The 66,996-nt window shown below is 40.6% G+C and overlaps 1 long non-coding RNA gene and 1 pseudogene across 1 annotated transcript; one reads left to right on the forward strand and one right to left on the reverse strand.

Annotated features, from left to right (window-relative positions):
• Positions 1-35,636: 35,636 nt before the first annotated feature.
• Positions 35,637-37,239, forward strand: LOC145013253 (uncharacterized). The gene is made up of 3 exons (XR_013664892.1): positions 35,637-35,669; positions 35,800-35,853; positions 36,958-37,239. It is a non-coding gene; the product is annotated as an uncharacterized LOC145013253 (long non-coding RNA).
• Positions 37,240-37,479: 240 nt separating this feature from the next.
• LOC145010107 (UPF0481 protein At3g47200-like) lies at positions 37,480-60,184 on the reverse strand (annotated as a pseudogene).
• Between the last annotated feature and the right edge of the window lie 6,812 nt (positions 60,185-66,996).

Raw genomic sequence — 66,996 nt, forward strand, 5'->3', positions numbered from 1 at the left:
TCATACTCAGCATAAAACAAAAGTCATAACATAGAAAATCACATTACACAGATAAGCACATAAGACAGCTCGGTTACACAGAGGTACCACTTATGGTAAGTATAGTGCGAAGACTCTCCTCACAAGAAATCGAACAATCTCATACTCAAATCACTGGTCTAACCTCTGCCTAACACATACAACAATTATCCCTAATTAGACATGGCTCTCAAGAAGTTAAACTAACCCTTCTACAAACTCACATAAGGATAAAAGACCATTTTACCCCTCAATGGCCTTAATAGTCCACAATTGACCAAACCGTAAAAGTCAAGCAAAAGTCAATGGCAAAGCGTATGCTACATGTACCATCTCTCTATGATGGGCGTACTCAGCTCATGAAGGCATTGGGGATGCTTGACCCCTACGTTGCGTCTACTGGGATTACGCCCAACGTACGTTGTAGTTTCACTCTTCTCACTCATTTGGTCTTAATCAGATAAGGCCTTGGCTCATTTCACAGATCTGGACTCACTAATAGCTCTTACTTCATAAAGTCAGTGACTTTAGGCCTTTACATGGCTGATATGGTCACAAACACACAAAACACTCAGTCTTTTATCTCAAAAAGCTCATAACTCATGCATGTCTTGATTCCAACATCCATGATTGGATTTTTATGACATTGCCCCACTAAATACAGTCAAATAGGGTTGATCATAATCTTTGGAGGTCAATATCTCAGAAAGTCTCCAACTTTTGGGACAAAAACCGTAAAATACTCTATTATGATGCACAAATCAAAAGGGTGACAAAGCTTGAAGCTTTATGCCTCTATGTGAAGCTCCCAACATAGATATGCTCATATCCAAGGATCTAGACTCTCAGTCCTTCTCCAAAGCTTCTTATTCACTTCAAGAACACACAAAGACTCTCAAAGGCTCTGAAATGCACTCACAAGCTCTAAGAACGAACTTTAGTGCACAAGAGGGTTTGTTGTCTGAGAATGGTGGCTAGGAACGAGCCCATCATAACCTTTATAGAGGGGACTCACCCTAAATTAGGGTTTTCACTCTGGGCCTAGTACGCCCAGCGTACCCTCTGGTATGCCCATAATACTAGGTGGCTTTCGTGTCAAATGCACGCATATGAGTACACTGAGCGTACACTCGTATACGACCTGCGTACTCATTCATTGCCTTTTGTCAATAAAGGGCTAAAATAGACATGTTCTCATAAGATCAAGGGCTTAGAAGGAAAACTTGGACTTGGGATGTTACAACATTGCACCTTGTACCATCGAGTTTTGAAGAATCCTCATTTTTCGGTTACACCCATTTACAACCAATAACTTTCTTCCTTACGGCTAATGGGACCACCTAACATGTTTGGTTTATCCAAAGAGACTCCATGTCTTCTTCCATAGCAACCAACAAACTCTTATTATTGTCATTCTTAATAGCTTCCTTGAAAGAGACCAACTCATCTTCCTCCATTTAGAGTGCATATTCAACCAAATTTGCTTGATCGTAGTGCTTCAAGAGTTTATCAGACTCCAACTTTTGAACTTTTGAGTTTATCAGACTCCAACTTTTAATCGCAATAACTACACAGGTCACCACCAATACCATTTGTTCCAACTGTTGCACCATCTGTCACTGTTGTGCCTGAAAGAAGATAAATGTTTCCTTGACGAATACCTTCCATTATAACCAAAGAACCACGAGTATCCTTCTTTACTCCCTCCCATGTAATTATCTTACAGCAACCGGAGTCCAATACACCTACAGAGATTAGATTCTTTTGTAACTCAGGAACATGTCTCACGTCCAATAAAGTTCTAACCATTCTATCCTGCCTTTTAATCTAATAGAACGAAGCCCAACCATTTTGCAAGAATGGTTATTTTCCATTACCGCAGTTCCACCATCTATGCTTATATAGTTAGTAAGCCACATCCTATTTGAGCACATATGGTAAGAGCAACCCTGATCAAGAATCCATTTACCAGAGATTTCTTCATCGACAGTGACAATGTCACGATCATCGTTCCTTCCATCTCCTGGGGCATAACTAGCTTCTTGCTTCTCTTGTGCATTTCCTTTATTTTTGTTGTTCTTGTCTTTGTTCCATCCTACTCTCTTGCTAGGACAATTTCCACTGTAATACCTAAGTTCATTACACTTGAAACACCACCTTTCTACAAGAGGTCTAGATTTAGACCTAGACTTTCCTCCCTTGCCTTTTCTTCTCTCTTTACTTCTACCTCTAGAAAACAGTCCTTGTGCCTCGCCTTTGTTACAATTAGTAGCAACCATGTCACTAGTTTCAATCTTTCAAATATCATCTGCTAGAATTGACGTTCTAGTCTCATCTATCATAAGACTGTTACCCACAAGCATCAACGTTTGTATAAGATTCTTATAAGACTTTGGCAATGAAATAAGTAGTAAAAGTGGTTGATCCTCGTCTTTTGCCTTCACATAAATGACTTTTAAATTTGATATACACCTATGAAATTTACTGATGTGTTCCCGGATTGAGCAACCTTCATCCAGTTTGCAAGAAACCAACTTGGACTACAAATAGTTCATGTTTCTTAGATTTTTCGTCATGAAATTTTCCTCCAACTTTTTCCACATCACAGATGTCGATTCCTCTTTACCTACCAAGAAAGAAACATCTCTTTCAAAGCATAAAATGATCGATGCTCGTGCTTCAAGATCAAACTCCTCCTAATCCCCATCGGTCATATCTTTGTGCTTCATTGTCTTACTCGCCAAAGCCTTATGTAACTTCTACGAGATTAGTAAAATTTTCATTTGCATCCTCCAATCAGAAAAATCAGTCTTCCCATTTAACCTCTCTAATTCATACTTCCTAACATTAACTGTTCCACTCGTAGATTTCATTTACCCGCTTGTTTCAAAATCTTCCTCTCTCAGGACTTTTACCAAACACCTTGTGTGCAGAACACAAAATACCACCTAAAATACCTCAAATCTGAGCTCTACCACCGGAATTTGATATTAAGTTATAATACCAATCGTTGTTTCAGCAAACACAATTCAAAAATCAAAAGAAAAACAACTAACCTTGTGTAACTTAGATTCTTATTTTTTTCTCTTTGGACCCAAAATGAAACAATGACAACAACCAAGCAATGAAAGAAAATAGAGAAATAAATAAGATATTTATGTGGTTCAACAAATTTGTCTATATCCACACCATAAGAGAGAGTCTTCTGTATTACGTTCAACAATTTATTGGGTTGGATAGACTCAAGCTCACTATCGTTGTCTCAAGATTACTAGAGTTGTCTCAAGCTAAAGAGAATAAGGAATTGATATATTTGTTTTTCATTAAACGATTTGGTGAGATTGCAACAAATATAAAGAAAATAATAATTACACTTTGATGCCCTAAATAATAATAGCAAAACAAACTAATTCTAAAATATCAACGCAGGTTAATATTCACCCGCAAGTTCAGGGCGGTTAGCAATCTGCAACTTGGAACGTAAAAACTCAAACTTATGAGATAACAAGGGCTTTCTAAAAATATCAGCAATTTGGTCCTCTGTAGAGATGAAATTCACATTTAGTTTTCCTTGATTTACTTGTTCACAAACAAAATGATAGTCAACTTCAACATGTTTAGTATGAGCGTGAAAGACTAGATTAGCCATGAGATATGTCACACCAAGATTGTCACACCAAAGTGCGGGTTTCGTGCTAACTAAACCAAGTTCTCGAAGTAAGGACTTCAACCAAATCAGTTCACCAACAGTATCTACAATATCCTTGTACTCAGACTCTGTTAAAGGTTGAGATACATTTTTCTACTTGCAAGCAGACCAAGAGATGAGATTTGAACCTAAATGGATAGCAAAGCCCTCGTGGATCGATAATCGATTGGGCAACCTGCCTGGTCAGAGTCTGGGAAGGCCTGAAGATTGGAGTGCCAATTGGAATCCAAAAAGGCTTGAAGTTGATAACCTGTATTATGTCGAATCCATACTCCCAAGTCGATGGTGCCCTTAAGATAACGAAGGTTGTGTTTGACATCGGCCTAATGATTCTCAGTTGGAGCGTGCATGAACTAATAGACTTTATTAACTGCAAAGGCAATATCAGGGCGAGAAAGAGTAGCATACTGAAGAGCTCCTATTGTTTACCTGTAGCAGGAGGGATCATCAAGTAAGGGGTTATCATCGGGTAACAGCACGTGATAGGTACTCATAGGGGTTGATATTGGCTTGCACTCGGCAAGACCAGCACGGTGTAAGATCTCAGAAACATATTTTCGTTGGGAAAGAACCAAGCCATAACCCCTATGAACAACTTGAACCCCCATAAAATAGTGTAGTTGACCCATACCCTTAAGTGTAACGAGAGAATTGATTTTTTGAATGATTGAGGCAACAACAATATAGTTGTTACCGGGGATGATGATATCATCCACGTAAACCAGAAGATAGACAAGAGTTTAAGATGAGTTTAGTGTAAAAAAGGAGGGATCGGTTTTAGACCCATAAAATCCCAACTAGTGAAGCGTGGTAGACAACCATTTAAACCAAACCCAAGGAGCCTACTTGAGGCCATACAAGGATTTATGCAACACGCATATGTGATCCAGTTTAGTTTGATCAATAAAGCCCAGAGGTTGGTGCATGTACACCGTTTCCTCAAGATCTCCATGAAGAATGGAAGTTTGAATGTCAAACTGTCTAGGAGGTCATTTGTTGCTGACAGCTAGAGAGAGGACTATACGAATGGTGGCGGGCTTGATGACCAGACTGAAAGTCTCATGATAGTCCACACCATGTTGTTAATTGAAGCCTATTGCCACGAGACGGGCTTTATACCTGGTAATCTTTCCATGTTCATCAATTTGTGCCCTGTAAACTCATTTAAAATCAACATTATTAGAATTAGAGATATGGGCACAAGGATGCACGTGTCACTCCTATGGAGCGTAGATAGCACTTCGGCCATTGCTTGACACCATTCTAAATACTTTTTAGAAATGGTAAAGCTGGTAGGTTCAGGGGGAGGAGATGTGGAGGTGGAAGCGGTGTAGTAAGCAGGGTTCTATCGACCTGGTTGTTTAGGATTAGGGTGAAGGTAGGATGGCCGAGTCCAAGGAGCTCGTGGTAGAGGTGGCAGATTGGTATTAGTTGGTGGAAGATATTGGGATGATGATGGTGGAGATTTTAGTGGAGGAGATTGAGGTGATGATGGTGGAGATTGTGGTGGAGGAGATTAAGGAAGTCGTGGTTGTTCAAATGGAAAACCGGGTGGTGGGTTGGGAAAATAAGGATATAAGGAGGAGTAGGAGGTGGTGGAGGTGTAGATGAAGACTGATAAGGAAAGACGTGTTCATTGAAGCGAACATGTCGAGCAATGTAAATCTGATCAGTAGATGGATCAAGATAGTGATAACCATGGTGGGCAGGATTGTAGCCAAGAAAAACACAAGGAATAGGCCGGAATTCAATTTTGTGACGATTGTACGGATGAAGAAAAGGAAAAGATTAACAGCCAAAAACTCGTAAGAAAGAGTAATCAGGTTGGTTTACGTTTGAAGACATGTTCAAAAGGGGATTTTTTTGGATGAAACACGAGAAGCGAGATTAGGTATACAGCTATTTCGAAGGCAAAGTTCCAAAAACGTTGAGGAAGACTCAATTGAGACAAGAGAGAGAGAGAGAGAGAGAGAGAGAGAGAGAGAGAGAGTCCAGTTTCAACAACATGATGATGACAACATTCAACAAAGGCATTTTGCTCGCTGGTTTGAGGACAAGACCACCGATGGATGATGCCAAGGGTGCGACAAAGATTGGTGAGAGTTCGAAATTCAACCCCCCCCCCCCCATTCAGATTGAATACATTTTAGTTTAGTGTTGAATTGATGTTCAGTTATGGTGATAAAGTTTATGTGAATGGAGTGGACATTTGATATTTAAGTTAAGGGATAAATTCACATATAACGAGTAGAATGATTAACACACAAAAGAAAATAATGATGACCATCAAAGGATGGTTTAGGAGAGGAACCCCAAACATCACAATAAACAAGATCTAAAATATTAGTTCTATGAAAAGTAAAATATGTTCCACTAGTATTCATTGCTTTTGGGCAGTTCCTTTTATAATATCCAATTTCACCACAATGATAGCAAGCTTGGTTTACTCCTTCAGCGGGTATTTGGGTAACAGGTTTTGCTGGTGCTTTACAGAAGCGGGCAGTATGCTCCTTCTTCTTGCAATTTCGGTAGTACATCTCTTTACAATCTCCTGTATGATGGAAATTGCACTTATTACATCATGGTAGGTTTCCAGCATAGCGACTTGGGAACACTGGGGTGGTAGAGACAGTGGTAGGAATGGTTGCGAGAATAACAGTTGGAATGGTGGCTGCATTAATTTTCATCGTTTGTTGTTTCTTCGAAGGTGCCTGAGATGATTTCCCTTTTCTTTTATTCCAAAAACTCTTCTTGTTGTCTCCATCTTTAGATGGTTCAGGGTTTGTTACTTGACATTTTCCATGATCAATGAGAGTTTGTGCCAGATGTTTGGCACTGTCGAAAGTGAGAGGATTTGCAGCTAAACCATTTCCCTGAGTTGGGGGAGTTAATCCCCAAATGTATCTCTCAACTTTCTTGCTTTTCGGAGTAACCATCCCCGGACACAAAAGGACTAAATCACTAAATATAGAAGTGTAACCGATGATGTCAAAGTCCTTCAAATTTAGATTCCATAATTCTTGTTCCAATTTCTATAATTTGCCTCTCGGACAATACTCGGCTAACATTTTCACTTTTAATTCTTCCCAACTCATAGCGTTTGCCACTGGAAGAGATAAAGATTTGACGTAGCCATTCCACCATGAAAGGTCTCTATCTACAAAGGTACATGCAGCGTACTTCACTTTATTGGCTTAAGGACAGGCACATATTTCAAATACTGATTTTGTCTTCTCGAACCAGCACGACAAAACAATGAAACCTCCCGTGCCATCAAACGACTTTGGTTTTGCATTAGTAAAATCTTTATAAGTAGATTCTCTTGGTTTCCTATTGTTATTTCTTGGATTAGGAGGATTGTTACACCATTTGTATTTAATTGTGCTACAACTGCTGCTACTGCTGCTTGAAATGTTGCAGCATCGAATTCAGCTGGTGGTGGTGGTGGATTATGTCGAGGCATCTTTTGACTATAATAAAATAAAGGATAATAAGTTATTCAATTTCAATTTAATTCATAAAATACTGATGTAAATAAATTGTGAGAACAAAATGGTAATATGAAATATTTGTCACTTTATTTATTTATATTAGGGCTGAACATGGTACGATACCAGTTGACTTTTACTCAAACCGTATACCATACCAACTACAGTTGGTATAAATTTTTTGCTACCAATACCGTACCAACTATACTTGGTACCAACTTGTTTGGCTAACAACAAGTTCGGTTGGTACAATTTGGTAATGACATATTACCAACTTTGTTCAAAATTTCAATTGTAATAGTTAAAGACTAGTAACGATACTGGACACTTTTCACGTCGAGTAATATAAATTAGTAAATTAACTATTCTAGTTACTAAAAAATTTAATAAGGGACTTTTTAGTTTTTTAATCTAATATGGTAATAACTATTGACTAAGTCTAATGTCTAATATCATAATTTTTAAAATCGTAAACAATAAACACTTGACATTTAAAAATACTATTTCGTATATATATATATATATATATATATATATATATATATATATATATATATATATATATATATATGAATTGGTTGGTACGGTAATACCATGGTATTTAAAATTTAATACCGTTACCGTACCAACTTTACTGAATTGGTACGGTACTACCAACCAAACATGTTGGCTATCAAATATATTGGTAATCAACTTTATTGGTTCGGTTGGTAACGTATTGGTTGGTTCTCCGTGCTACATATTTGACAACCCTAATTTATATCATACATAAAAACTGTGACATGTTACAAAATATTTTACATAAAAGAAATTTTTACATACATATTTAAAAACTTAATTAAAGTAAAACTTAGTAGTGAAAACACTATTTGCGGCGTGGGTTACGTCGGTTACTAGGCCCTGCTTCGTCTTGTGACTTCCAACGCTTTTCTTGCGCTGCTTGATATTCTCTCAATTGTCTTATTTCTTCTTAAGCAGCATCAACTTGTCTTTGAAGGGCTATAGTGTGTTCATCAGTGTCTTCTTGCATCTCATCAAGTCGTAATATATCCGCAGTATTGACTTGTGCGGTGGCATTTACTTCAAGAATCCGATTTATCGAGATTCTAGCTTGATCAGTTTGGTGATTTATTCACATTATGATAATTGGAAGGGCTTTATCAGCTGTACCTCCATCAGTGAGGTTGTAATATTCTTTGTCCATTCCATAAGGAGGGTGTATACCTTCCTGTCTACACCAATGGTTTATATGTTGACCCTAGTCTGGTATTGGTCGAGCATTATCCTGTCTTAAATGGCGTTGTCCTGAATTAATAACTTGGGAATTTGTATCAGTACCACTTGATTCATTATCAGTGGCTTCCATAGGTTCTTCCTATGAATCACTTCCATGGTCAGGGATGTAGGGGTAACCTAGGTAGTTTCCAGCCATGTTATCTGAACGAGATGTAGAGGTGAGAAAATATATTAAATATTTAGATGTATTGTTTTATAGTATTCCAAAATACACCTATAGTATTTCAATCTTGATGTTTAGATCTAAAATCTTTTGAACATGTATAGTTGGTAAGTTTTAGACATGCCACAATACTATAATCACTCCTAAACATATGTTGGTCATATCTTGAATTAATATAGTTGATCAGGCTATATTAATCCTAGATATGATTACATAATTTGCTTAGGTTGACTATAATATTTAACATTCAAATACTTTTAAGTTCTATGATACTATATTTATAGATATTAGTATTAGTATACTTCTTATAAAAATATTCAAATTTTTGAAAAGCATACTTGTAGTTAGAGCTTTCAGCCCCTAATGTATATATAGTTGTATATCTTTTATGGATTGATATACTTAATTCACTATAAACGATGCTCTGATATCAATTTGTCACACCCCCAAAACTAACTGGCGGAAATAATCAGGGGTGGGGGACTTCATTTGTAGTATCACAACAATGCATAATAGAAACCAAAGTACAACATTTATTACATAAGATTTTAAGTTTACAACTGTGTTTCAAAAAGTATAATTTACAAACATAAATATAAAGAAACTTGGTCTTCCTTTAAACGTGTTGGTACCTGTTTACTGCTTTCCTGAAAATACAAGTAGTTTTGAAAGGAGTGTCAACAATTAATGTGACAACCTGATATTTCAACTCTATGTAAACGCCCTAAAAAGTTAAGTGTCGTAACCATGTTTGTTATAATGAAATTTACTTCGAAAATAAAATATCCAAAAATCACTAATTAAATTACCTATTATGTTAGATATTATTAAACTGTGATCATACGTAAAAAAAACGCCCAAATCTGACTTCGTAAAAGGAAGTTATGAATTTTCCAAGTTCGGCTTAGCAACGGACAGCTAAAAACTCAAAACAGGGATCGAGTGACTTTTGACCGGGATGACCTAAATGAGAATCGAATGTCTCGACAATGGTTTTTCAATGGTAAAAAGTCTAGCAAAAACAGACGTCAGATAATGAAGTTATGAACTTCTAATGAAATTTTCTTACCGCGGCCTTTTAAAAATAAATAATAAAAATAATTTCAAAATTTGCCGACGTAATCTAAACGAAAGTTGTAGAGTATAGTCTCACCTACGCGTGGATATCAAGAACGTCGAAAATGGAGTTCGTATGAAGAATATATGAATTTTTGAAGTTTATTAAATATTAAACATATAAATTTTAATGGAAATTTCGGTATTATCAGAAGGGTGAGCCACGCACGCGTATGCCCAACGTACTCAAGGCCTAGGCCTCGGATGGTCCACATCGCGCCCTATGCGAGCCAATGTCTAGTCCCATCCGGAGTCCGAAGCAGTCGAGGATGCGCTCATGCATGACGCACGGAAACGCCCAGCGTACGCACGTACTTTCCGCGTACGGAAGCGGTTCCCACCCACTATAAAAGGGATGCGAGTGTAGTCGCGAGTCTCCGAGTTTGTCCCCTTTTAGCTTTGTCGAGTTGTGTGGTGAGTTCAGGAGGGACTCCGTGAGTTGGAAGCCAAAACTCACCCATAGTGGAACTCGGCGAGTCCATGCCCAGACTCGGCGAGTTCAAGGCAATCTCCTTAGATCAAGATCAGACTCGGCGAGTTGTTCATACAACTCGGCGAGTCACAGTATAACTTGTTCATCGGATGAAGACGAACTCGGCGAGTTGTTCATACAACTCGACGAGTAGGATGAAGGACTTGAACATCAGTTTGGAAGGTGAACTCGTCGAGTCGACGCCTAACTCGACGAGTAGAATCAGAATTCACGTCAGTCGTTTGGTCATGGACTCGGCGAGTTGGCGAGTCAACTCGGCGAGTCGGGTCAACTGGAAGTTGACTCTGACTTTGACTTAGGGCATGATCAGGGGTAAAATGGTCATTTTACCCAAAGGTCAGTTAGCAGTTTTTGACTAAGTGTTTGGTGGGAATTACATCCGGAGGATTTCCAGAGCAGCAGCAGCAGCAATTAGACTATTCCCACACAGATCAGTAGCTACTACGAGGTGAGTTACCTTCCAGTAGCAGTGGGTCTAAGGCCACAATGCCGGCCCACCAGTAGGAGATATATGATTAGATGATTGTCTCTGTAATATTCATCTAGGGTTGCTACTACCGTATTATGTTTATGTGTTTGTATGTTATGATGTTATGTGCTAGTGATATTAAGGGGAGATAGTCCCCAAGTTACCGGTCGATAGGGTCGAAGGGGCAGTCATGCCCAGCCATGCTAGATAGACTATGTGGTATATGTGTTATGTGGTAGTAGTACGGGGGGGGGGGGGGGGCAGCACCCAGATATGCTAGATAGACTATGTGGTATATGTGTTATGTGGTAGTAGTACGGGGGGGGGGGGGGTGAAATAGTCCTCGGTACCCGGTCGAGAGGACCGAAGGGGGGGGGGGCAGCACCCAGATATGCTAGGCAGTATCCAATCGAGAGGACCGAAGAGGTAGGTCGGGCACCCAGATATGCCTGACTAATCGTATGCTATGTGATTGTTTGGTTTGTGGTACAATGGGGGAACTCACTAAGCTTCGTGCTTACAGTTTACAGTTTTGGTTTCAGGTACCTCTTCATCGAAGGGGAAGGAGCTGGCTCGGTAGCGGCACATCATACACACACACTGGTTTCCGCATTTACTAGATTTCTCTGGGATTTATACTCTGATGTTTCGATGGGTTGTATGACTTGACTCTTGAACATGGTTTATGTTGTGATGTAGTTTGATCAAACAATGTTTTTATTTATTAACGTTTTCTAAAGTAATGTTTTAAAAACGAAATTTTTGGTCGTGAAAATTGGGTCGTTACAAGTTGGTATCAGAGCCCTGGTTTGAGGGATTCGGACACACCTTTGGGGGAATTTGAACTCAAATCGAGGGATTAAAAGATTTTGGAAAGAGAAAATATTTTCTAAAAGGTTAAGTAAAAGGTTTTAAGAAAGAACAATGTGTGTGATGTGTGCAACTGGCCAAGCTCAAGTAAGTATTCCCCAATGTACCCATACAAGTTATTTATGTTTATCAGTTTCTGTAGAACAGCATGCTAGAATAGGACTAAGGATCTAGGATGATGCCTTATGTGTTTGCTTTATGTGCTTCACTATATGAAAGAGTTGCATGCTAGAGCTGAGTAGACAGCAGTAGGGTAGCCTGTTTAGGTTATTCCTGATAGTACGAGTTTAGCATTGTATTCTAGTTCAGTTCTCTCTTCGAGGATAGAGTTGCTTGAGATTGTTTTTCTTACGTCCTAATGTTGTTTGGTTTGTGCTATGTGGACTTTGAAGTGATGGGAGTTAACTGTTAGGTGAATACGCTGAAGTCACATGTGATCAGGGTTGTATAATCTCAGAGTAATGGATTTGACTCAATTGCGTAGCTCTTGTTTGGGTCTTAACCGTTGTAGGGATGAGTCCCTTACTCGAAGGATTATCCGAGCCTCATCACATGTGATTGTATTCAGGTGATAGTTAATTGGCATCACCGAGAGGCCTTCAACAGCTGAGGACTAGGTTGGGTGAAGTCAGGGGTTTCCTAGGGTAAGCCTAGGATAATGAGTAGCAGTGATCAACAGTAGGGGAAGGGACCTGGTCGAGTCGAGGCAGTCCTTGGGGAAGGTACGGATAGATGTGGAAGGTAGTATCGGCCCGTACTACTGAAAGCAGAGGATCCGTACCCGAACCGAGGAAGGCTAAGATAAGACTAGGGAACTAGTAGTGGCTAGGATCCCTCCAGGGGTATTAGTATCGCTAATAGTTGTTATTTCTTTGTATTTCAGAATGGTGGTACTACGCCCGAGACCAGCAGTCGGCAGTTCAGGAGAGGGATCGGGTTCGGGATCAGGTTCCGAGCCAGTAGATGAGAGGCTACGCGAATTCATCACTTCAGAGATCACCAGAAGTATCCTTGAGTCAACCCCCATCATCGTCGGGTCGATCAAGGAAGGGATCATCGAGTTGATGGAGGATCGCCTCTGGGCGTTCAGGAGCGACATGGCATCTGGCCAGTCGGGATCTCGCACGCTGTCCTTTAAGGACTTCAGGGGCAGCGGTGCGCCGGATTTCCACGGGGTGAAGGACCCCATTGTTGCCAGGCGATGGATTACAGACATCAAGTCTGCACAGTTGACTAGCTTCTGCCCTGAGGGGTCGAAGGTGAGGTATGCAGCAGGGTGTTTACGAGACCGAGCTCGAGATTGGTGGGAGTCAGTGGGTGACTCTTTGGGAGCCTTAGCTATCGAGGCTATGACCTAGTCGGACTTTGTGACCAGGTTCAGGGCAGAGTTTGCGCCGGCTGTCAAGCTTCAGTAGCTGGCCAGGGATTTTTGGATATGAGGTGGACGACTAAGACTGTGGCGGAAATCACCGCCAAGTTCCGGGAGAGGGCTTTGTTGGTGCCCCAATATGCAGGTGACGAGTATATGAGGAGGACCCGTTATCATGATATGCTTCGGGCTGACATCCGAGAGCATGTTAGTTTTTCAGCTTGCCCCACCTTGGATTCCATGATTTCCATGGCAAGGGAGAGGGAGATAGATTTGGAGCACATCCGGAAACAGAAAGTAGAGGAGGGACAACCATGAGGGGCTTCGGGGAAGAAGCCCAAGGGATCAAATGTGGGGCTGAAAGGCCAACAGGGATGGGGCCGCTGCAGGAAATGCGGCAAGACGCACGAGGGGGCGTGTAGGTTGGGATCATCAGGCTGCTACAAGTGCGGCAAGTTTGGGCACTTTAGCAGGGATTGCACTGCTCCGGCAGTAGTTATTCCGACATCTGAGATGTTGTGTTTCCACTGCAACCAGAGGGGCCACAAGAAGGCCAATTGCCCCCAATTGACACGTTCAGCGTTGGTAAAGGCGCCAGCTCCAGCAACCCTGCGGATCACAGATAGACGGCAGGGCAAGGCAGAGGCTCCAGTGGTGAGGAGCCGAGCATTTCAGCTGACCACTGAGGAGGCACGCGCAGCACCCAATGTGGTGATGGGTATGATTCTTTTCCCTCTCGTTTATTTATATGATGTTATGATATTGATATGTGCCTGGTATTTGTATATGTGTTAGGATCGTTCCATGTGAACGGTATCCCAGTTCAGGTGTTGTTCGACTCGGGTGCATCCCGATCGTTTGTGTCCCTTGCGCTTAGCAAGAAGTTTCCTGAGTCTTCGGGCATGCTGGGTTGCCCTTTGGAAGTAGAGACTGCTGATGATCGATCGGTGCGAGCATCGATGATATTTCGGGACTGCGTATTGCGTTTGTTCGAGGAGCGCTACTTGGTGGATTTGGTTCCTATTCCGTTGCGTGGGAACAAGGTGATCATAGGCATGGACTGGTTGAGCCCTAATGGGGCGGTGATAGATTGCGCGCAGCAGCTAGTGCGAGTCAGGACCCCAGGTGGGGGAGAGTTAGTGATTCATGGCGAGAGGCCACAGTGTGGACCCTCAGTCTGTTCAGCAGCGAGGGCTAGACGATACCTTCAGCAGGGATGTGCAGGTTATGTTGCGTACGTAATGGATACCCGGGAGGCGGGTAAGACGTCAGTGAGCGAGGTTCCAGTGGTGCGAGATTTCGCAGATTTTCTCCAAGAGGAGCTTCCTGGGATACCTCCGGAGCGATAGGTGGAGTTCAGGATTGACCTCATTCCTGGTGCGGCTCCGATAGCCAAGGCACCATATCGGCTGGCTCCTCCTGAGATGCAGGAGTTTTCTACGTAGCTACAGGAGCTGCTAGACAAAGGATTCATTAGACAGAGTAGTTCACCCTGGGGAGCCCCGATTCGGTTTGTGAAGAAGAAGGACGGGTCGCACCGGATGTGTATAGATTATCGGGAGTTGAATAAGGTAACGGTGAAGAGCCGTTACCCACTCCTGAGGATTGATGATCTTTTTGATCAGCTTCAGGGAGCATCATGGTTCTCCAAGATTGATTTGCATTCGGGTTATCATCAGATGAGGGTCAGGGAGGAGGATACGTAGAAGACCGCGTTTCGGACGCGCTATGGCCATTATGAGTTCGTGGTGATGCCGTTTGGGCTCACCAATTCTCCTGCCGCATTCATGGACCTCATGAACCGCGTATGCAGACCGATGCTGGATCGGTCTGTGATAGTCATTATTGATGACATCTTGGTTTATTCCAAGACGCAGGAAGAGCATGAGGAGCATCTAAGAGGGGTATTGGAGACCCTGAGGAGGGAGAGATTGTATGCCAAGTTCTCCAAGTGTGAGTTTTGGTTGCGCGAGGTGCAATTTCTCGGACACCTTGTCAACCAGAACGGGATTCTGGTCGATCTGGCCAAGGTCAAGGCCGTGATGAGATGGGAGGTTCCGAAGTCTCCATCTGAGATTCAGAGTTTCCTGGGATTAGCAAGCTACTATCGGATATTTATTCATGATTTCTCCAAGATAGCCTTACCCCTGATGCGGCTAACGAAGAAAGTCGTGGTCTTTCGGTGGGGACTCGAGCAGCAGACTGCATTTGAGACACTAAGACAGAGATTGTGCGAGGCGCCAATCTTAGCACTGCCGGAAGGCGTAGAGGATTTTGTGATTTATTGTGACGCGTCCATTTCAGGGTTGAGCACGGTATTGATGCAGAGGGGGCATGTCATTGCCTACGCTTCGAGGCAGCTCAAGCTTCACGAGGCGAACTACCCGACGCATGATTTGGAGTTGGGGCAGTGGATTTCGCCCTCAAGATTTAGGGGCATTACCTCTACGGGGTTTGGCGGCATTACCTCTACACGGAGCACAAGAGTTTGAGGTACCTCATGGATCAACCGAATCTGAACATGAGGCAGCATCGGTGGTTGGACGTGGTCAAGGATTACGATTGTGAGATCCTTTACCACTCGGAAAAGGCCAACGTGGTGGCCGATGCGCTTAGTCGCAAGGCGGCACCGATCAGGGATATTTGCCTGAGGATGACTGTGGTGACTCCCCTGTTGGAGCAGATTCGGGAGGCTCAACAGGAGGCTATCAAGGAGGAACATCGGAAGAGCGAGCATGTGGTGGGTCAGGTTTCCTCCTTCGATTATGATAGTCGAGGAATATTGACACTACACCGCAGGGTGTGGGTGCCGTATCACGGAGGCGTGCGCCAGATGTTGATGGAGGAGGCGCATAAGTCCCGATTCTCTATTCATCCCGAAGCGACGAAGATGTATAGGGATCTTCGTCTAGATTATTGGTGGCCCTACATGAAACGAGATGTGGCATGGTACGTCGAGCGGTGCTTGACCTGCAGGAAGGTCAAGGCCAAACATCAGAGATCGCATGGGAAGATGCAGCCGTTGGATATCCCATTGTGGAAATGGGAAGACGTCACGATGGATTTTATCACAAAGCTTCCCAGGACTGCGCGCGGAGTAGATTCGATTTGGGTCATGGTGGATCGATTGACCAAGAGCGCCCATTTTATTCCGATCCAGGAGAGCATCTCGGCCGAAAAGTTGGTCGATATCTACATCAGGGAGATAGTAGTGCGGCACGGGGTGCCAGTGTCAGTGATATCAGACCGAGATGTGCGATTCACTTCCAGATTTTGGAAGAAGTTTCATAACGAGTTGGGCACTCGTTTGCATTTTAGCACCGCCTTTCACCCGCAGACGGATGGTCAGAGCGAGCGGACCATCCAGACTTTGGAGGATATGTTGCGGGCATGTGTGTTAGATTTCGGTGGTAGTTGGGATACATATCTTCCCTTGGCGGAGTTCTCATACAACAACAGCTACCACGCGAGTATTTACCGTCCCCCATTCGAAATGTTGTACGGACGGAGGTGCAGGACCTCGATATGCTGGGGTGAAGTTGGCCAGAGGGTCATGAGGACAACAACTTGGAAGCAATGGCAGGCCCTTGAGCTGCCAGGTGGCAAGAAATTAAGATTGAGTTCAGTCCATATGAGTTTGGATTTGTCATTATCCTTGTCTTGTGACTATGGTTTTGACAATTCACATGGATAAGAACACATACACCAATAAATCTAAGTGTCATAAGGTTTCTCTCTGATTCATGAAAATGATGGTGAGGAAACACTTTCACTAAGTAGATTTTAGTTAGATAGCAATTGTGATATTTGTATTCTCAAAGTCGTTAGTGGAGCGTGTGTGGTTTACCGGCACACTAACCTGGACTTGTGAGAAGTGGCAAAAAGGTCTAACCATTATGATTACAGCATCCCTCTTCATAATTGTTTAGACACACAAGTATGCTATCTAAGGGAAGGTGTATGATTTTGATAAAGCTCTATCAAAACAATCCAGTATCAGAAATCTGAACTTTGGTAAGAAAGTCAATAAAGTATTGATTTCTAGAAGTCCAGCTGATTTCTGAGTATATGTCAAAGCTAGTGGGAGCATACGTGTTATGCTAATAATCATTATGTTAGTGAGAGCATGATAATTATGATAAGTATTGCAAGTTAGCAATGTTAATTATAGAAAACAAAAGGTTTCAATTGGGAAAAAGTTGTTTTGCTATAATTAAGGGAGAGGAAATTATACTTCATGAAAATCTATAAGCTTAGATCGAGAGGTTTTAATCATTTAGTCAAGGATATATATGAATTTCATGTTGGATTGGCTTAACATAAGGAAATTCTGTATATGGGTCCATTATTTGCGTTCTAAAATTCGATTATGATTACGGCATCCCTTTTCATAATCTAATTATGAGAACTTGGCAAATAGAAATGGAAATGTTATAGCAAAAGACTGGTTTAGTCTTTATGTGAGACATCATGAATCGTGTCCCATATGCCTCGGATATAGGTTCGATTACATGTGCTATATTCATCCTTTCTAAAATTTTCCAAATGCCTAGGGCATTAAGAAGGGAAAAGGTTTAGAACTGGATATGACTAAAAGGATTAAACAATTGTCAAGGAAAATCTAAGGTTTACCAAAGATTGGTTGCTCAAGGACAGTTGGAAGTGTAGTGATAATTCTGGAAGGACCATATTGACATAATCTGTAAGGAGGCAACTCTTGTTCAGAAGTGATAGTCAAAATGGAATCTGGAAATGTTTCAAAGTTAGAATTTTCAATCTGTTTAAGATTAGGAAACTTAATGCAAGCAGGATGTTTCAAAGGAGCTGATCTCCTTTGGAAGGCTCTGTAATGGTTGTTGTCAAGTCTTTCTGACTTTGTGCATAATCATTACAAGAGGATCAATGCATATAAGTTTAGAATCTAACAGATTTCAGTAAATTACATGAATTTGGAATTCTTGTATTTACAGTAAGGATTTGGGAGTGTGAAGTTATGTTCAATGGATCTAGTTCACAAAGTAAAGAACATAGAAAAACATAGTGTGCATACTTGGTGTATGGCATGACTAGTGTTTAGAAAAACATAGTGTACATGCTTGGAGCATGGGACAACTATTGTTTTAAATTCAAGAATAAAGTTGATAGCTGAAACAGTATACAATGAATAATGTGTAATCATATGGTGATAAATAAAAGGTGTTTTATTTATGTTCATAGGTTTTGATACCATATTGGATTCAATTATTCTTGTGTTTCATTTTGCATGTTTTGACTTCCAGAATAAACTAGGTTATTCTTCAAGAATGACTAAGTTATTCAAACCATCCACAGTCGGTCATATGTTGGAAGTAGATATGAATTATGACTGTCATGGGTTGGCTTGTAGAGGTCTAAGGTGTTGGAAAAAGGGCTACAAAACTCATGAGTGCTCATAAGTTCTGAGTATTGGATTCAACCCGCGCTCATTGGAATCACTTCATGGATTTTATCACGAGTGATCATGAGACGATAATATCTTATATTCTTCAAACCTAGAGATATGAGTTGTTACTATGAGTTGGTTGTACATTGATTGCACGAAACTGCATTTGGTAACTCGGTGCTATAAAACGTGCCTTTGTGTATGGTTCAACAAGTAGTAGAACAAGCCATATGAGTCAAAGTTTATCCATTCCTTTTACCTTCGGGCCCCTCGATGATTTGATGATGACAAATGGAAGTGCTCGGCCGGGCCAGGACTGATTTGATTTGTTCAATTAGTCAGTTGTCATAAATCGGAAATCGGGAAACAACAAATGGACAAAGAGAATGATTATAATCCATGTCTCAGTCCATATGATATCTAGAATGGAGGAATATATGATCCCTTATCTAATGGACAAGTCATTGACAAAGGTCAGCGTTTATCGACAAGGTCAGAGTTCGACAGAAGCTTTTGAGAGCTACGATTGCCAGTTGGTTCCTGAAGTCATACGCAATAATAGTTTTAGACTTATCCAAGTGGGAGACTGTTGGATTAATGTCTAAGTCCATAACTATAATTGGTAAGACTTGACCCGACCCGGCATGGTCCATTTGGGTTGCATACCATCATGCACTTGGATAGACTATAATGAGAGAAATAAGAAACTTATGGTTATTAATATATTATAAGTTCTAGTATATTAATAATAAGAATAACGAGATTATTTAATTAGTATTGATCAAGAATTAATCTAGGATTAATTAAGTGATCAAAAGAAGACTAATTAAATATATGGGTTGATTGTGTAAATCATCCATACTTGTATAGTGGGCTAATGCTCCATGGATTATCTAGTTGGGCCAAAAACCCATATGATGATCCATGGATGCTCCATGGTATATTTGAACCCATGGATCCAAGGAAATGGAAAGTCATGACAATTAGAGTTTACCCTAATTGTATAACTATATAAGCATCTTATTCTTGAGGAAAATCGGCCACTAGAGAGACTAATATTATTCTTGAAGAGGGCTAGCCGATTTTCATGAAGTGTAGAATTCTCTCAAGTTATTCCAAGTGTATTTGGTGTTGTGTGAACCATTTTAGGTGTCACACTTGGGGCACTAGGCACTCAAGCTTCATGAAGACATTCTACATCAAAGAGGTATGTATTCTATCTTGTTATGTTGATAGTTTTGTATGCTAGATTAGGATAATACCTTGGATGTTCATATTTGTATGTATAATAGAGAAAACATAGATCCAAGGTATTTAGGGTTGCATGTACACTTAGGAGTGTTAGAATGCTCATAACCCAATCGTAGCCCGGGTGGGCAAGGTGGCGTATAGATTTGATCTGTCGGTCGAGCTCAGCCAGATCCACAGCACTTTCCATGTCTCTCAGCTACGGATGTGCTTAGTGGATGATTCAGCAGTAGTGCTGTTGGAGGATATTCAGGTTGACGACAGCCTGACTTACATTGAGCGCCCAGTCGCAATCCTCGACAGGAAGTCGAAGGATTTGAGAAACAAAAGGGTGGAGTTAGTGAAGGTGCAATGGCAGCACCGCAAGGGTTCGGAGTGGACTTGGGAGTCGGTGGATGAAATGATGGAGCATTACCTCGAGCCGTTCCAGGATCGAGCAGCTGACTTCGAGGACAAAGTCTAAAATAAGTGGGGGAGATTTGTAGCACCTGGTTCCTGGTATGTAAATATTAATTGATTTTTTTCCATTTTAAGCCTTGGACTCGGTGAGTTATAGGTCCGACACGCCAAGTAGGGACAGGACTCGGGACACGTTTAAGTTAGCGATTCGGCGAGTCCATATCCTGGACTCGGCGAGTCACCGCTGTTGGATGAAACCCTAAGTTTCAGGGGTTTGCACCCTATTTAATACCCCTTTTCCGCCCCCAAGCCAGCCCCCATTCATCCTCAGAGCCATATACCTCGTTCTAAGCCTTGTTTTGTGGATTTGAAGCCATTTGGTGTGTCCTCTTGAAGATTGGAGTGAGTAGGGAAGGAGATCAAGAAGAAGAAGAGGAGGTCAAGCACTTATGAGCTATTTCAGAGTGATCTCTAAGGTATGGCTCGTTTTTCCCCTTGTCTCCATGCTTATGGCCCCATTAAAGTCCTTCATGACTCATTTTCCAAGCTTGTATGTGCTTCATAATTCGAAATAAGTTGATTGGCCTCTAGATCTAAGCATGGTTGAGCTCCAGGAGCTTAGATCTACTACCTTTATGAACCCATATTGCATCAAAACCTTAGATCTACTCTTTTGGTGCATTTTGAACCCTAAAAACCCCATAGATGGATACTTACACGTAAAGTTGGAAACTTTACGTGTTATTCATGCTCTAGGAGCCCAGATCTCCGAATGGCATGGACTGGATTCGAGCAAAATCGCATTTATGGCTCTTGTATGGAGCGGACTCAGTGAGTCGCTCATCTGACTCGGCGAGTCTAGTCGCGAGTCTCCGAGTTTGTCCCCTTTTAGCTTTGTCGAGTTGTGTGGTGAGTTCAGGAGGGACTCGGTGAGTTGGAAGCTAAAACTCACCCATAGTGGAACTCGGCGAGTCGATGCCCAGAATCGGTGAGTTCAAGGCAATCTCATAAGATCAAGATCAAACTTGGCGAGTTGTTCATACAACTCGGTGAGTCATAGTATAACTTGTTCATCGGATGAAGACGAACTCGGCAAGTTGTTCATACAACTCGGCGAGTAGGATGAAGGACTTGAACATCAGTTTGGAAGGAGAACTCGTCAAGTCGACGCCTAACTCAACGAGTAGAATCAGAATTCACATCAGTCGTTTGGTCATGGACTCGGCGAGTTGGCGAGTCAACTCGGCGAGTCGGGTCAACTGCAAGTTTACTCTGACTTTGACTTAGGGCATGATCAGGGGTCAAATGGTCATTTTACCCAAAGGTCAGTTAGCAGTTTTTGACTAAGTGTTTGGTGGGAATTACAGCCGGAGGATTTCCGGAGCAGCAGTAGCAGCAGCAATCAGACTATTCCCACACAGATCAGTAGCTACTACGAGGTGAGTTACCTTCCAGTAGCGGTGGGTCTAAGGCCACAATGCCGGCCCACCAATAGGAGATGTATGATTAGATGATTGTCTTTGTGATATTCATCTAGGGTTGCTACTACCATATTATGTTTATGTGTTTGTATGTTATGATGCTATGTGCTAGTGATAGTAAGGGGAGATAGTCCCCAGGTTACCGCTCGATAGGGTCGAAGGGGCAGTCATGCCTAGCCATGCTAGATAGACTATGTGGTATATGTGTTATGTGGTAGTAGTAGGGGATGAAATAGTCCCCGGTACCCGGTCGAGAGGACCGAAGGGGGGGGGGGGCAGCACCCAGATATGCTAGGCAGTATCCGGTCGAGAGGACCGAAGGGGAGGCCAACACCCAGATATGCTAGGCAGTATCTGGTCGAGAGGACCAAAGGGGTAGGTCGGGCACCCAGATATGCCTAACAATTTATGTATGTTATGTGATTGTATGGTTTTTGGTACAATGGGGGAACTCACTAAGCTTCGTGCTTACAGGTTACAGTTTTGGTTTCAGGTACCTCTTCATCGAAGGGGAAGGAGCTGGCTCGGTAGCAGCGCATCTTACACACACACTGGTTTCCGCATTTACTAGATTTCATTGGGATTTATACTCTAGTGTTTCGATGGGTTGTATGACTTGACTCTTGAACATGGTTTATGTTGTGATGTAGTTTGATCAAACAATGTTTTTATTTATTAACGTTTTCTAAAGTAATGTTTTAAAAACAAAATTTTTGGACGTGAAAATTGGGTCGTTACAGCACGTGCTATCCCGAAGTCCCGGTTACCCTTCTCAAGTCCCGAGGGTCATTTGTGCTCCCGAGATTCACGAGAATCCCGAGAAAATCCGCTTTCTCAAGTCGAAATTTTTTCCGGTTTTTATCTCGCCTTCTTCGATCTTTAAAGTGAGTTCATACCCCTATAATTCACACTTTTAAATGTTTTATAAATACTTTTATATGCTTTTAAGGGGGGAATACAAGTAAAACACTCGATTATTATCGTGTGTTATATAATAAAGTTTCATTATACGCTTTTTATAGATGGAATCATATGTGATTTATAACTATTATAGGGAAACTTCCGTATGCAAATTATACCACGATAACATCTTATCTTTTGAAATAAGAAACGATATATGTATTTATGTAAATCAACCACTCTGTTTATACTACAGGTATATGTGTCCAGTTTTGACACTACAAAAATTATACTTTTCATAACAAGTGAGCATTTTCACTAGGAATTACTATACAAACGAAATGCACTTTTAGAAAAACTATAATAGATATAGTTTTACGAGAATACAACAAAATTTAACATACTGGAAATACTATTTCAAGAAGTTACTTTCATATACAAGAACAAACGAACATTTTCACATGTAAATCTATTTTATACTAAGTTTTGTGAGACATTAAACTTCACGTACGCTCGAGTACACATTTCAAGTCCTGTATTATATAACAGAATCCCTTGGAGGGGGAGCATGGTGTTTGTGTATAGATCTATACGGGATTGACAAACCCACACCCTTACTGTTAGCTACAGTACACCATTTGGGGTGACAAACGTCAGAACATTCCAACGCCTGAAGAACGTTGTGTATAGGCATTCCTTGTCAATAGCATGGTTATAAAACTCACATAGAGTATTAAAAACACATTGATTTACGGGGTTTTTCAGATGTAATGGAGGTTTTATACGTACATAAATTTATTTACTTTATGCATGAAAAACCTAATTGTGATATAAGTTTGGAGCTTCTCACCACTACTCACAGATGGGAAAACATCAACTTTTTAACAAACATTAGTCTTGATTGAAGGCTACGTTTATACTAGTAGGAAATATGGGATTTTCTAGAGACTAACAAACAAAAAAAAACCATTTCATTTCCATACAAATACTATCATTAAATGCTTATGAAACTCACCAGCTTAAATGTTGATCTACTCTTTCAAAACTACTTGTATGTCCCAGGGACTCAGTAATTACAGGTACCAAACAGCTTTTGAAGAAGGAACGTTGTGGCACTAGTTTAAATTCATATTTTGACATCATATTGTAATTGGTTTTGAACATGTACTCTTTTACAATGTAAACTTTCAATTATATATATGATGGTTGTATTGCTTTCTTTAATATGTATTCATTTGTTATGTTACCACATGAAGTCATCCACCCACGAACGTTTCTACCGTTCCGGTTTGGGGGTGTAACAATTAAGTTAGTGAGTTCATAAGTATGTTATATAAATAACTTGTTTGTTCTATGAAATATGTATTTCTTCTTTCAGAAAATCCTATATTTTCTGTTGTATATACCTTTGTTTTCAGAAGTAGTATAGTCTTAACCTTCCATAAGACTTTGAAAAATAAGATAACTCAGAAATTGTATAGTATTCTATACCTATACTTGTAATAAAACTTGTTAAATAGTATTATAGTTTTAATATATTAAAACTATATGAAGTTGTTACTTATTCTTACACCAAACTTAATTATCAATTTCAAAGTTGTGAGTTGTCATAACCATACTTGATGACCTAATCCTCGCCTGAAACACAACGTTCTTCAGGAGTTGTATTACGGTACAACAATTGTCATCCCATATAGATCTATATACAAGTGTCACGCTCTCCCTCAAGGAGACTCTGGTTATAACTTTCAGGGCTTTTGTTTTATACTTGAATAAGTACTTGAAGTGTGTCTCACCATTACCTTATTGATAATTTTGTGTAAAATATTGAAAAGTATTCTTGAAATAGTCATATCATAACTATATTACAAATTATAATTAATATAATATATATATATATTTGATTTCATCAGAAACTATGACTATGTAGTAAACACATGTACTTCCATAAAGTATATTAATAAGTTTGTATGAATAATAAATTACACCTATTATAATTTATATGTTTATTGTAGCAAATAGTTCCAAATGAATGCAATAGTTTATTGACAATAATAATATAACAAAAGAATAAGTTTTATCATTTACATGAAAATTTCCTTGTATTTTAGTTGTATTTCCCCCCTAAAACATTATAAAAATAGTGAAAACATAGGGGTATAAACTCATTTGATAGATGGTGAATTGGACAGAGTTTTGATAGGAGAGAGGTTACTTCTCGGGAATCTTGGGGCTTCGGGGCTTGCTCGGTGTCACACCCCGAAAATCAAAGGCGGAAACATTTCCAAGGTGGACTCCACATTGTGTATCAAATCCAATGTACATAGTAATCACAGTAAACAATCATTACATTACATATATATATATATATATATATATATATATATATATATATATATATATAAGAAAGTTTACATTTGTTTTAAAAAGTAAAGTTATACAAGATATACATATGCATCATATTAACAAAAGTTGAGACGAGTCTTCTGAGCACTCTGTCTTCACCAAAAGAGATCACCGGGTACTTGTCTAACTTGGACCTGAGAATACAAGCGGTTTCAAAATTAGCATAAAGCTGGTGAGTTCATAAGATGTTTGTTTTTTTGAAAATGTACCAATTTCCTTTAGTTTTCCGAAAAAATTTTGTTATCCAATAAAATCCCATATTTTCTTATGTAAAGTTAGTTTAGTTATCATTTGTTACCAATTCGATTTCGTGTTGTATTTTACCCCAGGAAAATCCCATATTTTCCTAATTGTAAGACCGGTTGTATATCACAAAGTATAGTTTAATACACAAAACTATATATTGAAAATCATGGGATCACTATCCCGAACGGAATATAGATAGTTTGATATATATAAAAATATAGATTGGAAACCATGGGAATACTATCCCGGACAAGATATAGATTTAAACCATGGGATTACTATCCCGAAATAGATATAGTTTGGAAACCATGGGATCACTATCCCGAACAAGATATAAGTGTAAACCATGGGATTACTATCCCGTACAAGTTATAGATACCATGCAAAAAGTAGATACGGAATCAAAACAAAGTCAAAACCAAACCCAAAAAGATACTGTGAATAAACTTATATAAATACATATTGTGAGTTGGGTAACCATGCTGATACAACAACGAGACCTCCTTGACGCTTGTCAGACGTCGAATGATATCCAGAAATTTGTCACCCCAGGCGCGCCGGCCTAACTGTAGCTAGCAGTTAAGGTGTGGGATTGTCAGTCCCGAATAGATCTATTCACAAATTCCTCTCTCTCCCTCCAGGAGACTCTGGTTACACTTCCGGGGAGGATTTACTGATCATCCATAAAGGGTAGTGACTACTCACAAACTAGTACTAAACTATTCACAGGATTCTCATACGATATCAAACATACAAAGATTATGAAACATAATACAGCGAATATAGATACATACAATGAAACTATCTGGCAATACAATCAAGTGATACGGAGATAAACTGAATCAGACATAGTTTATCTAATGACTTTATATACATATTAGTACATGATAAAACGAACACTAAAGAACCCCAAATTATTCCCATAATAATTTGATTAGTTTGGTTATTTTCTTAACTAAAATCCATTTAATTGTAGTTGATAAATCATCCCTTATGCTCAACATAATACATAAGGGGTAAAAATGTTTATAAATTTGCCAAATATTATTTGAAACACATCAATGTTAATTTTTGAAAATAGTTATAGTTTGCATGTATTCCCCCCCCCCCCCCCCCCCCCCCTCTGAAAACATTGAAAAACATGGAAAAAGCGTAGGGGTATGAACTCACCGGACGAGAAATGTGACGATTGCGGACGTTAAATGTTGGTTCGGGGCTTGCAAACGTACAAGATTCCTATGTAAAATGAAAAGATACACATTTGTATCTAATTAGGACTTAGATTACTTAATTGTTAGGGACAAACACTTTTAGTCGCGGAAACACCCCATTTCAAGTGTTTGGAAGGACCCGGGTGGCGTTTAAGGATGTGTAATGATGCGAGGGACTTGGGAAATGAGTTTACTCCCCAAGAGTAAACTCCCTAATGGAGTTTTCGGCCATAACACCCATTCCCCATGAGTTTACAGCCGTAAACTCATGGTGGGGTGGTTTATGGTGAAAGTTAGCTTGAAACACTTAGGGGATAATTTCTAGGTTTGGTTTAAGGGCTTGGAATGGATTTTTAATATCAAAATGACTAAATTATGGGAGTTTATGGCCTAGCATGGACTCCTGGCCGTAAACTCCTAAATACCTATGGAAAATGTGTTAAATGATGCCAAAACCAATCACATGTGAAGGTACCTAAGGGAACGTACCTTAATCCATCTACAAGGTCTTAATCCATGATTTAATCTCGAATTTGGAAGCCAAATATGCTATACATTAAGGTTAGGAAGGTACCTTAGGGATTTGAGGCTTTCAAATTGAGTTTTGGACCCTTAAACTTGGATTTAGGAGAGAGGTTAGAGAGAGAGTAGAGAGAGGAAGAAAAAGCTTCAAATGAATGTTTAAACATGCTTAAATAGTTCCCAAAACTTGGACACGGTGGAATTCTACCCGATACCGATATTAAACGGGGCTTTAGGTCGCACCCGATTAAGTTTTCGTCACCCGGCGGGGATGTTTCTAAGCTTTTTGAAATAAATGGTTTGGGCTAATTACTTGAGTTCCTAAGGGGTTTGGACACTCATTAGCATTAATTAAACATATAACTTAATTAACTTAACCCAAAAACGACATCGAAACGTTTCGATATACAGCAGGTTATACGTGTAGAATGGGTTTTTCGACGATGGAAAACTCCGGGTTGTTACACTCGGGGTCTAAGGTATGCTTCGGGGGCTTTAGGGATTGTTGGTGAAGTGTTGGAAGTGAAAGGAGTGAAAGATATGAAGTTTTGGTGAAAAAGTGGCTAAAATCTGAGATGTCTCGCAGCCTTTATATAGGCGCGAAGGTTCGGTCTGAAGGGGAGTCACCAGACACGCGGCATCAGCAGCGAAGTCCACGTGCGAAGTCGGAAGCAGCAGCGTGCGAGGCTCGGATTGGACCATAGTTTGGTCCAATGGGAAGCGGGCACGTGCGAAGCGGAGCGAGGGAGGAGAAGTCGCGTGGCTCGGCTCGCAGGATGCCACCGGTGCGAGGCGCGTCGACTTCCGATTGGACCTCGGTTTCGGACGAATCAGCATGTGGCACGGGGTGAACATAGGAAGGCTGCTGATGTGAGATGAGGTGGCACATGTACTATTCATGCGAAATTATCCGGATTTTTACTATTTTTCTTTATTTTTGAGCCAAAAACTTGTAAAATTCATAACTTTCGCATACGAACTCCGTTTTTCACGTTCTTTACATGCACGCGTAGGTAAAATTATACTCTACAACTTTCCTTTAGACTTTGTTGGGTAATTTTGAATTTATTTTTAATATTATTATTTTTAACAGACCGGGAGAGGAAAATCCGTTAAAAATTCATAACTTCTTTATCCGACGTCCGTTTTCGTCAGACTTTTTACCGTTATACTAGTATTAACGAGACCTTCGATTCTCATTTAAGTTGTTTCAGTTAAAACTCGCTCGAGCTTTATTTCTAGTTTTTAGCTGTCTACCGCTAATTCGAACTTTAGAAAAATCATAACTTCTTCGTACGAAGTCAGATTCAAATGTTCAATATATGAAAATTCATTATTTTTACGAGTTCTACAACTTTCATTAAGGTCACTAAGGCTAAAAAGTAGTTTATCAAAAACTCACTTTTTACGTGAAATAGCGTTTGCCGGATTTGTCGCGGATCTTCGATTGGTCATAACTTCTTTGTTATAACTCGGTTTTGGGAGTTCTTTATATTTTTAGAATCCTTGTTAAAATCTCTATGACTTGGTTCATCCCAATTGAGATTATTTAACACTTTAATTTTGAGGGTCAATTATGTAAATATACCCAATATGATACAATTTATCTTTATTATTTCAAAAAGAACTACAAATTACACTATTACATAGGTTTGAAATAACGGATTGTTACACCCAGCTCCCACAGACGGATTATAGGCCTCAATCCCCACAAATGTTTTTGAGGACAGATAGTAATGATGGGTTTGAGGACTATTGTTTTGAGGGTGCAGATGCAGAGGCAACCTTTCGGTCACCACATACCCCACACACACCGATGGCACCGAACACACCATTGACGTCGCATGGCTCCGCCTCTAGAGGTATTTCAGGAGGTCACGACTCGAATGTGAGTGATTTTCACGCCTTGTCGTTACCCCTCATCAGTCGAGATGGGGAAAAGTTAGTGTTTTCATCATTTAAAACTTAATTTCTTGATGCTATAATTATACTTATATAGTTTTTCATTACAATAGGTTTGGGGATCAACAAATCCACAGAGCGTGTATAAGTCTCTTTTAGGAGAATTTGGATTGTCCGTGAGCCCAGTTCAGTCAAATTCCAAATGAGGCTCTTATATAGATGTTTTTGCGTTTCGGGGTAATATATTAAATACTTTTTATTGTATCTTATACTCATTTGTTTTTAGTTTGTATTTTTAAATTTATTTTTTATTTTTTATAGACCAAGTACAGGTGGCATTCACAAGAGAATGAGAACATATTTGATGCATTCAAGTGTGTTCTCAAGGATAGATACAGAGATAAGATGAAAGGTATCAGGAGACAATCTGCTAACATGGCACGAGATGATGGGAAACCCCTCCCCCCCCCCCACCCCCACCCCCCCCCCCCCAAAAGTTTTGTAGCTACTATGATGGGATGAATAACTACCACCCCGAACGTGTACCGGAGACTATGTGGCAACGTTTGTGTGATGTAACGGATATGATACATTATTATTTTTTTGTTAAGTTTTTGATTTCTTATTATATTATTGTACTTATATATATTTTTTCTTTTCAAAGCATTGGTCCATAGAGAAGTGGCAAAAGAATTCAAAAATCGCTCAGCAGAACCGCAACACCGCCGATTCTAATGGGTCAACAGCAAGACATACTGCGGGTAGTATAGGATTTGACCAGCACCGTAGGAAATTAGTAAGTATCACAATAATAAATTTTATTATTCTTATTTTGTTATAACACTAACTACATTGATTGTACGTTGACTTTTATGTAGGAAAAATTGATGGGTAAACCACCCACACATTATGATGTTTTCATGAAGACGCATGGCACTGCAGAGTCGAAGAAAAAGTACTTTGAGGGAAATCATGAAAATCTTGAATATTGCTCGCGGACAGCCAAAGAAGCACTAGTAACTTATCTTTATCATTTATGTATATTGATTGTCTCATTTTTTGTATATGACAATCGTATTGTTTTGGTCATTTGTAGGAGGCGTATACGCAGGGATGGTCAACAAATATGGTGAAAATCCTACAAACCATAACGATGATGTAGATATATGGGAGGAAATCCAGCTTAGAAGGAAAGGAAAGAAGAAGGGTACTATATATGGAATAGGAGCATCAGATATATATTTTTTGGTTTCAGGGACTCCATCTTCCCAATCCACCCAGTCCACCCAGTTCACCCAGTCGGATAGCACGCAACAAGAGGTATGTTGATAATATTTATTAAATAGATAATAAACAAAAGTATGTTGCTATTATGGTTAAAAGTTATGTAGTTTGATGATAATATTGATTAAATTGATAATAAACATTAGTACGTTGCTATTATGGTTAAAAGTTATGTAGTTTGTTGATAATATTGATTAAATTTATAATAAACAAAAGTATGTTGCTATTATGGTTAGAAGTTATGTAGTTTGATGATAATATTGATTAAATTGATAATAAACAAAAGTACGTTGCTATTATGGTTCAAAGTTATGTAGTTTGTTAATAATATTGATTAAATTGATAATAAACAAAAGTATGTTGCTATTATGGTTAAAAGTTATGTAGTTTGTTGATAATATTGATTAAACCGACAATAAACAAAAGTATGTTGCTATAATGGTTAAAAGTTAGGTAGTTTTTTGATAATATTGATTAAATTGATAATAAATAAATATATGTTGCTATTATGGTTTAAAAGTTAAGTGTATTGCTATAATTATAAACTAAAATGCATTGTTACAATAAACTAAAATACATTGCTATTATTGTTTTTAAGTATTGAATTGTGTTACCATTTTTAGGTTGATAGGTTGCGTGCGCAAGTTTCCATCATGGAATGACAACAACTACAAATGAAAGAACAGATGGAGATGGTTTTAAGGATGATAAATATGTCTAGAAATCAACCCTGTAGTCCACCCGATAATCCACCCGAAGACAATTGATAAGTACTTTGGAACAATTGAATTCGTAAACACTTGTATTATTTGTTTGTTTTGTTATGCTTAATTTGTATGGTATTTGAGACATTTGTATGGTATTTAAGACAATGGAATTGAATGTGTTAAAGTTGATATTAGGGACATTTTTTGGTGTATTTTGGAAAAATTGAATTGCTATGGTATTTGACAAAAATAGAAAATTTTAATTTCTTTAAAAAAAAATTTTATAAAATGAAATTAGCTACGGATTAGTTAAGGAAATCCGTCGCTAAATAGGTCCGTAGTTATTTCGTAGGAAGAAAGTCAGTTTTAATCAAACTTGAGTTATGTCGTTAATTCGTAGCAAATCCGTAGCTAAACAGTTTCGTAGCTATTACGTAGGAAAATAATTGTTTGGGTAATCCGTAAGAAATCCATAGCTATGAATTTCCGTATCTATTCTGTTGGAACATAGTCAATTTTAGTCAAACTTCACATCCGTCGGCAATCCGTAGGTATTCCGTAGCAATTCGTGTCCGTAGCTATTCCGTAGGTATTATACCTACGGAAAAATCCGTAGCTAATCTGTAACTAGTCCGTAGAAACTCCGTAGGTAAAAATTTCTCACGGGCATTTATGTTACAGGGCATTTTCCGTAGCAAATCCGTAGGTATCGCTTTGTACCTACTGAATAGCTACGGATTGTGTTGTAGCTGTTACCCTAGATTTTTAGTAGTGACAAAACTATCCTAACATTCGAAACAAGTGTGTATTTTGATACCAATATACAAATTGTCAAAAAAAAAAAAAAAAAAAAAAAAAAAAAAAAAAAAACCAACCAACTAACCTAACACTGAAAAAGTGTTGATTAAATTTCTAACATTATGGGATAATGCTAGTTTTCAGATAGTTACAAAGTGGATTGTATTAAGGAAGACTAAAAAATTTTGGCAAAGTGTTTACGTATTTGTATTCACACACACGTATTCAGTACTTGGCATGCCTTTTTCTAGTAACAAATTGAAGGAGAAAACCTTGGCTGCAACTTGGTATATTCTGCATAAAAAACTACTAATACAAGGAATATGCATGTAAGGTTAAAAAAAATTAATCCAAAAAGTTCAGAGAAATTACTTTAGTGAGTCTTCAATTTCGTCTCGAACATCTCAAACAGTTCTAAGTTCTAACACTATAGATAGTTTGGAGTAATGCTAGCGTGAATAGTACCGAAGCACCAATGACTGTCAACGTTTTCCAGGTGGTACTTCTGTAAAGGCGTCTCAATGAAATTAATATGCTAGGCCAGAAACGATTGTAGTATTCATCTAAACGTTTTAAAAATCTCCAACGACGATACCTTTGCAAATATTGTTGAAGAGATTTGTGACATCTTCAACGGCTCCCAGGTTGTGTTGAAGGACTTTTGACCTCACTGTTGGTTTTTACAGGGGAAATAAAGACAGTTTTTAACAAAATAGAGGCACAAAGAAACAAGACTGCACAGGGGACAAAACAGTCAAATGACAGCAAGGGTAAAATGGGGAAATGCAGGTTTACAACTCTGTGAACAAAGAAAACATAGAGAACGGGTAAATACACAAAGGATAATATGATGCAAAGTACTTTTCTTATTCACTGAATAAAGAAACAAAACAGGGATGCACATCAACGTACACTTGCCTTCTGCTTTTAAACTAAAACTTGACAGAAAAATAGGAACAACCTAGCTACATGCTAAAGACCAGGGATTAACTTCACACGTGGTCTTTGATTTATTCAATGAAGAAAAACTAACAAATACTGATTAAAACTTGTGTAGGAAATACCCCCCAGCTCTGAATTATTTCAACATTTTCCCTCCTAATTCAGAGCTCTCAACCTTCTTCATACCAGCCAGCTTACACATTTCCTCATGTTTCACTTTAGCCAAAGGTTTTGTGAGTAAATCTGCCTTCTGTTCCTTTCCATCTACATGTGCAACTGTGATTTCACCATTCTCCACACACTCCCTGATAAAGTGAAATCTAATGTCTATGTGTTTGCTTCTTCCGTGAAAAACATGGTTCTTCATGAGCTCTATAGCTGACTTGTTATCAACATACATTGCCACTGGTGGGATGTTTTGACCAGTTATTGAAGACAGGAGCCTTCGCAGCCAAATGCCCTGACATGCGGTCATAGTGGCTGCCATAAATTCGGCCTCACATGACGATAGTGCTACACATCTTTGTTTTTGTGATGACCAAGAAACCAGGTTCCCATTCACACAAAACGTCATCCCTCCTGTGCTTCTTCTATCATCCAAATCTTCTGCATGATCGCTATCCGAATACCCTGCGATATTTATCTTCTTTTCTCCTCTTGTGTAGACCAAACCATGATCTAAAGTCCCCTTTATGTACCTAAGAATCCCTTTCACAGCTTGAAGATGAACCATGGTAGGTCTTTCCATGAAGCGGCTCACTACTCCTACTGCAAATGCCAAGTTTGGACGGGTATGAGTCAGGTACCTAAGTCCACCCACTATACTCCTGTACTCAGTGGGGTTGACCAGCTCTCCACCTCCTTCTTTAGTCAACTGAGTCTTATGTTCCATGGGACTTTTTGTGGGATTACACTCCAACATACGGGTTTTTTCTAGAAGGTTTCTAGCATATGCTTCTTGCTTCAATGAAATAGAGTTCATGTGTTGGTTTACCTCAATTCCCAGGTAGTAGTTAAGAAGACCAAGATCACTCATCTCGAATTTAGCATTCATCTCCATCTTGAATTCTTTCACATCAGTAGTAGAGCTTCCAGTCACCAACAGGTCATCAACATAGACTCCAATAATTAAAGTGTTTCCATTCTTCAACCTGGTATATACAGAGTATTCTTGGGGGCACCTTTTGAATCCAATACTTTTCAAGTAAGTATCCAGACACGAGTTCCATGCCCTGGGCGCTTGTTTTAGCCCGTAAAGTACTTTTGACAGTTTAAGGACCTTGCTTGCTTCACCTTTCTTCTCAAAACCTTCTGGTTGTGTGACATACACCTCCTCTTCTAACTTCCCATTCAAGAAGGCCGATTTCACGTCAAGGTGATGAACACCCCAACCATTCGAACTAGCAAGGGCAAGAATGACACGTACAGTCTCAATTCTAGCAACAGGCGCAAATACCTCGTCATAGTCGATTCCATACTTCTGCACATAGCCTTTTGCCACGATCCTAGCTTTGTGCTTCACTATCTTTCCAGTTGGGTCTCGTTTTACTTTGAAGACCCACTTCAACCCAATTGGCTTCCGATTCTTTGGTAAATCAACTAGGCTCTAGGTATTATTTTTTTCAATCGAGGCTATTTCAGCCTCTATCGCTTGTATCCACTCCTTCTTGCGACTTGCCTCGGTGTAGGTTGAGGGTTCATCATCGCTTCTCACCAACATTAATTCTTCTTGTGGTACTTCGATCTCTTCAGTGTTTTCATACAGGTCGGTGAGCAAACGGTAGCGTTTTGGCGCTCCACCACCTGTGGAGATTGAAACGCTGTTTGGTGTCGAAACCGGAAATCATCGCTCAGGGGTAATTGATGAACCGGGTGAATCTGGTGGCGTGCCAATGGATGCATCGTAATAACTTGGGTGGCCTGGTGAGTTTGTGGGTTGTGATAACTCGGCCCAAGTTTTATTATTTTGTGATGGCCCAATCTCATCCTAGGGTATATTTGACCTACTTTCATGGTCAGGGGTATCCGACACCCGTTCTTCCTGATCACTATTTACCTCGTCACCGAAGTCAAAGCCTTCAACAGCGAACGTCATCTCAGGTGTTGGTTTAATCTTAGACGTAACCTCCCATACCCATCTCCGATTTTCTTCAAAGATTACATCCCTACTTACATATATCACACCTGAATTGGGGTCTAGAAGCCTGTGAGCCTTCGTGCCTTTCTCTGTTCCAAGATACATCAGTTTCTTGCTTCGATCATCCAATATCTTGAGGTGCCCCTTCGCTACTTTCATGTGAGCAACACAGCCAAAAATTGTCAGATGACCGACATGTGGCTTTCTTCCGGTCCATAGTTCATATGGAGTAGCTCCATCTAGAGCTTTTGTGCTTAATCGGTTTAGCACATAGACTGCGTGACTCACTGCCTCGCCCCATAGTACATCGGGTACCATCATCGACTTCAGACAGCTCCGAGCCATCTCAAGTACCGTCCGATTTCGCCTCTCCACCACCCCATTTTGCTGTGGGGAGTAGGGTGCGGTGTAGTGGCGTTCCACTCTGGTTTCTTCACAGTATTCTTCAAATTGATTTGACAAAAACTCGCCTCCACGATCTGTTCTGAGTACTTTTAACTTCTCCCCGGTTTCATTCTCCACTTTGCTCCTGAAATTCTTGAAGATATGAAAGGCTTCATCTTTAGTTTTCATTAGATATACCCACATGACCCTGCTGTAGTCATCAACTAAAAGCATGAAGTATCTGTTGCCTGCAGGTGTTGGAGGTGAGACTGGTCCACAAAGATCCCCATGGACTAGTTCCAATTTCTTCTTAGCCCTGAAACTTGTGCTTGCTGGGAACGGGTTTCTTGATTGCTTCCCTTTCAAACATCCTTCACAGGGTTCTGATGGTATTACCATCTTGGAAATCCCATCAATTAATCCCTTTTCAGACATAAACTTCAAGGAGGTAAAATTTACATGGCCTAGCCTTATGTGCCACAGCCATGTTGGATCACTTAGGTTGGCCAATAAACACCTTGGTGCAACCTCTTCTAGTTGGATTTTATAAAGCCTATTTGGAGACTTCTTCACCTTCATTAGCAGCCTTCCAGTATCATCATGAACCCACAGAAAAGGATCCTTAATTCTGATCTCATCACCTCCTTCAGAGAGCTGCCCAAGACTAATTATATTGCTGCAGAGATCAGGTATGTAATACACATCCTCCAGCTTTCTTTCTTCTCCGTTCTTGCACTAAAGCAGAATTGTTCCTTTTCCTTTAATTCTTACTTTGGATTCATTTCCAAATTTGACAACACCTTGAATTTTTCTATCCAGGTTTTGGAACTTATCTTCATCTCCAGTCATGTGGTTACTTGCACCAGTGTCAAGGTACCACATTTTTGATTGATTCAAGGCTCCCCCATTTGGCTTCACTTCAGGCTTCACTTTCTCTTCATTTAGAAACACCTCCCTTGTTTCTTCAAAGGCTTCTAGCAACAAAGCTGGTTCATTATCATCATGGACCAAATTTGCCTCTTGATTTCGTTCCTTCTTTGGGTTCTTGCACTCTGCTGCATAGTGCCCAAACTCCTGGTAGTTGTAGCACTGCACACCGCTTTTATCTTGACTGCCAGAGTTTCCTTGGCCTCCTTGATTATGGTGACCACCTCTGCCACGACCACCGCGACCTCTTCCTCTGCCTCTTCCTCTGCCACGTGAGCCATTAAAGCCACCCTGGTTTGTCTTTGCCTTTGAGTCACTATCACTTTTCTTCTTGTTCTTCTCTGACCATTGTTGATAGGTCATGAGGAGCTTTCTATCTTCTGGCTCAGCATGACATTTCATCCGTTCTTCATAGGCTTTAAGCCTTCCAATTACTTCTTCAACAGACATGGAGTTTATATCTCCAAATTGCTCAATTGTTGAAGCAATTTGGAGAAACTTGGACGGTACTGCCCTCAACAGTTTCTTCACAATGTAGGACTCCTCTATAGTGTCCCCAAGAGTGCGCATGCTGCTCACAATGTTGCATACTTTTGCAGCAAAGTCATCTATCCCTTCTGTCTCCTTCATTGTCATGGTCTCAAACTCTATTTTCAAGGTCTGTATCCTGGCTATCTTCACTCTATCTGCTCCCATAAACATGGTTTTCAAGGCTTCCCATGCCTCTTTGGCTGTCTTCTTCTCTGCTAAAGAGAGTAACAAATCTTCAGGAATACCTTGATAGATGGCTGCCAAAGCCATCTTATCCTTCTTAACTTCCACAACTGTGTTCTGAGTCCTGGGCTCCACTGCTTCCCAAACCCCTTGAGCTTTCATGAAGACTCTCATTTTTATGGCCCATGCACCATAATTACTTCTGGAGAGCATTGGGTAATGAAGAGTGATCTGACCTTCCTTTTCACCATTTCCATTATTTCCAGTCATTTCTTCTCGGGACTGATACTTGGGCATGCACCTGAAAGCTCTGATACCAGATGTTGGTTTTTACAGGGGCAATAAAGACCGTTTTTAACAAAACAGAGGCACAAAGAAACAAGATTGCACAGGGGACAAAACAGTCAAATGACAGCAAGGGTAAAATGGGGAAATGCAGGTTTACAACTCTGCACTGTGAACAAAGAAAACACAGAGAACAGGTAAATACACAGAGGATAATATGAGGCAAAGTACTTTTCTTATTCACTGAATAAAGAAACAAAACAGGGATGCACATCAATGTACACTTGCCTTCTGCTTTTAAACTAAAACTTGACAGAAAAATAGGAACAACCTAGCTACATGCTAAAGACCAGGGATTAACTTCACACGTGGTCTTTGATTTATTCAATGAAGAAAAACGGACAAATACTGATTAAAACTTGTGCAGGAAATACCCCCAGCTCTGAATTATTTCAACATTCACAAGCAACGAAACATCATCTTTAGTGTCAATGAGCTTGTCCATCAGAAACGCGAAAGAAGTAACATAATGACGACTTAATGCGTAGCATTGCTCATAGGCAATGAGATTCCTCAAGAACGATGGTGTGGACTTAACGAAGTCTGCTCCCTTATTCGTTCCATAGTGATCCGAAATATATTTCAAGAATAAAGAAAGGCATTTGATTTTCTAGAAGCAACAATTAAGTCATGTTTAATGTCACTCATGCATTACCAGATTATTGTCGAAAACTAGATCACCCTCACCAATTCCATACTTGAACCTGTAGATAAGCTCAAGTATGAAAAAACCATCAATAACCATCATTTTAGACAGCTTGAAATCTTCATAGTTTGTAAGACTTGGTGCATAGCAAGCTCTTGCATGTGTTAGATTGCCAAGCAATTCTTGTACGCAATCATAAGTTATTTTCTCTATATCCTCCTCTGTGGACTCCTTAGTTCGAGAAAATAGTCGAAACATGTAAGTCACTTTGTGCTCCTCCATAGCTTGAAGATGTTGATCCCCTTTGTGAAGAGGGCCAATTGAGGTGATTCAAGGTGTATATGCATGCAGTTGGGTTGAGATTTCGAAGTGTATTGGGTACCATACAAATTGTGACAATATTAGATTGCTCGGATTGATTCAGTCTTACTGACAGGGCCGGTCCAGACGGTGGGCAACCCGGGCGACCGCCCAGGGCCCAAGACTCCAGAGGGCCCAAAAATTTATGGTTATGTAGTTTATATATATAATAAAAGTTATTACCAAAATGATTTTTAGGATCTAAAGCTGATTGAAACTCAAATTAGCTTAAAAGATAAACAATTTAGTTTGTTTGTTATTGTTAATTGAACACTTCTATATTGGAGAGTAAATTATAGTTTTTGAATCTTTATTATATTTTTCTTTGAGGGGCCTTTTTTTTTTCTTTTCGCCCCGGACCTCATATATGTTTGGACCGGCCCTGCTTACTGATTCACTTTTTATCAGTTTACTGATGAAATCGTGAACTTCTTTTCTGTAATCGTCAGCTTCTGTTTCCATAACGAATCCTGTAGCTTTTGCGTTGTTGCTGACCAAAGACGTCTAGGATATATCTACACGAATTGATCAAAATAAACTGGTCAGAAATTAGCCAAATTACAAGTTAATTTGCAACTACGAATAATCAACTTATCATGATTTATGTTTAGCATAAACCTTGGGTGGAAGAAGTACGTTCAAGGTAGGTTCGCTATTAATTTTTTTTTGTCCCCATATCATTGACATATATCATGAGTAAATCAAAATCTATAATTGACGTAGTACATGGTACCAGTGCTGTGTGTTCACTTCATATTAATTTAGATTCATGCATATACATTGAAATTTTAAAGGTGCTTTATTGTGAATCAGGAACAGTAAGATGTAACTTCAAGCTTTTATTCATGTGCATCTACTAGGCTCATAAGTGTGGTCGTCATGCCTCATCCATGACACTGAGGTGGAAGGTTTTCACGTTGTGAGCATCGCTCCCTAGTCGTGAGGCTGGGGTACGTGGTGTATGAACCCTAGTGTTGAAGTGGTGGAGGGTGGCTGAGGGGTGGCGGGATGACCATATAGCATGATTGTTTGATTTTTTTTTTTTTTCGTTCATTCTTTTGGGTAAAAAAAAAATCCTTGTAAAAAGAAATCAAGGTTCGCAAAAAAACAACTTTTCTACAAACAAGCATAATTATAAAATTTTGGAAAAAATATAATGTTTGTTTCTATAAATACCAAGAGAAAATTTTTGTCTCCAAATGTCAAGAAAGGTTAAATTATTCTTCTCGTAACTATATTTGTCTGTTTGCAAGAAAAAATTCAAAAATATTTTGTTTAAGAGATCATATTTTACTTATAAAAAAACTATTGCTTTTATAAACTATATATACATTATACAATGAATGGAAGGGAGACAAAGAACAACTACGGCAAACAAAATAAATAGATAAACCATTCTAACCCTAAGATTAAATATGGCAATCTGCCAAGAGTTTGTTTGGGATTGTTTATTTAACTTAATAAGCTTTTTGATAAAAGTTTTTATTAACTTATGACGTGGTTTTTAAAAAGATATTTAGATTAGTTTATATAGTGGCAATAAGCTATAACATGGGTTTTAAAAAAGTGCTTATATTAGGTTATTTGATGACAACAAACTATAACCGATAAGTTTTTTTTAAATGTGTTTGGTTAACTTATAGTCATTTTAGATGAAAAAATCATAATTTATAACTTTTTAAAAACAAATTTTTAATGGTTGTAAAAAGTTGTTTTTAAAAGTATATTTCTATTTCTCAAACACTTTTTAAGCTAATTGATTTTTTAAAAAACTAATAAATCAAAATAAGCATTTTTCAAACTCAATGTCAAATACCCTCTAAATATATGCAGCTTTGTGTCTCATTAAATGTTGCATAAGAAATATGTTTACACAAGTGAAACATTTGGTCACGAAGTTTACACAAGTGAAACATTTTGATATTCCACATTCACCTTGGCGCAAGTCAAACACTTGCCCACGAAGGTAGTGATCTCTGTTTTCATGTTTGACAACCAATAGAGCTTTTTGATATCCAAATACATCTTATCTGAACCTAGGTTAATGGAGTATGGAGTCCTGTGAACTTTGCTCATGACACCTCTCTGTAACCACCGAACTTTGGGATCTAGATCTGGTTCATGAAATAGTAGACTATGTCTCCCTTGATCTCTAAGTTCTTTTCCATTCCCCTTAAAGCTTCATCCGACATGTTCTCTGGTTTCAAGGATTCCAGTTGAGCCTATTTGATTTGAGCGGGAAAATGGGAATGGATGGTCATTATCAGTGTCTTCACTCTGTGACTTGAGTACTTTTTCCGGCTGAGGGTGTCTGCTACCACATTGGCCTTGCCTGGATGATAGCGTATTTCACATTCATAATCATTGAGTGGCTCTACCCACCGCCGTTGCCTCATGTTCAACTCTTTTTGATCAAAAATGTGTTGTAGGCTCTTATGGTCAGTGAAGACAGTGCACTTAGTTCCATAAAGATAATGTCTCCATATCTTTAATATGAAGACCAATGCTCCCAACTCCAGGTCATGAGTTGTATGATTGAATTCGTGTGCCTTCAGCTATCTCGAGGCATAGGAAATAACATTTCCTCGCTGCATGAGCACACAGCCTAGTCCTTGATTGGATGCATCACAGTAGACAATGAAGTCATCCGTCCCTTCTGGCAGAGACAAGATAGGTGCATTGCATGAGGCCTGCTTTAATGTTTGGAACGTAGTCTCTTGCTTTTCTCCCCAACTAAAGGATACACCTTTCTGAGTTAGAGTGGTCAAAGGCTTAGCAATCCTGGAGAAGTTCTGGATAAATATGCGATAATAGCCAGCTAGACCCAAGAATTGACGGATTTATGTGGGCGTCTTCGGTGCTGACCAATTCTTAATCGCCTTGATTTTGGAAGAGTCCACGTGTATGCCTTCCTCGCTAACCACGTGACCGAGGAAAGTTACTTTTCTGTTCCAGAATTCAAACTTAGAGAATTTCGCATACAGTTTCTCTGCCCGTAAGTTTTCTAGCACTAGCCTCACATTCTGTCTATGATCTTCCTCGCTTCGAGAATACACAAGTATATCATCAATGAATATGGTCACGAACTTGTCTAGGAAGGGGCGGCACACCCGATTCATTGGATCCATGAATACCATCGGTGCGTTGGTTAGACCAAATGGCATCACTACAAATTCGTAGTGGCCATACCAAATACGAAATATTTTCTTAGGAATATCACCCTTATGGACTCGCAATTGATGGTACCCTGATCTGAGGTCTATCTTTGAGAAGTAACCGGCTCCTTGAAGTTGATCGAAGAGGTCGTCGATTCGGGGAAGAGGATAGCGACTCTTGATGGTGAGCTTATTTAGTTCGTGATAATCTATACACATCCAAAAGGATCCATCCTTCTTTTTTTAAAATAAGACTGGGGCTCCCCAGGGTGAGAAGCTTGGTCTAATGAATCCTTTGTTTAGCAGTTCATTGAGTTGGCTGGATAACTCCAGCATTTCTATCGGCGCTAGACGGTAAGGGGATTTGGCTATAGGGGTAGCTCCGGGGATTAAGTCAATTTTGAACTCGACTTGGCGTTCGGGAGGGATTCCGGGAAGATCTTCGGGGAAAACATCAGGAAAGTTGCAGACTTCGGGGATGCTCTCGAGGTCTTTAACTTCTTGTTTTTCGTTCACGACATAGGCTGGGAAAGGTTGACACTCTTTTCACATATATTTTTGCGCTTTGATGCATGATATGATACGAAGGTTTTTGCTAAGTTTATCGCCATAAATGATGAGGGCTTCGCCATTAGGCAGATTTAAGCGAATGGCTTTTTCGAAACAAAGGATATTAGCACGATGAAGACTTAACTAGTCCATGTTGATAATGACATCAAAGATCTTAATGGAGATCGGCATAACATCGATAGGAAAGGAATAATCATTTAGGGTAAGGGTACAACCTATGAATACATCGTTAGCGCTCTTTTTCTTACCATTAGCCATCTCGATGGTAAATACTTCAGTTAGAGGTTGGGATTTATGTTTGAGTAGATGCTTAAATGCATGGCTAACAAAACTTCTCTCCACACCAAAATCAAAAAGGATGCATGCATAACAGTTGTCGAGGAGGAACGTACCCGTGACTACGGTGGGATCAGCAACTTCATCTTCCTGGTCCATAGTTATGACTCTTCCTGTGTTGCCTGCTCTTGTTGCTTTTGGGCAATTCCTTTTATAATGCCCAGTTTCACCACAGACATAGCAGGCTTGACCAACTCCCGCTCCAGGATCCTGATTGGTTGGTTGGACTTATGTCTTGCAAAAACGAGTTGTGTGCCCCTTTTGCCATAGTTGTTGCACAGTATTTCAGGGCACGGTCTATGATGGCAGAAGTCACACTTGTCACACCTTGGTAGGGTTCCAGCATATCTACTGGTAGGTGCTTGAGCTGTAGGGGCAGCGGCAGGAGTAGTAGCGACATACACTGCCACTACTTGCTGCTTCTTGAAGGGATCCTGCGAAGACTTTCCCTTGTGCTTATTCCAGAACTTTTTCTTCCCACCGCTCTCCTTGGGTAGTTCATGGGCAGCTAGCACGGGATCCTACCCCCATGATTAATCCAACTCTGTGCCAATTGTTTGGCACTATTAAACATCAACAGTTTTGCAGCCAGGACATTTCCTTGAGTTGGGGGTGTTAATCCTCATATGTATCTTTCTACTTTCTTGCCCTCCAGGGTGACCATTCTCGGGCAGAGAAGAGTAAGATCATTGAATCTCACAATGTAAGTAGTAATGTCGGAGCCTTTCATATTTAAGTTCCAGAGTTCCTCCTCTAGCTTCTGCATCTCGCCTCGTGGGCAGTACTCAGCAAGCATCGGTTCTTTTAGATCCTCCCAACTCATGGCATTAGCCACCGAAAATGTTAGAGATTTGACATGGCCATTCCACCAACTTAGTGCTCTGTCAGTAAAGGTGCACGCTGCAAACTTCACCTTGCTGGATTCAGGGCACGCACATATCTCAATGATATACTCTGTTTTCTCGAACCATCAGGTTAGGGCAATGACACCTCCAGTGCCATCAAAATACCATGGCTTAGCATTCGAAAAATATTTGTATGTACACTCCCTTGTGTGACCATGGTTGTCACCGAGATTAGATGTTGGGGCACCACTACCCGTCCCACTTGTACCACTGGCATTGATTTGAGACATTGCAGCAGCCACGGTGATTGTTACAGCTGCTTTGAAAACAGCTCGGTCGTATTGAGAAGGTGGCGGCGTTGGATCTGTCGGGGATTGTTGTTCTTTCTATTGGGTCTCTTCTTCGGAGGCATATTACTCTAAAATAATCAAGAAAAAGAGGATGATAAGTCCCCTAGATTTTAGAATAAAGTGATATGGAACAAGACATATCTCAACCTGATAGACAAAGTGTCCTAATAGGCGATATACAAAGAAGGGCTACCAATACAAGTAAACAATTACTAGAAAAGAAACAAGTAGCAACACTTGGAATGAATCTCTATATTGAGTTCGGCTCTAGATAAGATACTCCTATAGTATTTTAAGTTGTATGTACTATTATATCGTTCCCTTGTATATAATTTGGTAAGTTTTAAGCATGTTGCAACACCACAGTCACTCCCAAACACATGTTGGTCGTGTCTAAAATAAATATAGTTGATCAGCCTATATTTATTCCAGACATGATTACATCACTATCCAGGTTTAATTGTAGTTTCCAACATCCAAATACTTTTGTTTTGTTCTACTTCCGATATTGTTTCTGGTATGTATGTATACTTGTATACTTCTTATATAATACTTATATTTTTAAAAGTATACTTTTAGTTCAGAGCACTTCGGCCCTTTAGTGTTTACAGTTGTATACCATGCAAGGTTCAGTATACTTAGTTCACTATAAACAGTAGCTCTGATACCAATCTGTCACACGCCCAAACCGAAACATCGGAAATGTTCGAAAGTGGAGGACGTCATGTACAGTATCACAACAATTGCATCATAGTAATCAAAGTAAACACAACCATTACATTTAAAATATAGATATTTAAATTGGTTTGATACATAGTTTGTATTCATCAAAAGTATAGAAAAATGTAAAAGACATGACTCTATACACTTCGTCTTCTCAAAAGCCTGCGGGAATACCTGTCTACTGATTTCCTGAGAATACAAGTGATTTTGAAAGAGTGCCAGCATTAAGCTGGTGAGTTCATAAGAATGTTTTTGAAATGTAAACATGTCATAGAATCTGTAAAAGAATGTTTGTATGCTTCCCAATAAAATACAATATTTTCTAACATGTGTGTTTGTTATTGTGCTCCATAAAGTATTAGTTTGTGAGCCTTGTTAGTACCAACTGTATTGTATAATGTTGTTTTGAATGAAAACCCTTTGTATGAAAACCCTGGCTACCCCTAGTAATGTATAGAATGTTATGTTTGAAAACTCTGGTTACCACCAGTATGTATAGAAGTTTCATTACTTAAAATAAAACCATGAATTGTATTCCTTGGAATCCTCTAGTGTAATGTATATACTTCTATTAATTAAAATAAAACTAATGAAGAATGAAATCTTGTAAACAAAGGTTATTTTATACTATTTTGATTCGTATAACCATGCTTGATATGACTGATGACCTCTGCGACGTTCTTCAGGCGTCGGACGGTATGATATTTGTCACCCCAAGCATGTCTGCCTAACTATAGCTAGCAGTTCAGGTGTGGGATTGTTAGTCCCGAATAGATCTATTCATAAATCTCACATTCTCCCTCAAGTAGACTATGGTTATTCTAAATGATAGGATTTAGTCTGTATCCTGAAGGGTACAATTGAAGAGATGTCTCACAATCCGGTATTAACTAGTTTACGTGTGGTTTTGTATTGTTCTCTTGTATTTGAATTTGTATGTATAACTTGTAGAGTAATAATAATTATACTTAAATAATTATTAAATGTTGTACTCTTGAAATCCGGAAGTAGTAATGTATATCATAAACTAAATCTGCCATAGTTTATATGTTTATTAATGTATAAGCTCTACATCAGTAAAACTGTGTATTGAAATCCCAAACTATACCTATTATAGTTTACATGTTATGTAATTGGTTCATGTATTGATCTGAAAACTATGCAACTATGGCTATAAGTTGAATATATCCCTTATGCTCAGCATGTTACAAAAGGGATAAAATATCTAAAATATTTTATAAAAACAGGTGATCTTTTAGTTGTATCAATTGCATAAGTTTTAATCATATGAAAATCTTTTGCATAAGTTCACAAAAATCATTTGTATTTGGCATGTATTCCCCCCCCCCCCCCCCCTTTTTTTAAATTTTAAAAATAGAAAAGTACAGGGGTATGAACTCACTGTTAATTGTGTGAAGGTGTCGGACTGTGATGATGGAATGAGGATCATCGAGTTGTTGTTTGCAGAATTAACGAAATTCTAATAATAATTAAACACATATATGTATTTTATTAGCGAAACCATTAATTATAGTGTTGGAAAATGCTTGCTTTTGGTTTAGGAATGTTACCAAGACTTGTTTGGATCGGAAAAATCGGGTTTTCAGCTAAGTTCACGGCTTAGGCTGATTGCGGTCATGAACGGTTATCGGTTGTGAACTGCTTTCAACCTAAGAATGGTTCACAGTCCTTGAAGGGTTTGCGGCCGTGAACAGATTTCGGCCTTTGAAGATTTGAAGATTTGAAGGTTCATGGTCGTGAACTCAAGAACGAATGTTGTTTGTTTTGATGAAATGATGAACGTTTGATGTTCCAAAATGATTTTCAAGGTGAATTTGAATGATTTTCGGAGGATAGATTGAGTTTTCGATTGGTTGTTCTGGAGAGAGAAAGTAGTGTTTTCGGCCAGAAGTTGGAAATGAGGGTAAGAACACACACACACACACACACACACACACACACACACACATATATATATATATATATATATATATATATAGGCTGGGTTCCCGTCCATGATCGGGTTCACGTTCGTGAACACCAAACTGATGGATTTCGCTGATTTTCAAAGAAAAACTCAGGTTTTCGCGTTATTATGGTTCCGACTCTTATATAAAATTTAATTATATAATTAAATTGGTTTTCCAAACCATAAGATTTTAACAGAACAAATTAAATCCAAAATTTTATTTAACGAAATTTGACTAACGTTAACGGGAAAAGGTTCGGGTTGTCACAGAATGCCATGGGCTACCCCACATAGTCTTACATCCAATGCCATGGGCTCCCCCTGGGGTCTTCCATGCAATGATACACAATCACATAGCATATCAAATCACAAAAATGACACACATAAACCATAATCACATAATGGGTCGGACTTGGTGCATTAGAGCCATAGGTATGGTGAGAAGACTCACCTCTCGAATATTGAACTCGTAAGTTGAATTCAAATATGTCCCAGATGTCGCTCCTTCTTAACTTCCTAAAATCATCAAGTGATTAACTTAACACCATCCCATAAGTACTCTCAGGTCAACTCTAGTCAAAGTCAAGGTCAACATTCCATGTTGACTTCGACTAGTCGAGTATAGCCAGCCACTCGTCGAGTCCTTGCATAACTCGTTAACTCACCGAGTCACTTGAGTGACTCGTTGAGTTTGCTAATGTTTACAGCCACTAACTCTCAACCGCAAACTCCTTACCGAATACTCATGCCACCCGTAAACCCTGAACCGAAAACGAGTAAACCCTATTCGACTCGTCGAGTCAGCCAAGGGACTCGACGAGTTCCTTCAGTCATCCAAAATTTCGGCCTTTCGAGAGGGATCTAAGGTCTTAAACTTCAGATCCAACTTCTCCTAGTGAAGATACCATGTAAAGTTGCAAACTTTACGTGCATGGATGGTCCTCTAAAGCTAAAACTCCAAAACTAGACTTCAAATAAGTTTCTTGTGCATGGGAAGGGCTGAACTATATAAAGGGAGCAACTTTATGCCATTGGGGACCTAAAGAGGTCCAGATCTAGGACCATAAGTCCATATCCAAGCTTGACTCCATTTTTCTTTCCAATAATGGTCATTCACTTCCAAGAAGGAGATCTAGACAACTAGAGGTCAAGGGTATGACTTTTTACCTTAGAATGATGGTCAATATGATGTAGATGTTGGATCTACTACTCCTCTCCTATTTCCTTCTCCTTCAACCTTGATAAATCCTCCAAAAATGCTCACAAAGGCTCTTACTCTCACTCAAGGGTGTTTACAGCTGCAAACCACTTTCTGTAGGGAGCTAAGGTGCTAGGGGAGGCCACAAGAGCAATTAATGATCTTTATATAGGGAGAAAACCCCAAAATTAGGGTTTTCTCTTTATAGCTCCAACTTGTCGAGACGGGCCTTCCGACTCGCCGAGTTGGTCCCAATCTGTGCCCATGATTAATGTCGCTACTAGACGAGTTGGACTCTCAACTCGCCGAGTACATGTACCAAAAACCTTGAAATTAACTCAATCAGATAATACCTAAAACATGTGTTACAAATTCACTCAAACCAAGGCTCTGATTCCAACTTGAAACATCCATAAAAATCATTCTAAATTAGAACTTTTTTAAAACATTTCAAAACCATTAATTATTAGAAAACTTGTTTCCAAAATAGTATAACACCAGAGTATCCCAGAAACAAGTCATAAACATAAGGAGTTGTACGACACGTCTTTGCCTTCTCGCGATCATCTGATGTACCTGAAACAAAAACTGAAACTGTAAGCCAAAAGCTTAGTGAGTTCCCCAAAAATACTGATACATAACAACAATACACATAATAACAGCATGTAATAGGTCCATAGTTCTACAGACTGGACTACCCCCTGGGCCCATAGTGTGAGTTTGACATGCCTTTTGGGCCCGCAGCTCACATCTGGCGTGCCTCTGAGCCTACAGCATAAGTCTGGTTTGCTTTCAATCACACATCTTATGACTGGCTTGCCCCCTGCAGTCCTAATACTGAAACATAACTGATCTACCCTCAGTACAAGTCTGGCATGCCACTTGGTCCTCAGCTCGTATCTGACATGCTAATGAGTCCTCAGTATGAGTCTGGTATGTATTCCCGGTCCTCATCTCACATCTGGCATACTCCAGGGTTTGTTGGTCACTGCATGAGGCAGTGCAACCTCAACCCTACCCACACAACATGTCTACATATACATCGAATTGCGCATACAAATAATCAAACGGTAACACAGGTAGTCCTACAAATCTACCTAACTGGCATGGCAAACTAGCATGTATAACTATCTCATACTCAACACATCATCAAAAAATTGGGATATCAAATCCAATAGGCCAGCTTTGGTGCCTTATATCCCTTAGTATAGTGAGGATAACTCAACTCTCAACTGTCGAATCGAAGTGATAACTCAAACTCTCAAACCACAGCCACAAACTCCACCACTTATATTTACCATAAGACCTTTTCCATAAATTTCCAATTTACCAAAATACCCCAGAAGTCAACTAGTCAACCCTTGGTCGAAGTCCAAGTCAATGGTCAAGGTCAATAGTCAATGTTGACCCAACTCATCGAGTGCAGTTCATTGACTCGTCGAGTCCTTCCCGAACTCAAGAAATCATGAAATCCCCAGTTGACTCGTCGAGTTTCCCTAAAACTCTCTGAATTCATGCATGTCCAAATGTCAGGGAAACCCTAACTGAATCGCTGAGTTACCCTACTGACTCGCCAATCGATGCCGAGTTGGCCATGCAACTCATCGAGTTACTTCAGTCCTTTCTCCATTCAAATGCTTTTTAAGCCATTCCAAAGCTCCACATTTCAGATCAAGCTTCCGAAGGCATGTTTATCATGAAAAGTAGCAAACTTTACGTGCATGCAAGGCTCTAAAGGCTTATAATGTCAAATCCAAGCTTGTAATGTGGTTTAACTCATAAGAGAAGGTTCATACTTGCTAAAGCTAGAGAGTTTGTAGACATAGAGACCAAGGTAAGTTCAGATCTGAAGTTTTAACTTCGGATCCTAGCCCATACCCAAAATGGCAAACATAAATATGCTAGAAAAGCCCTAATCTCCAACATAATAAGATCTAGAAGGAAAGAAGGTCAAGATAACGACTTTTTACCTTCAAACGGATGTCAAGAAGCAGAAGAGACAGATCTACTAGCTCCTCTTGCACTACTCCTCTTATACTTCAAGTCTTCTCCTAGCAAAACACCTTCCAAGCTTGAAAATAACACGAGAATGGAGCATACACATGAATTAGGGTTTCTACACTCACAAGGGACTGTAAGGGAGGATAATGACCCTTTATATAATGTGCAAACCCTTGGAAATTAGGGTTTCATCCTCCAGATCAAACTCGTCGAGTCATCTCTCCTAGTCGGTGAGTTGGTCATTTAAACACATGGTCCCAAAAGTTCCTACTCGACCAATCAGGTCATCCAACTCATCGAGTAGACCTTCCAATATGAAAATAAAGCTGTAAAATTAATACATGAGAGTCGGGGCATTACACACAAGATGATAAGGATAGGCTGATAAACAACATTAAAGCAATGAGGATCATCAGGTTTGCTTTGCCACCAGACACTTTTCGTTTGGTTAGTTCATACAGTAACACCCCGTTTATTAAATAAATAAAATTAATTAATTAATGAACGTATAATAGCCCTAAAATCAAAAATTATATATCAAGGGTTGGTCTCAGGGAACTAATTATCATATTTTTAGAAATCGGGGGTTAAAATTGTGAGTTTCGGACTTAGTTTGTAAATATTTATAAAGATAGGGGCTTCGCGGTAATTATTTGGATTTAATTTGAAAGGAAAAGAGGTGGAAGGGTTGAATGTGTAATAATTAAGATATTCGGGGCTAAAGGGGTAACATAGGGAGCTGAATTGTAAAGATTTTAGAAGATGGCGGTTGTTTGGTAATTTATGGGACTTAATTTGTAAGGGATTTCCATGGATTGGGTTGAAAGGGTAAATATTGGATTACATTTGAAAGAAAAGGGGCTTAGAGGGACTGTTGTTGCCATTATGGAAAACTTTTAAGTGGAGTCGGGTATAAAGATCTAAGGAACCCTAACCCTAAAAGGAAGTTGCAGCCGCCATCTCTATATTTATGCCTCCCTCATCGGCGCCACCTCTCAACCACAGTTCCCTCCCTAGCCGCCACTGCATCTTCCTCGTCGATGACGACCAATCAGGCAACGAAGTTCGTGAGGTCCGCCATTCCCCTTCTTCTACTATTATAGCCACCACCTTAGAAGCCTTTCTGCCACCGCCATCCATGTCGTTCCTCCGATCAGACCAAGCCGCCTAGCGGCCACCTTGCCATTAAAGTGTCGCAACCGCAACCTTCTGTTGGAGATGTTGTGCATAATGGGAGAGCCGTCAAGATCGTAGAAGCAAGCCTTGTTCGTTGTTGTGCGAATCGGGAAACAATGTTGCGATGCTATTGCCGCCTATCTGGGGGTTCTACCACCGCCAACGCCATAGGTGGGTGGCTGTGTTGCTATTCCGAGCAAAGGGTGTAGTGTGTGTTTATTGTAGGGTTGTTTAGTCTACTGTGTGTGGATGTATTTCTTTTGTTAGAGTGTTTTTGTCTAGCCGGAAAATCAAGATTAGCCGCCACCACCACCGTGACGTGGTGGCTGCCGCCACATGCCACTGTCGGCCACCACTTGGGTGGTTATGTGTGTGTTTATGTTAGCATGTGTCTTTGGTTTTGATTAAAGCATTGTAATTGTAATTATGAAAAAGGATAATGAAAAGAACCAAACCACCACCGTGAGGTGGTGGTCGCCACCGTGAGCCGCCATTGACTACCACTACCCTAGGTGGTAGTGGGTAGTGCCCCACTAGCAAACCCCTAATTGACCTAATGAAACCCTAATGGTCTTAAAGATTCAATTTTGGGCCTATTGGGCCATGATTGGGTAGGAAACCCTAATAATGGATTTTAGGCCTTGGACGTATTGGGATCTACATTTGGGCCATTGGAATTGGACTATGTATTAATCCCGATTACACCATATGATGTATCTAGTAGATTAGTGGACTTAATGGATTAAGTCCATAATGGGTTAAGTGAGAAACACTTAATCCTAATTGCCATTTTATGTGAAACCCTAATTCCACTTGGGCCTTAAGTTGAGCCTTTATATTGGGCTTTGGTGATTAGGCCAATAATAGGCCATTCAAGAACAATCGTATAGACTAGAATAATTTAATGGGCTTAAGGTTAAAGCCTATGTGTGGAGTTTGGGCCTAATTTGGAAAATTTGGCCATAAATGGGCTATAGTTTGGGCATTGATGATTAAGAGATATTGGACCATCAGAATGTCAAGTATTGGACCAAGAATAAATGATTGGGTCTTAAGGCAAGACCATGTAGAGACTTGGGCCCCATTAGGAAAATTGGGCCATTGTTGGGCCTTGGTTTATTATTAGACTTTTGGGCCTTTGGATTGGGCCTTGGGCTTGAATCAAGCTAAGATAGGGGTAAAGCCATCTTTTACCCCACGCATAGACTTATGGGTATATGTGATGGAACCCAATTATTAATTGGGTGTTATTTTGATGTTGACAGATTCGGGAATCTGTAATACAGCAGCTAAGGTTTTGTCAGCAGGACTTCAGCAGTGTGAGGTGAGTTTTCCTCCAATAAGAATGAGTCTAAGGCACCAATGTCGGCCCGTCTTGGTAGTTGCAGTATGTCGGGTTAAGCCCAATGCAATTTATATGTTTTCGGACTTCGCTCCGATGTCGGGGTGGTCCCGAGAAGTAGTTATGTATGCTTGATGTCTTTGTGATTCATGCATGTTTATGATATGTGTTATATGTTCCGGACTCCAGTCCGATGTCGGGAAATCCCAATGCAGTATATGTGATTATGTTATATGTTCATTTTTATGTTATGTTCAGTTTATTCCAGACTTTGGGCCGATGCCGGGTGGGGCCCGATGCAGTGGGTGGGGCCCAAGTTATTTCGGACTTCGTTCTGATGCCGGGCAGGGTCCAATTTATGCTAGACTTCGGTCCGATGTCGTGCGGGGCCCGATGTACTGGGCAAGGCCCAGTATGTGTTATAAGTATTATTGTATCATATGTGGTAGTTTTTGGGAGCTAACTAAGCTTCGTGCTTACAATTTTAAGTTTTGGTTTCAGGTACTCCCACACCACAGTTTTCAGCATGGGATTTATTGAGACTCTGATATATTTTCTCATTTGTTTTTGATGCAGTATTTGATATGATATTTTGAGATATATGACACTTTGTTTTCTTATTGATTATGGATGATTATAGTTTCTTATAATATTTTCAAAATAAAATTTTAGGTCATATTTTTGGGATGTTTCAAGTTGATATCATAGCCTTGGTTTGAGGGATTAGAGAACAATTCGGGTGTATCTGAACTCAAACTAAGGAAGTGGTATAAAGTGTTTAGAAGAAAAACCATGTTTATAAAATGATTTTTAAAATAGAAAAGAACTTTGAAAAGAGAAAAGGGTGTGGTGCATGCAATCAGCTGAGCTCAAGTAAGTACTCCCAAATTACCCATACAAGTTTATGCTATGTTATGATTATCAGCTTTAATAAAACAGCATGCTAGATTAGGACTAAGGATCTAGGAAGTATCCCTTATGTGCCCGTTATATGTGTTTCAGCTTTATGCGAACTGCATGCTAGTACAGAATTGTCAATATGATAGCCGGAGTAGTATATGCTTGATTATGTGTACTCGATGATCAAATGTTGCTTGCTTTGTGCATTTAGGAGTCTTAGTTATCTTTTACTAACTAGTAAATGAATATGTTAAGTTACATATTGCAAGGACTAAATAATTTTAAAAGGTTAGGTCTAGCTCTATTTCGCAGCTCTTGTTGAGTCCAACCGTTGTAGGGTAGGATCTCTCCTTCGAAGAATTATCTAGTGTAAGTAATATGTAATAGTGTTTGCGAGAAAGTTAGGGGAAGAAAGCAGGGACTTCTTATGCAACTGATGGCGGAGAGTGATTTGGTGATTACCCTAGGGAAAGCCTAGGATGAGAGTAGCAGAGAGCAATAGTAGTAGAAGGGACTTGGTGGAGTCAAGGAAATTCTTGAGGAAAGTACGGATAGATGTGGAATGTATTATGGGCCCGTACTACTGAAAGAAGAGGATCCATTCGAATCAAGGAAGGCTAAGATATGATCGGGGAACTTGTAGTGTGAGAGATCCCTCGAGTTTTGATGAGTATTGTGGTAATTGTGATGGTATACTTCTGAGTATAGTGACGCTACATGGTAGATCAGATGGTAGTTCTGGTATCGAGGAGGGATCATGCTCGGACTCTGTAGCCGGACAGCTCGATGATTAGATGAGTGAGTTCATTCCATCTGAGATTATGCACCGTATCACTTACCAGATTTCAGTGATCTACGGTATGATCGGGAAGGGCATTTTACAGATTTGTGATGAGAGGTAGAGTGCTTTCCTCACTGAGATGGCAGTCATGATAAGGACGCATACGTTGATGTTTTGGGAGTTCAGAGCTTGTGAAGCTCTAGATTATCATGGGGGGTCAGGGACCCCATTGCTAGCAGCAGATGGTTGGCTGTTGTCGCCAACGCTTTTTGTACCAGCCGTTGTCTCAAAAGGGGGACAAGATCCGATTAACTTCTTGTCTCCTAAAGTGCAGAGCACGCGATTGATAGGAAGAGGTTGGTAGGGATTTAAGTGGTGAAGCGGTTTATGTTATGTCATGGGATAACTTTTTGACCAGATTCCTCGTAGAGTTTGCCCAGGCAATTGAGGCACAACAGTTGGCGTGAGAGTTGTTAGATCTCCGCTAGACTACTGAGACTATGGCAGAGATCACTTCCAAATATTGGGAGAGAGCTTATTTGGTACCACAGTATGTAGCAGATGAGGAAATGAAGAAGGTAAGGTATTAGAACATACTGTAGAATAATAGCAGGGGTATCGTGAGTATCTCGGGGTGCAAGACCCTGAATGATATGACTTCTAGAGCACAAGAATGAGGTATTGACTTGGAGCACATTGGTAAGAGGGAATCAGATTAGTTTCTTGTACTGAAGGGTCTCGGGAAGAGACCAAAGAGTTAGGATTAGCTTGTGAGAGGCCAGTAGGGCCAGATTTGGTGCAGCACTTACTGGATTGGGAGAGTGCATTGTCATTTTGCTTTATTCCAAGACTAAGGAATAGCACGAGGAGCACCTGGGGAAGGTGCTAGAGAATCTGAGGAGGGAGAGACTTTTTGCAAAGTTCTCCAAATGTGAGTTCTGGTTGTGTGAAGTGCAATTTCTTGGGCACCCTGTCAACCAGAAGGGTACACTTGTTGATCCGGCTAAGATAAAGTTCGTGATGCAGTAGGAGATTCTGAGGTCTCCATCTGAGATTCAGAGTTTCCTGGGTCTAGCAGGTTACTACCGGAGATTTATACGGGACTTCTCCAAGATTGTAATTCCTTTGACACGGCTGACCAAGAAGTTGGTGACCTTTCATTGGGGGCCTGAGCAGCAGGAATCTTTTGAGGCTCTTAGACAGTGATTGTGCGAGGCACTGATTCTCACCATGCCAGAGGGTGTAGATGATTTCATGGTTACTGTGATGCTTCGACCGACATGGGTGTGGTACTGATGTAGTGGAGTCACGTGATAGCAGCCCTTAGGGAATCGGATTGGGGATTCCAGTCAGGACATGAGTTCAGTTTGGGATGGAAGGCTGTGTGTATGCTCAACATTGGATGTGTTTGGATTAGTAATCAGCAAGTGAGATAGTATGATAAATTGTTGTAAGTTTGCGGGTGTAGCTATAGCATTCACTAGCAGCCAGATAGAGCTAGAATGTTGTAAGACTGCGGGAGTAGCCGTAGCATTCACTAGGTTGGTAGATAGCATGGGAGTGTTGTTAGATCACGGAAGGAATAGCAGTACCCACCAGTTTGGGTGTAGCAGTGAGGATATGCAAATCTGCGGATTAGTTTATGGATTTCCCCAGTGGGATTAGATCTGGTTAAGCCAGTGATAAGACTGTAGGAACGCCACTACAGTTATGAGATCATGGAAGAAGTGGACGGCTTAAGGTCATTTGAGATTTTAGGCTACCATTGGTCGGGTAGCAATCACTTTTAGCCTTGGATTGGGTGACGTCAGGATTCGACGTATGGACCCGATCAGTTAGATCAAAAAAAATCATTAGAGCCACAGTGATAAGATGACTAGTAGTAATTATTGATAGGTAAGGACTATGTTCGGAAGTCGTGAGGGACGACTGTAGGGGAACATTCGACTCAGCAACCGGGTCGGGACCCGGTATCTTAGGTGACCGGCAAGAGAATTGTGACCAAGGAGGTCTCGGTAGATTTTGGAAAGCAGCCAGGGTACGACATACTGTTTTAGGCAGCTCAACGCTTCAGACAGTTCGGTGTCTCAAGCAATAATGGTATTTTAGGATCTCATGTACGGACGGAGTAACGGGTCGATTGGGAAGTGATGAGTCATTCACAGTGGTATTATCTGAGCCTTGGTCAAGTATAAGTAAATTGCAGGGATAAGTGGATATGTGCTTATGTTTTCTTGTGGGAACCATGAGTTATCAGAAGCTGAGTAGGCAGCTGAGAGACAAATGGACTAGATTCAACGATAATGATTCAATATGGGCAGTCTATCAGGGATTCAGACCATCTCGAGACAACAGATTTCAGACGGATTAGATGCGATCTTGTTGCAAGGAATTCATTTATCTACGGATTTGAGAACCAAGTGAGGGTTGGTCATGGGTACCCTGAGAAAGCTAGGGTGTGCCCAGGATTTTGGCCATGTTGAGTAGTTTGGCGTGTAAGGAATCCTAAGAGATGATTTCGAGGACGAAATCTAATTTAAGTGGGGGAGAGTTGTTGTAACGACCCAATTTTCAAAGTAAAATATTCATTTTAGAATAAGCAAACATGATGTCAAACATTAACAAATCCAGTTATAATTGTTTTCAAAACATAAGTCAAATACAACTTTTATTCCAAACATCAGAGTGTCCCAAAAAATCTGTGAGAGAGTGCACATCGCGCCATCACGCCTTTCCCTTGGAATCTGAAGTACCTGAAATCATAAAAAAAAAAACCTGCAAGCATGAAGCTTAGTTAGTTCCCCAGAGCATACCGCACACACAAACCACATAACATGCTAGCTATAAAGCTACCTCTCCCACATACACATATCAATCAGCTATAAAGCTACCTCTACCACATACACTCTATAAAGCTACCTCTACCACATAGCACCTATCATTTAGTTATAAAGCTATCTCTACCATTAGCGACAAGGTTATCTCTACCCTTAGCCATACATGCTATCTCTACCAGTAGACATACAGGCTATCTCTACCGTTAGCCATACAAGCAACCTCTACCATTAGCCATACATACTATCTCTACCGTTAGCTGTAAAAGCTATCTCTACCGCAGATCAATACATAACAATGTCATACACCACTACACGACAAGTACCAACTATCATAAAATGGGCCGGCCATGGTACCTTAGACCCATTGGTATGGTGAGAAAACCCACCTCGAATGCAGAAGCTTCCTAAAAAAATCCTTAGTTGTTGCCCTGACCATCAATACCGAAACAATATACCCAACTAGCAACTGGGGCCCATACCATAATCCTTAATCCATGCATGGGGGTAAAATGACCATTTTACCCCTGGCCCAGTACGATCCAAAACTAAGGCCCAATCCTCAAAATAAAGCCCAACACTAGGTATAGGCTTTCCAAGCAAACTAGTGGTCCATCAATGGCCCAATTTGCTTAATTGGGCCAATCCCATTAATGGGTCTTACCCGGAGCCCAAACATATTCCTGGCCCAAAACATCTGACTCCTGATGGCCCACTGAAGCCTAAAGACCCAAACTCCATTGCTTGGCCTAAACCGAGGCCCAAAACACTACAAGCCCAAAACTGATGAGTACGCGAGGAGTACTCTTATGTACGCTAAGTGTACTGACTGGAAGTGGTGTACGCAACGCGTACTTGCATGTACGCCCAGCGTACTCCCCTGTTAAGCTACTTTTCCATTAAGTGCTTAATACTCGGGATTTCCAACATCAAACTTCAAATCTAAGTCCATGAAGATGTCTTAAGGAATAAAATTGGCAACTTTATGCCTTTGCATGCTCCATATGCTCTCAACAACCCATTAAGACCTTTCCAAGGGTTTTGATCCATGCATGAGGTTAGAATATTCATCAAGATTGCATTTTTATGAAGGAGATAGACCAAAGGACCTCATATCTACTCTCTCTAAGATCTGGAGTTGCTCAACTCCCAAGAGATAGTCCAAAAGCTCATAAAAAAATCAAACAAGCCCTAATCTAGATCTCAAGCTATAAGATAACAAGGTAGAAGCTTTATACCTTCTGAGACTTGCAAATGGGCTGGAGAACCTGGATCTAAAAGCTCTTCCCTGATCAATGAAACTCCAACATGATCACTCCTCTTCAAGAACACAAAAATGTACTCCAAGATGGCCTTACAAGCTTACACTCTCACTATAAGGGTTAAGGTTACGAAGAGGGGTTAACGGATGAGAAGGAGGCTGACCCTAGAGGGTGTAATGTTCTTTATATAGTGTCACACCCTAAAATATAGGGTTTATTGACTCTGGGCGTACATTTCCAATCACCCTTGACCATTTTCCCCATCTACGTTGGGCGTACTCTCGAGCTGGCCACCTTGCATGCATGGGATCATCTTGTCACTAATTTTCCATTAGGGGATAAAATTATCAACAAATACAAAGTGTCATAACTCCTTTATTCCAAGTCCGTTTCCGATAAACTTTATATCTATGAGAAGGTGACGGGAAGCCCTACGCTCCCTCGACACCTCCAAGCCTAAAACCTTTCAGATAAATCCTGGGACCCATAAAAGACTGAATCTTCCCTACCCCCTTGGTTTCTGAGGGCACAACTGAGTAATTTCAAACAGGGTGCTACAACTCTCCCCCACTTAAACTAGACTTCATCCTCGAAGTCATGCATCACCATCCCCGACAAACTAGACTACCGGAGCACCACTGCCACAAGCCCGGGAATACTCCAATCTTCCCAAGGCAACCAAAGACTAACCCTTTCAGGTTCTAGAATCCGAATATGAAAAATTTCCTTGCAACCTGATCACGTTTATTCCCTTTGAAACCCAAAGCCTTGAGATGGTCCGTCTCCCCGACAGACTGCCCACGACGAATCATCCTTAAACTGATTCCTCGAGAGACCGGCCTATATAGAATACTTCCCAATCGTGATACCATGAGGCTTCTTAAATAACAAAAGTCACCGACCAACTGCGACAACCGAATAACCCATAATTCCATTCAAAAGCTCCAAATCATTGAAGTCACTCCCATTCCTCTTGCTGCCATATGACGGCTTTCCTGAAGAACGGTCGGGACCTTCTCGGTCCCAACTTGCTTGCCAACTACCCAAAACACAGGATACCTTTCCGATTGCTGAGCCAGAGACACACACTCTGCAGTCCCACATGACCTTCGAAGGACACCCCTCCTGACAAGCACTGCCCTGACGATGCCTCCTCCCTTGACTCCTTCGATCCTTGATTCGTCCGATCATAACAAGCTGACAACCCATCGCCACTGACTCCGATGCAATGACTAATGCTACTATAACAACTACATACTTACATCATACCCAACCTCCCTTGATCTGACTTTTCCTGGGTTCAATATGTTGTGGTCCTATTACTGATGGAACCACTCGAGATACATCGTGATGGCTTGCGCCACCATCGAACCATACCCATTCGCCATCTTGGTATACTGCCTATGATGCCCTTGGCATACTTACACCCCCGAATCCCATCGCATAGAATCAAAATCCTGAATTAAATCTACGCAAACCCCGATTCCGATTCCTCTCTGAAATGGGTCAATACTCTGCTGCTCCCTCGGGATCCATTATGCATCATAACCTCTGATTACCCTTACGTGACCGGTACTTAGGTATCCTTACCCGATTTCCAAGATTACCAGCCTTGCACCCGGTCCAACCACCAAGTTCCCAAAAGGTCAAATATCATGACCACCCAACAGTAGCCTTTCTGCATCCTGGACCGCTTATCCACAAGATCCTGCAACTCAGGGTTCAAACCCTTGCCTCAACAGTCTCTACCAATTCCATTCTGAATTCCCATAAACATTTGGGCTCGCCCACAGACTTCCGATCGAATCATCATTACCTACCATGATTCCGCCTAAGCTGTGGATTCCGTATGAACTTGTGAACTGGTCTACCTTGGTCTAAGCCATCAGAACAAATCTGTGAATGCTAATGTTGCACCCGTAGACTTCCAACACTCCCTAACTGAACTTAACTATTGACTGGACCCTACCTGGTCCCCTCCTCCATGTCCTGCTATATGGCGTCAAGAAAACACGATCCAACAGTTGCGGAGTTTCCCGAACTCCCATCCCTCGTTATCCTATATTCAGCTGGCCCCTAAAACTGCCCTTCCTCCCCCAATGGGGATGTGAAATGCATCCTCGTCTCACACTCGCTTCCAACCTGGATACCAGAGTGATTCTCTCCCACTTGAATTCAACTACATCCGCTCAGCACACGAATATTGAAAGGCCTCCCAAACCCTGTTCCGTCTAATTGACAATCTGCCGACGTCTGGTGAATAATAGAGTTAGGGCTCCCTGAATAACCCTTCCAAATAGCTTGACTCCTGAAAACCAGCCATCATTTCTCGAACCCCAACAATGCCAAAAAATCTAGCTGCTCGACCTGACACCACTTTCGCGGCACTCGCCGCGTGGTCCTCTACAATCTCTACTTCGAGCGGGAAACAAAGGTTACCGACGCATCCCAGAACTTCTTGCTAAGCGCAAGAGACACGAACGATCGGGTAGCACCCGATCCAAACAAAACATGCACCGACATACCATCGACCCAAAAAGGTCCTTATACTAGCATAATGTACCCAACATACATATGAATAATAAAGAGCAGGGAATAATAGATACGTACCAGCCACAACGTCCGGCGCTGCCTGAGCCTCCTCAGTGATCAACTGAAATGCACGGCTCTTCACCGCTGGAGTATCCGCATTTGCAGGGTGGACATCAGTAATCCTTAATGTGGCGGGTGCATGCACCATCACTGCTCCCCCTCCACCTTGCAACCTCATATAATTGGACCGCTTATGGTCAGTCTGGTTGCAGTGAAAACAAAGCAAGCCCTTCGCAAGGTAGTCCCTACTCAAGTGGCCCGGCTGGCCACATGAATAGCATCTCGTGCATGTGACACGACAAGCTCCACCGTGCACCCTACTGCATTTATCATACCGGACCTGGCCCTGTTGACCCCTGGTGGAAATGCTTGAGGTATTCAGCTTATTAGCCTGACCCCCCGCTACCTGCGTCTGCTCCGGCTTCCGCTGGGTGTGGAAATCCAACTCCATCTCCCGTTCCCGGGCCTTTTCTAGCATCTCATTCAGGGTTTTGGACCCTGTAAAGCTCACAAACTCCCAGATATCATCCCTCAGTATAGAATGATATATCGTCCTCCGCATCTCCTCATCAATAGCATACTGCAGGATCAACAAAGCTCGTTCCTGAAACTTGGTAGTCTCGATGGTCTGTTAAAGGTCATGAAACTCCCTCACAAGTCGTTGCACCTCAATGGCTGGTGCAAACTCCAAATCGAATCGCCGAACAAACTCAGTCCAGGTCATCTCATTCACACTGGTTGCTCCCACCTGACTCGTAACCTCGCCTCACCAGTCTCGAGCCCTGTCTCTCAGCATACAAAAAGCAAATTGCACTTTTTCCGCATCTAGACAAGAACTCATATGTTGAGCATTCTCGATATCCGCTACCCAGTATCAGCTAACAATGGGGTTCATGGCCCCGAAAAACTCTAGCGCCCCACACGCCTTGAGCTCTCGGAACGAGGGAGTCCGGGCCCTAATCTGGCCCACATCAATCTTAGCTCGAAATGATCTAAGTCTCTCCTCCATGATCTCCATAATTCCTTCCTTGACCATCCCAAAAATGACTGGGTAGTGTCAAGGATACCCCAGTTAAACTCAGCTGCAATGAGCTCGCGCAACCTCTCATCAATCACATCAATAGTGTCGCCTGATCCTACCCCAGATCCAGATCCCGATCCTGATCCACCTGCTCCAAATCATGTCACCACCATGCTGGACTGAAATATCATAAATCATAATGATCAGGATTTCCATAAAGGGATCTCCCCCACACCAGTCCTCCTTAAAGTCGTCAGATCTAACATTGGTTCGGGTACAGGTCCTGTGCTTTCAATAGTGGGTACAGGTCCTGTGCTTTCAATAGTATGGACCCAATACTACCTTCCACACCTACCTGTACCTTTCATTAATGCTCTACTTGATAACCTCAATTCGTCCCAAAACCAAACCATATACCACAACTATCGTATACATCAATCTCAGGCTGCCCTAAGATTTACTCTACTTGTATCAATCAAACCAATCAGGGCAGGTTGCTTTTATGCATGCAAATTATACACAGTTAATGATCAAATAGACTTTCGAATAAAAGATTCTACCCTAAGACCACAACCAGACAAGGAACAGAAAATAAGCCCAAATCAATCATTTTAACGCTATGATCTCCTAACCGTATATAATTTTAAAAACATACACATAGCAAGTTCAATATAATCAACAAGGATCAAATATTAGAACAACATGGCTAGCACATTGGGGAATTACTTACTCAGCTCAGCTGATCACGCGCATTGTACTCTCGTCTTTTCCTTTCCTTCAAGACCTTTTTATGTTATTTTTTAAAACAATTTTACCATTTCCTTAGTTTGAGTCCTGACACACCCGAGGGTGTGCCTGGATCCCTCAAACCAAGGCTCTGATACCAACTTGTAACGACCCAATTTTCAAAGTAAAATTTTCATTTTATAATAAGCAAACATGATGTCATACATTAATAAGTCTAGTTATAATTATTTTCAAAACATAACTCAAATACAACTTTTATTCCAAACATCAGAGTGTCCAAATAAGTCTGTAAGAGAGTGCACGTCGCGCCATCACGCCTTGCCCTTGGAATCTGAAGTACCTGAAACCATAAACAAACATGTAAGCACGAAGTTTAGTGAGTTCCCCAGAGCATATGCCACATACGAACCACATACATGCTAGCTATAAAAGCTACCTCTACCACATACACATATCAATCAGCTATAAGCTACCTCTACCACATAGCACCTATCATTTAGCTATAAAGATATCCCTACCATTAGCCACAAGGCTATCTCTACCGGTAGCCATACAGGTTATCTCTATCATTAGCCATACATGCTATATCTACCATTAGCCATACAGACTATCTCTACCATTAGCTGTAAAAGCCATCTCTATTGCAGATCAATGCATAACAATGTCATACACCTCTACACGACAAGTATACCAACTATCATCAAATGGGTCGGACTTGGTGCCTTAAACCCATTGGTATGGTGAGAAAACTCACCTCGAATGCAGCAGCTTCCTGAAGAAATCCTTAGTTGTTTCCCTGACCACTTCCTGACCATCAATACCGAAACAATATACCTAATTAGCAACTGGGGCCCATACCATAATCCTTAATCCATGCATGGGGGTAAAATGACCTTTTTACCCCTGGCCCAGTACAATCCAAAACTATGGCCCAATCCTCAAAATAAAACCCAACACTAGGTAGGATTTCCAAACCCACCAATGGTCCACCAATGGCCCAACTTTCTCAATTGGGCCCAATCCCTTTAATGGGTCTTACCCTAAGCCCAAACATATTCCTGTCCCAAAACATTTGAATCATGATGGCCCACTAAAGCCTAAAGACCCAAAGTCCATTGCTAGGCCCAACCCGAGGCCCAAAACACTAAAACCCAAAACTAATGAGTACGCAGGGCATACTCTTATGTACGCTAATCATACATACTGGAAGTAGTGTACACGGCACGTACTTGCATGTACGCCCAGCATACTCCCCTGTTAAGCTACTTTTCCATTAAGTGCTTAATACTCTTTCCAACATCAAACTTCATATGTAAGTCCATTAAGACGTATTAAGGCATAAAGTTGGCAACTTTATTCCTTTGCATGCTCTATATGATCTCCACAACCCATTAAGACCTTTCCAAGGGTCTTGATCCATGCATGAGGTTAGAATATTCATCAAGATTGCATTTTTATGAAGTAGATAGGCCAAAGGACCTTAGATCTACTCTCTCTAAGCTCTGGAGTTGCTCAACTCCCAAGACATAGTCCAAAATCTCATAAAAACATCAAACAAGCCCTAATCTAGATCTCAAGCTATAAGATAACAAGGTAGAAGCTTTATACCTTCTGAGACTTGCAAATGGGCTGGAGAACCTAGATCCAAAAGCTCTTCCCTGATCAATGAAACTCCAAGATGATCACTCCTCTTCAAGAACACCAAAATGCACTCTAAGATGGCCTTACAAGCTTACACTCTCACTATAAGGGTTAGGGTTTCGAAGAAGGGTTAAAGGATGAGAAGGAGGCTGACCCTAGAGGGTGTAATGTTCTTTATATAATGGCACACCCTAAAATTTAGGGCTTAGTGACTCTGGCGTACTCCTAGTACGTTGGGCGTACTTCTCCAATCAACCGTGACCAATTTCCCCATCTACGTTGGGTGTACTCTCGAGCTGGCCACCTTGCATGCCTGGGATCATCTTGTCATTAATTTTCCATTAGGGGCTAAAATCACCAATAAATACAAAGTTTCATAACTCCTTTATTCCAAGTCTGTTTCCGACGAACTTTATATCTACGAGAAGGTGAAGGGAAGCCCTACGCTCCCCTCTACACCTCCAATCCTAAAACCTTTCGGATAAATCCTGGGACCCATAAAAGGCCGAATTGCCCCTACCCCCTTGGTTTCCGAGGCCCCAACCGAGTAATTTCAAATAGGGTGTTACAGTTGTATCACCCTGTTTATTAAATAAATAAAATAAATTAATTAATGAATGCATAGTAGCCCTAAAATCAATAATTATATATCAAGGGTTGGTCTCAAGGAGCTATATGTCATATTTTTAGAAATCGGGGGTTAAAAGTGTGAGTTCTGGACTCAGTTTGTAAATACTTATGAAGACAGGGGCTCTGTGGTAATTATTTGGATTTCATTTGAAAGGAAAAGAGGTGGAAGGGTTGAGTATGTAATAATTAAGATACTGGCGACTAATGGGGTAACATAGGGAGCTGAATTGTAAAGATTTTAGAAGATGGGGGTTGTTTGGTAATTTATGGGACTTAATTTGAAAGGGATTTCCATGGATTGGGTTGAAAGGGTAAATATTGGATTACATTTAAAAGAAAAGGGGCATAGAGGGACTCATTTTGCCATTATGGAAAACTTTTAAATGGAGTCGGGTTTAAAGATCTAAGGAACTCTAACTCTAAAAGGAAGTTGCAGCCGCCAACTCCATCCTTACACCTCCCTCATCGGCGCCACCTCTCCACCCTTGCCTCTCCACCACAGTTCCCTCCCAAGCCACCGCTGCAAACCACTCCATCTTCCTCGCCGATGACAACTAAGCGGGCGACAAAGTTCGTGAGGTCCTCCATTCCCCTTCTTCTACTGTTATAGCCGCCACCTTAGAAGCCTTTCCGCCGCCGCCATCCATATCGTTGCTCCGATCAGACCAAGCCGCCTAGCGGCCACCTCGTCATCGAAGTGCCGCCACCGCAACCTGCTGCTGGAGACGATGTGTGTAATCGGAGAGCCATTGAGATCGGAGAAGCAAGCCTTGTTCGTTGTTGTGTGAGTCGGGAAACGATGTTGCGACGCTATTGCCGCCTCTCCGGGGGTACTGTCACCACTAACGCCACACGTGGGTGGCTGTGTTGATATTTCGGGCAAAGGGTGTAGTGTGTGTTTAGTGTAGTGTGTGTTTATTGTAAGGTGTGTTTATTGTGGTGTGTATGGTTGTATTTCTTTTGTTAGAGTGTTTTTTTCTAGCCGGAAAATCAAGATCAGCCGCCACCACCACCATGAGGTGGTGGTTGCCGCCACGTGCCACCGCCAACAACCACTAGGGTGGTTGTGTGTGTATGTTTATGTTAGTGTGTGCGTTTAGTATGGATTAAAGCATTGTAATTGTAATTAGCAAAAAATATAATGAAAAGAACCAAACCATCACCGTGAGGTGGTGCCCGCCGCTGACCACCACTACCCGAGGTGGTAGTGGGTCGTGCCCACTAGCAAAACCCTAATTGACCGCTTAAAGATTCAATTTTGGGCCTATTGGGCCATGACTAGATGGGAAACCCTAGTTAGGGTTTAGAAAACCCTAATATTGGATTTTGGGCCTTGGACTTATTGAGATCCACATTTGGTCCATTGGAATTTGACTATGTATTAAGCCCGATTACACCATATGATGTATCTAGTAGATTAGTGGACTTAATGGATTAAGTCCATAATGGGTTAAGTGAGAAACACTTAACCCTATTGTCATTTTACGTGACACCCTAATTCCACTTGGGCCTTAAGTTGGGCCTTTATATTGAGCTTTGGTGATAGGGCCAATAATGGGCCATTCAAGAACAATCATATGGACTAGAATAATTTAATGGGCTTAAGGTAAGGCCCATGTGTGGAGTTTGGGCCCAATTTGGAAAATTAGGCTATAGATGGGCTATAGTTGATTATGAGATATTGGACCATCAGAATGTTAAGTACTGAACCAAGAATAAATGGTTGGGCCTTAAGGCAAGACCATGTAGACACTTGGGCCCAATTAGGAAAATTATGCCATAGATGGGCTGTGGTTGGGCCTTGGTTCATTATTAGACTTTTGGGCCTTTGGATTAGGCCTCGGGCTTGAATCAAGCTAAGATAGGGGTAAAGCAGTTTTTTACCCCAAGCATATACTTATGGGTATATGTGATGCAACCCAACTATTAATTAGGTGTTATTTTGATGTTGATAGATTCGGGAATCTATCATCCAGCAACTAGGCTTTTGTCAGCATGACTTCAGCAGTGTGAGGTGAGTTTTCCTCCAGTAGGAACGGGTCTAAGGCACTAATGTCGGCCCGTCTAGGTAGTTGTAGTATGTCGGGGTAAGCCTGATACAGTTTATATGTTTTCGGACTTCGGTCTGATGCTGGGGTGGTCCCGAGAAGTAGTTACGTATGCTTGATGTCTTTGTGATTCATTCATGTTTATAATATGTGTTATATGTTCCGGACTCCGGTCTGATGTCGAGCAAGCCCGATGCAATATATGTGATTATTCTATATGTTCATGTTTATGTTATGTTCAGTTTATTTAGGACTTTGGTCTGATGTCGGGCGGGGCCCAAGTTATTCCGGACTTCGATCCGATGTCGGGCGGGGAAAGTTGCAGTGAGCGGGGGCCAATTTATTTTGGACTTCGGTCTGATGCCGGGTGGGGCCCATTGCAGTGGGCGGGGTCCAATTTATGTCGGATGGGGCCCGATGCAGTGGGCAATGCTCGATATGTGTTATAAGTGTTATTGTATGGCATGTGGTACTTTGGGGGAGCTCACTAAGCTCCGTGCTTACAGTTTTAAGTTTGGTTTCAGGTACTTCCACTAGAAAAGGAAGGGCTCAGGATGATCATATGGCACACACAATAGCTTTCAGCCTAGGGTTTATTGAGACTCTAATATATTTTTTTCATTTGTTTTTTATACAGTATTACATATAAGATTTTGAGATACATGACACTTTGTTTTCTTATTGATTATGGATGATTATAGTTTCTTATAATATTTTCAAAACGAAATTTTTAGGTCATATTTTTAGGATGTTTCACATACGGCACATCAAAAGCCATTTAGGACAGGCTTAAGGAACTATACTCAAACTCTACTGCTTTCAGAGTTTGGAGCGTTTGCACAAAAGCCTGAAGAGAGTCTAGATTAAACCTTCAATCCCCATAATCATATTCTTAGTAGGATG

This window comes from Lactuca saligna, chromosome 8, assembly GCF_052625555.1.
Source record: "Lactuca saligna cultivar CGN05327 chromosome 8, ASM5262555v1, whole genome shotgun sequence".
Taxonomy (NCBI): Eukaryota; Viridiplantae; Streptophyta; class Magnoliopsida; order Asterales; family Asteraceae; genus Lactuca; species Lactuca saligna.